Source organism: Vulpes lagopus, chromosome 11 (genome assembly GCF_018345385.1).
Source record: "Vulpes lagopus strain Blue_001 chromosome 11, ASM1834538v1, whole genome shotgun sequence".
In the NCBI taxonomy this organism is placed as follows: Eukaryota; Metazoa; Chordata; class Mammalia; order Carnivora; family Canidae; genus Vulpes; species Vulpes lagopus.
In genome coordinates, this window is record NC_054834.1 from 47570030 (window position 1) to 47639904 (window position 69875).

General features: G+C 52.3%; 2 protein-coding genes across 2 annotated transcripts; both read left to right on the forward strand.

Moving 5' to 3' along the window:
- The first annotated feature begins 10385 nt into the window (after positions 1-10385).
- On the forward strand, positions 10386-17010 carry KLHDC8A (kelch domain containing 8A). The gene is made up of 5 exons (XM_041773529.1): positions 10386-10977; positions 13733-13897; positions 14110-14325; positions 14927-15028; positions 15942-17010. The coding sequence occupies exons 1-5, from the start codon at positions 10602-10604 to the stop codon at positions 16133-16135; spliced, it is 1053 nt and encodes a 350-aa protein (XP_041629463.1). The 5' UTR covers positions 10386-10601; the 3' UTR covers positions 16136-17010.
- A 16612-nt stretch (positions 17011-33622) lies between these two features.
- NUAK2 (NUAK family kinase 2) lies at positions 33623-52110 on the forward strand. The gene is made up of 7 exons (XM_041723205.1): positions 33623-33910; positions 43199-43319; positions 46111-46262; positions 46619-46684; positions 48582-48701; positions 49150-49282; positions 49951-52110. The coding sequence occupies exons 1-7, from the start codon at positions 33665-33667 to the stop codon at positions 51006-51008; spliced, it is 1896 nt and encodes a 631-aa protein (XP_041579139.1). The 5' UTR covers positions 33623-33664; the 3' UTR covers positions 51009-52110.
- Positions 52111-69875: the final 17765 nt, after the last annotated feature.

A 69875-nucleotide genomic window follows, 5' to 3' on the forward strand; every position in this document is an offset into this window, starting at 1 on the left:
CATTCATTCATTCCATGTTTTCGGAGGCTTGGTGATGGGAAAGAAGGGTAAATCGGACAGGCATAGGTCATGCCCTGAAATGCTTACAAGCAACCCATTGAACCAGCACTGAGAGGTTGTCCCTGTGCCCCACTAGCAGCCTCCATCCCGCTGGCACTCTCCTGCTTCTTATTGCTGTTAGACATTTATTTTTAGTGGATTTTAGTTTCCCACCCCCATGGGTCTTCAGAACACCTCCTCTCTGCCCTCTGCTGGCGGGGAGTTGTAAGGGCTTTGCAGTAAACAGCTCAATATTCATTACTCCTAAATACGGAGCATTCCCTCTGCCTTCCATCACCCCTGAGATGAACTGAAGGGCCTTAATATTTAAAAAGGAATGAATTTGTAATTAGCACCTTAACGTTATATCAGAGGTTTTCTATTTAAACGCAAATTGAACCTTCCCAAAGGAAAGCTAATAAGTGATGAAATAGCAAGAGAAGGGGAAGCAGGCAGGAGGAGGGAGGTGTAGCAGATGTGGAGTTGTCACTGTTGTCATGTTGTTGCTGCCTGTGGTCCACACTCCCCTCACCCGAAGACCAGGCTCCAAGAGCCTGAACAGGGGCCTAGGTACCTAAAACCTGAGTCTCAATTTCCCTTATCTGTTCGAGGTGTGTTGTGGGGGAGTAGGGAGTGCGATCTCCAAACCAGCGGCCATTTAAGTGGGCCCTGGAGAGGATAGTGGCTTGGGCGTCAGCCAGACCAAGGGTTTGAATCCAGGATCCTCTTCTGAGCAGCTATAAGAGCTTGGGTGATTTCCTAATCCCTTGGAGCCTCGGTGCCTCCATAATGTAATCAACTATTAGTGCCTGTGCTTCTCACAATTGCTGTAAAGATTATGGGATAAACAAGGAAAAAAAAAATACCTGGTATATAGTAGGTGCCTAACTAATATTAGTTTCCTTCCATTGTCTCAAGATATTGCTGTACTAATTTAACCTGTCAAGGTAAGTAAGAAGCAGGTGGGAAAGAAAAAGGTGGTATCCCTCTCTTTCCCCTAAAATAACCTAGGTGAGGGGTGGAGGAACACAAACATTTTCTGTAAAGGGCCAGATAGTAAATATTTTACACTTTGCAGGCCATATGCTTTCTGTTGCAGTGACTCCACTCCTCTGTTGTAGCGGGAAAGCAGCCACAGGCAACACGTAAGTGAAGGAGCGTGGCTGGGTTCCAATATAACTTTATTTAAAGACACTGAAATGTGAATTTCATACAATTTTCACCCATCGCAAAATATTTTTCTTTGGATTTTTTCCCCAAACATTTAAAAATGTAGAAACCATTCTTAGATCACTAGCTGTACAAAAACAGGCAGTGGGCTGGGTTTGGCCTGCAGGAAATCGCTTGCCAATGCTTCCCCAAAGATATGACAAAAGACCTTCACCTGTGATTTGAGTGGAGTCTGTACCAAGGAACCTCTCAGAACATAACTCCTGCGGCTAGGACCACAGGGGAGGGATGTCATCCAGGAAAGCAAATAGCCCTTTCTGGGTGGGGACCACAAAGGACCAAAGGACATGCAGGATCCCTGGTGGTGGTCTCTGCTAGGGAGCCAGTCGTTAGGGCAGGGCAGGACTACGGGTGTCATTGTACTTCCTAGTGAGGTCCAGGGAAGGACTAATGGCCCTTGGGTGCTATGCAGGCAGACACATTGTCCTGGTGACAAGCCCTAGCCCAGCACTGAGAGGAGGTAGACTGTGACACCTGGAAGAGACCCAGGCTATAGGCCTGAGACCAGGGTTCTAGCAGGATGCTCAAGGGCTCAGACCCTGCTGCGCGTTCCTCAATCAGGAGCACAGTGCTCGTTCCCTGGGCTCCTCAGCCCCCCTGGGGGTGCCTGCTGATGAGGACGGGCAGGCCCCCTGATTCAGCCAAGGCTTGGCCTGCTTCTTCCCTCTCCTGTACTTTCTGACATCTGTTCTTAAACAGGCGCACAGAGCGCACGTGCAGCCAGTCCATCAGGCCTCCCCAGCCCGTCTCTGTCTCTAGCACAGAGAGAGAACAGGTCACCAAACCAGATGGCAACCTCACTGCGGTGGCAGATTGCCAGTCTCCCAGGGGAGGAGGGGTTAAAGTTGGGAACTGGATAATGTCCCCACCCCTCCTCTCTAACAGGCCTCTGCAGGGTCCCTTCCTCAGCACCTCTGGGGAGGAGGGCTTGTGTGTGTGCACGTGCGTGTACGTGTCTGTGCATGTGCATGTGTGTGATGGGAAGCACAGAGCAGAAGGGGAAGGGGTGAAAAGAGATGGTGCCAGGGAGAAAGCTACTCTGGTACCTCTGTAGGCCCCTCTTTCCAGCCGGAGGCCGAGCTGGGCCTGCCTCTCTGGCACTGGGCAGGGTGGGCTCTTGGAGGTAAGGCTGTGTGGAAAAGGAGGCTGCTCTGTTTTAGAAGCTGCCCCAGGGCCTGGCTAGAAGGGAGAGGCTGAAGTGGGGCCAGGACCTCTGAGGGTGACTGTGCTCGCGTCCTGGCTCTCTCACAACAGTGCACCCGTGGGCCCCCACCAACCTCTTCCTAGCCCCATGAATTGCTCAGAGCCTTGAGCCTTGAGCTTTGAGTCCCATGGGACATCAGGCTCAGATGAAATGTGGTACACGCTAGCAGGAAGGCCAGGAAGGAGAGAGGGACCACGAGAAAGCCTCCTCCCAATTTATGTGGCAATGACCAAATAGGGGCCCAAGAATATTACTGATCAGGTGAGCAGTATCCAGCTAGAAATAAGGGGAGCCTCTAAGGAATGACCCCTTTCTCTCCTGGGGGGTGGGACAACAGCCTCACAGCCTTGAGCGTTTGTCCTCCAGGTAAGGAGCCCCAGCAGGAGGTAAGCAGGAGAGCCTTTTGTTTAGCCTTCTGTTGGTAGAAGCCTTTACCTCTGGGGCTGCAGAGATCTATGGGACTGCGTGAGTCCCAGCCTGCTCACTCAGAGCCTGTCAGCAGGAAAGCTAGCTCCCCCCACCACACCCCCACCCCCCAGCATGGGCACACATGCTCCATCCATGACAGGCAGGCTGGCCCATCTGCCAATCAATTTTCCTTGCCGATTTCCTAGCTGGAGCAGCGGGGCTGGTGTGTAAATCATTCAGAGCCCTCTCTCAGCTCTGCCAGGACATGGAACTCTTTTTAATTAAGAAGAATGGAGGACACTGCTGGCTCTGGAAATGGCGATATTAGCTTACTAATGGGCATTTAAAGAGCTGCGTTCGAGGGGGTAGTCTGGTGCTGCCTTCCCCAGCCTGCAGCCTCTGCTCCTCTGCAGAGCTGCCCAGGCCCCCACGAAGCCTCTGCTATCCTCTACATGAGAAGAGTTGGAGTATAAGCCCTCCTCACCACCCCCACCTCTACCCCCCACCCCCCCCACCCCCCCACCCACCCCCACCCCCGCAACTGGCCTGAGCACCCAGCAGGGCCAGTGACCTAGGACAAACAGGCAGTTTTGCATTTGGAAAAAGGGCCAGAATCAGGACTACTTGAGCCCTTGAGTCCTCTGCCTCCTGCCCTGGCAACCTGTAGGAGGGCAACAGGCCCCCAGCAATGTCAGGACCCAACAGAAAGCATGGTTAGGCTTCCAGGTGGGTGTCCAAGGCCCACAGGGAGCCAGCCATCAGGACTAGCTGTTAGAAATGAGGGTGGTGGCAGCTGCAGGGCCAGGCAAGGGCCCTCAATGCATCCCTTCCGATGACTGGGCCTTGGGCAGCTGGTGATGCTTTTGAGAGCCAATGGAGCCAGACCCCTGCATTCGTGCCACCTGGGTGAATGTGAGGATGTCCATTCTGGAACCCGCCACTTTGTCACATTGGTTGAATGACTCTTTCTCTAGGGCTTCCCACCCCGTAGACTTCTAGGAGTAAAAAACACTCCAGCTGGGAGAGACCTCAAGCCGCTGTGTTATTCCTCTTTCTCCCTTCTAATTTTAGAGACACCAGAATGGACACAACTGGTCCAGGGGTGCACAGCCCAGTTATGACAAAACATGGCTGGAACAGATGGAGCAGAGGTCTCCTGACTTGCAGGTCCCTGTCTTTCCTATTTCCAGTATCTCCTGGGGCAGGTGACACCATGGCCTCTCTGCTCACCTCAGGCTGGTGTTTTCATTTTCTGATGCTCTTGGCCAGGAAGTTCTTCCTTATTTATAACCTAGATCCTTAGGCAATTTTATTCTAAGTCCCAATTTCCTTTTACAACCTCCTCAGTAAGCACAGGGAAGAGGCCAAGGTCTCTCAGAGAAGGTCACTCTCATCTCTATGCACTAAATAATGCACTAAATGGTACAGCTCCTGAGTCTGAAAACCAAAATGTCCCCCAGCCTGCACTCCACCATCCCATACCCGAGACTCACTTTCCAACAGGTGTACCCCTTAACTGATACCCGCTAAGTCTCTCTAAGCCTCAGGCCAGTGCTCTGCTGTGGAAGAGAGGCAGGGCAGGTGGCTGAAGGCATGTGACTAAGTCAACTGTCTAGTCAGGACTGTGGGGCCCCGGGGGCAGGAGGCCATTCCACAGGTCCCCGGATTGCCAAGCCAAGGGTGGCAGGGCCAGGGGAACAGATACCATTACATTTCAGACTGCTGGCACCTGTGTCACACCATCTCCCATCAAGTCCTCTGGAGCCCTAAATCCTTCTTCTGGGCCGATGTTGGGGACTGAGTGGGAAGAGGTCCCAGGGAGGCTTTTCCATGTGGGGGAGGAATCTACCCCTCCCTCAGTCTGCTGGAAGCTTCAGTCCTGATGGGGTGAGCCATCCTCACTTCCACCCCCTGAATGTAGCCACACTTCTGCTGAGAAAGGAGAGGGTGATTCTCTGCAGGAAGGGCACCAGCTGTTCGTTCTCCAGATCAGAATGCCATTTAGGCAGTGGAGGAGATTTCAGCATGCAAGGAGGGAAGAAATCCTGTCCGTGACACAGGCCCAGACATGGCTGGGCACAGTGGGCTATGAGCCCTGGTGACATGCCTACTTTGTGAGCCAGGCACCTGCTGTTTGGGCTCGCTGGCCTGGATGCCCAGAAGGTCAGGGTGCGGGAACTTGCCGTCACACAGGGAGGGAGAAACTACCTCCTGCATGCCCAGGATCTATGCCTGGCATCTCGTTTCTCCCATAACTCTACAAAGTAGATTTCCATATTCCTCATTTTCCAGGTAAGGAACCAAGACTCAGGGACAGAAGTGACCTGTTTGTGGTCACACAGCTAGGGGTGGCCAAGCCAGGATTCAGGCCCAGTCCGTCTGATTCCAGAGTCCAGCCACCTTCCCCCTATGCCACGCTCTGTGGGGCACTACAGAAAAAGAACCATGGAGAGAAGGTGATCCCAGCCTTGGGGAGCTCCAGGTGCGTCCCACTAGCCCACGTGGCACCCCGAAGAAGGCATCCGGGTGGTGCCCACTGACAGGAAGGTCAACTCCATTTCCAAGGAGGGAGAAGCAGCTGCTCCAGCTTCTACTAACTAAAAAACTCTTGCCCACTGCTCCCAACACGCCCTGCACCTGCAGCTCTGTCAGTCCCTTGCGGCCCTGCACAGCTCCTCCATCCGCAGCCTACCACGCTGGGACCCTGCTAGCTACTAGCTATGGGAAAGCAGCTAGTCTCCCACCCTGCCCCTCCTTTGCCCATGACCTACCCCAAGGTAGTGGCTAGGCAGGCCCCTGCTGTACCTAATGAACTCAAATGCTACAATGCATTTTATTATATTTAAAATAGACCTTAAGGGGCACCTGGGTGGCTTAGTCAGTTAAGAGATCTGCTCAGGTCATGCTCTCAGGGTCCTGGGATCAAGCCCCGCATGGGCTCTGCACTCAGGGGGGAGCCTGTTTCTCCCTCTCCCTCTGCCGCTCCCCCTGCTTGTGAGCTCTCTCTCACTCTCTCCATCAAATAAATAAAATCTTTTTGAAAAGTAAAAATCAAATAGACCTTAAGAAACCCAAGGTGTGACTTCAGACAAAAAAATACTGAGTGGCTTTCTCTGGAGCTGAGCACCCCTTCAAGTCTGATGCAGCAATGTCACAGTAAGAAAGACTCCAGGGTACCAGAGGCTTTATTGTTAGGGGCGTCCATCCCCACCCTCCCCATGCCATGTTGTAACCAAGGCAGAAGGTCAAACACTTTTTAAGAGACAAGAGCAACCAGGGCTGATGCAATGCAAGGTCTCAGAGTAAAAAGGGTTTAGGTTTAACATGAGGAAGAAGGTACCGCCGACAGGGAAAGTGGCCACCATTCTAGAGCACGGTGGTGAGGCAGCAAAGGGGTCACTGGACTCCCTGCCTCTGCTCGGCATTCCTTAAGGCCCCAGCTTGGTGCACTCTGCCCAGGCCTGGAAACCGCCTGTGACTCAGGGAATCTTAAGTGGCGGTTGCTAGGTTACAAGTTTCCTCAATGTGCACTCAATGTAAGGATGAAAGGATGTCACCTGGCTGAGAGGAAGAGCCATGGGGGAAGGAGTGGGGGAGATGGAGAAAAGCCAGTACTTCTAGAACAAGCAATTAGGCCATGGTCTGAAAGGCATCCTGTTCCTAGTACTTTTCCAAGGGTCTGAGTCTCTAGATCCCATGGTCCTCACAAGAGGGTGGTGCCTCCAAAACATGAGCCTTAGGCTAGAGTGAGGCCCATGTGGGGGCCGCGTTCCAGACCTTTCCCAGCAATGCTGCCCAGCACACAGTCTGGCAATGGGCGAGAGCTGGAACCCTTTGGGGGGTTTGGGCTCTTTCCTTCACTGTAATTGGACAAAAGGCTGGAAGCCACGTGTGAATGGAAAAGTTTGGTGTCCTTAATGATACACAATTCTTTCATTTGTGATTTAACTGTTAAAGTGGAAGAGTGTTGGATTTGGAATTCCTAAACCAGAGCCTCCCTGGTCCAGAGCCTCAGGTGGCCATAAGTCCATTACTTTATCTCACTAAGTCTCAGATTCCCCATCTGTAATAGTGAGGTACCTTTCCTGGGCCACCTTTCCCAGGATTGTTTTAAAGATTATGAGAAAATGGGGATCCCTGGATGGCTCAGAAGTTTAGTGCCTGCCTTCGGCCCAGGGCATGGTCCTGGAGTCCCGGGATCAAGTCCCACATCGGGCTCCTGCATGGCGCCTGCTTCTCTCTCTGCCTCTCTCTCTCTCTCTCTCTCTCTCTCTCTCTGTGTGTGTGTGTGTGTGTGTGTGTGTCTCAGGAATAAATAAATAAATAAAATATTTTTAAAAATAAAATAAAATAAATAAAAAAGCCACCTTAAAAAAAAAAAAGGTTATGAGAAAATGGATGTGTGAGGGCTTAGGTTAGCTCAACCAGTTTTGCAAATACAAGGTAGTATGGGACACTGCATAAAGGCTTAGTAAAGCTGCCCCAACCAGGGCGGGTGGGGCACAGGGAGCCCTGCCTCAACACTTTGGTAAAAGGCTCGGTAGGCAAGGGGTGCCTGGGTGGTACAGGTGGTTAAGCATCAGACTCTTGAGTTCATTTCAGATCGTGATCTCAGGGCTGTGAGATCAAGCCCCCGGTTGGGCTCTACGCTCAGTTTGGAGACTGCTGGAGATTCTCTTTCCCTCTTTGTGCAGGCTCTCTGTCTCTAAAATAAATAAATAAATAAATAAATAACTTTTTAAAAAGGGCTCAGTGGGCAAGAGAGGCTGAAGACCCACCCAACAAGCCCCTCTGAGGAAGGCCTCTGTTTCTCAGTCTTCTTCATCACCCTGTGCTGCTTTTGTGAAGACAGTTCAGGTTTGGAGTTGAAGGTCTGTTCCCGAGTCCCCAGGGGAGATTGTGATTCCCCGGACAGAAGAGAAATGTTTGGTGTTTCCGGTAAAACTTCATTAATTCAGACCACATTCTTTTGAAATTTATGAGTTCTTACTGAATAGAGAAAACGGAACACAACCTTCCTCTGAAGGTTCTAGAGGTGCTTACTTTGTAAGTACAGAGAATTCAAACTAAAAAGAAACAGTGGCATTTCTAAGCCAAAAACCCAAGATATTAAGGTGGGCCTATTGTGAGTCCTGTTTCTCACAGGAAGTCATTTCTCAGCAAGGATCAAAATGTTTGCGCTTACTTTCAATTTCTCTTTTTCTGCATTTTATTGACAATAGTTGGTCATAAAGGTATTCATGGCAATTTACCAGGTCCTCACTATGTGTCAGAAACTGAAGTGAGGATTTTACAAACAGTATCTCACTTAATCTTCACAAAAATTTATAAGGATCCACCCACAGAATGGAATATGATTGAGACATAAAAAGGAGTGAACTCTTGGCACGCATACAACAACCTGGATGAATCTCCAATGAATTATGCCAGGACGGGTATGGGTAGTCCATCCCCAAAGGTTACATAGTGTACCATTCTATTTATATAACATTCTTGAAATGACTAAATTATAGAAATGGAGAACAGATTAGTAGCTGCCGGGGGTTGGAGAGAAAGGGGTGGGGGGGAAGTAGGTGTGGGTCTAAAAACTCAACATGAAGAATCCTTGCATGGAAACGTTCTGTACCTTCCCTGATCAATTTCCATAGCCTGGTTGTGATACTACTGTACTATAAATTTCGCAAGATGTTACCATCTAGGGAAACTGGATAAAGGGCATTATTTCCTACTATTGCATGTAAATCTACAGTTTATCTCCAAGTAAAAGATAAAATAATATGAGGGGCACCTGGATGGCTCAGCCGACTGAGCATCTGCCTTCTGCTTGGGTCACAATCTCCAGGTCCTGGAGTTGAGCCCCAAATCGGGCTCCCTCTGCCTCTCCCCCTACTCATGCTTGCTGTCTCTCAAATAAATAAATAAATAAATAAATAAATAAATAAATAATATTTCTTAAAATAATAATATAAGGAAATATAAGGAAATTGCGTCTCAGTGTAGTTAAATAAGTTCAGAGCCTGAATTCAAGCCCAGGTCTGTCAGACTCCCAAGCCTGAGTGTTTCAAGACCTGACTATATTGAAGGGAGCTGAGGAGAAGGGGGACCCCGCAGGTTTTGCAGTCCATCAGGTCAGGTGGCCCACTGGTGTCACAGGCAACTTTGTTACAGGGGCCTACGGATGTGAAAAGGCTATGAGAAAACTATAAGGCAAGCCCCGTGGGCTGCTGCCGAGTGCCAACATGGACTATCCCGTTTCCCCTTCTCAAGGTGTGTGAAGAAGGGATGGAATTGGGCGGGGGGGGGGGGGGGGGGGGGGCTTATGGCTTATGTGTTGGTCTAACTCTGTTGGTGTCTCTGGTTACACATCCACATATCTATGCATTTGTCAGCTACCCCGTCTGCTTCCAGGTGGGAGAGGGTCGGGTGATGCGTTAAGTCAGGCAGAGGCGTGCAGGACAGTGTACACCTTATGTCTGGTGCACCTGTGTCAGGTCTGCGCGTGTCACACCCACGGAACTTGTTTCTATTCGGTGAAACCATTCGATCATACCTCCCCCTCCCCACCCCCAGCGAAGCTGTTGAGCCAGCCTGTCACGAACCGGGTCTGTGTACTGTAGATAAACCGGGTAATGGGACTCTCCGCCTCCTCATCCCAAACAAACACTCACAAACCGCCCACCCCCACGCCGGGGGAGTCTAGCCCCGGCCGCTGGGATCCTGGCTCCGGTGCCCCGCCTCCCTGACCCCGCAGACCAGGTGAGCGGCTCCCGCGGGCCCGCGCCTCCCCCGCGGGCGGCCGCTGCCAGCGCTTCTGCAAACGGGTCACGGCCCGACCCCGCTCCGCGCCGGGGCGCACGCGGCCTCCCGCACAGGTGTGGCGACTGCGGGCCTCCCGCACAGGTGTGGCGGCTGCGGGCGGGGCGGGCGGGGCGGGCCTCCCCCCGCCGGCGGCTCCGCTTCTCCTTCGCGTCGCTCGTCCCTTCTCCGCTTCTCCTCGCCTGCATGTGTGACGGCGGCGAGCGGGCTGGGGAAGGACAGCGCGCCCTGTCCCCCGCGCCCCGCGCCCCGCGCCCCGCCGCCCCGGGGGCCCCGCTCCCGGCAGATGCGCTGTGAGCGCCTCGCCGCCGCGCTCCTCGGGCCTGGCTGTGTAAGGGGCGCGGGCGCGGGGGCCGCGCGGGGGCGGGGGCGGGGGCGGGGGCCGGGGCCGCGCGGGGGCGGGGGCGGGGGCGGGGAGGCAGTGGCGCGCCGCGAGCCCCGGAAAGCCCCCGCCCCGCGCGCGCCCCGCGGGCCTCCGAGGCGCCCGCCCGGAGGGGCTGGGGGGCGGGGCGGGGCGGGGGGACACGGCGCTGCGGGGCGCGACGCCGCCGCGGGGGGGCGCCCTCGGCCGCCGCGTCCTCGCCTTAAAGTTGGCAGGGACCTGGGAGCCGGAGCCGGAGCCGGCGGGCGGCGGGCGGCGGGCCCCGACCCCCCTTGACGCGCCCCATCCCTCCCGCAGGGCCGGGCGCGGACGCCGCCGGACCGCGCAGTCTGCAGGGCCTGGCGAGCGCTGCCCGGCGTCGGGGCCCTGGCCCGGGGTCGGGCGGGAGCCGGCGGACGGGAGCCAGATGGAGGCGGCGCCGGGGCGCGCGGAGTAGCGGGCGGCCCCCGGGCTCGCACCTCCCGCGGCGCCCTGGCGCTCGGCCGGCACCGGGGCGCGGCGGGCGGGGCCCCCGGGGCCGCCATGGAGGTGCCGAGCGCCAAGGACTTCCAGTGGAAGCGCCTGGCGCCGCTGCCCAGCCGCCGGGTCTACTGCTCCCTGCTGGAGAGCGGGGGGCAGGTCTATGCCATCGGGGGATGTGACGACGACGGCGTCCCCGTGGACTGCTTTGAGGTCTACTCCCCCGAGGCCGACCGGTGGACCGCCCTGCCCCGCCTGCCCACAGCCCGGGCCGGGGTGGCCGCCGCCGCCCTGGGGAAGCGGATCATGGTGATCGGGGGTGTGGGCACCAACCAGCTGCCCCTGAAGGCCGTGGAGATGTACAACATCGACGAGGGCAAGTGGAAGAGGAGGAGCGGGCTGCGCGAGGCCGCCATGGGCATTTCGGTCACCGCCAAAGGCGAGTGGGGCCAGGGCCGAGGGAGGGCGAGGAGAGGGGGGCGGGGGTCCCGGGCGGGGGGATGGAAACCAACACTGAGCTGGGAGCCACTGTCGCAATCCGGATCCCATTTGATCCCTACAATAGATACTGAAACTGAAGATCTACCGGCCTTGTTTTACAGATGGGAAAACAGACTCAGCAGGGGAAGTGTCTGGTAATCCCATACGATGCCAGAACTCCGCTCCGCCAGGCTCCTCCCAACAGGCTGGGTGGGCCTGGCCAAAGAGGAGACATTAGTGCAATGTCTCTGCAGACCCCTCCTTTCAGCGGAGTGACAGCCTCCCACTCACAACAGCTCATCCCCTGAAATTTTCCTTTGAGGTGCCATCACCTCCAGACGCGTGTTTGGGGTCCTGGGGATGTTCGCTGCCTCCTTGTACCATCCTCAGGCCCCACTAGTGGGGCCATGAGGCCTGACTCCAGGGCCTTTCCCACTATGCTCAACCTCTCCCTCTGCCTCCTAATGTCAAAGATACTAAGAAATGGAGACTGGAATGTTCCAGAGAGTCCTACTCCTGCAGCATCTTTTCCAGATTCACAGATCTTGGGCTGTGCGTGTGCTAACCACAAGGTTATCTGGCCTTCTTTCTCAAAGTGCCCCATTTTTTTCTCATTGGGCCTGGTACAGCCCAGAGCATGGAGGGGGCTCCAAAGCTCTTTTGCTGAAACACAAAGGATTTTATGGGAAATGGTCCAACAGGACTTAGAAGACCCCCAAATGCAACTCGGACAGCTTTGGTGGGATGGAACCCTCACTCCCTCTTGCAAAACCATCCCATTTGCCTGTTGAGTCTACTGTAGATCAGGAACCAGTCTTTCTTGAGCACTTGCTCTGTCCCTGGCACAGTTCTAGGTCCCAGGGAAGAAGGAAAGAGGCAGATAGACCTGGCCCCTGCTCTCAGAATGGTCAGTCTGGGTCTGACCAGTGAAGGTGACCAGTGAGAAACTCTAACCCAGAATCCCTCAGGGCAGTGGCCAGTGGGGCCTCCGTGAACTCTCGGTGAGAAGGATGGGAACCCTGGAAGCCTGTGGGGAAAAAGAGAGGGAAAGGGTATTCCTTTGTCCTCAGGCCTTGATAAATGCTGCTGAAAGATTAAGAACAAAGATTTATTGAGTCCTTACCATAGGTGCTTTATATATTTTAGCTCCTCTGATCTCACAACCTGTGTGATGAGGTAAGTGCTATGATTATCCTCATTTAGAAGCAGTGTGGGTCCCAAGGAGTTCGAGTACCTTGCCCAAGGTCACACTGCTAGTGAGTAATGATGGAGCCCGTGCTCTTCACCGTGGCCCTGAATGGGTTTAGCAGTTAGTCTGATAAGCTTTCATATGCCTGTGTGTCGGGCATGGAAACAGATGCTGGTGCCTCAGATTAACAAATTCTCTAACAATCTATTGGAAGAAGCAGACAAGGATTATTTCGGTAATGTTTGGCAAATAGGGTGAAGCCAGTGCCGTGGGAGGCACTGACCCAGTGCTGTCGGCCCAGCTTTGCAGTTGGGGGACACCCAGGTGAATGTGAAGGGATGAGTAGGAGCCAGCATAGGAGCAGTGGTGTGTGGCGTGGACCAAGGGTTCTCAGCTGGAGGTGTGTTTTGGGTGACAAACAGATAGGAGAGGCAGAGCTTGTGTAAGGGAAATCCTTCTAATACTAGCAGGCCCAGTCTCCTGACCTCAGGCTACTGCTGGGATTTTTTTTTCCTTTTTCAGTAAGATTAGAAGTAGTACTGAATAGAAAGAAGTAGTACTCATCCCTGTAATTCTCTTGAAGAATAAAAGCCTCTTAGAGCCAGAAGCGGTGAGGAATGGCTACTGGAAGACAGATTCCCAGGCAGGGGTGGGTCCCCGGGAAGAAGTGTGGCCTCTGGGGTGGGGGAGCAGGGGCAGCCATGTCTCTGGTAGGCCATAGGAGGCACTGGGGTGAGGCCCAGGGAAACACGGATGCCTTGCTCATCCTGTCTGATGCAGTGAGCCAGGAGTGTACCTTGAAAGGTTCTCAGCACCCCAAGAGCAACAGAAAATGGAAGAGAACTCACCTCTCAGGGTGCCCAGCTTCCTGCCCTGGCAGGGCTCCTTAAAGGGGCTAGCTTTGTGTCCTCAAGGCCTCACCCACATTCACCCCTAACCCTATCCCATCTAAGCACACGATGCCTTCTAGAGCCCACAAGCCTCCCAGTGTGTGAAGGAGGATGGCAATCCCCCATTCTGGGGTTGAGGACAGAGAGAACCAGCAGCAGTCCAGCATCCCACAAGGCCAACGACAGCAGGGATGACCTCATTTCCCAAGGCTCCAGGTGGTCTAGAGAGTTCTGACCTGGGAATGCCTAAGGATCAGGCCACTGCTGAAGGGCATTGGAGGAATACCCCCTCCTCTTTGGCATCCCTTCTGGCTGCCATGGAGGGGACAAGGGTGGTCCAGGCCTCAACCCCATCACGGTCCACTCTGTGGGCGGCTCAGCCCAGGGCTGGACACCGAGGGAGATGAAGGCATGCAGGCCTGACATGGCTTCAGGAAGACCTGGCTCAACCTGCCAGAGACTTTCCGTGGTTCCATCAACCTCACTCTGGCACAACAGTGGTTGAGAACCTGGCCTGGCCTTGGTGCTGGTGTTCAGGGGGTTAATGGATCCTGGCCCAGCAGGTGGTTACCGATGGGCCTGTCTCAGAGTGGCCATGAGCTGAGCCAGGGGTTGTGTGTGGCCTTTCTCCTTAGACTACCGAGTGTATGCGGCAGGCGGGATGGGCCTGGACCTCCGTCCACACAACCATCTCCAACACTATGACATGCTCAAGGACATGTGGGTGTCACTAGCACCCATGCCCACACCAAGATACGCTGCAACATCCTTCCTCCGAGGTTCCAAGATCTATGTGCTAGGTGAGGATGAGTTATCTGTCTCTCCTTCCCTCCCTCCCTATCTGTCTCTCTCTTCCCCTGGGAAGCAGTGCCTGTGTGCTGAGCGTCTCCTGGGCACTGGGGGGTAATCATGATGCCCCAGCCCTCAGGGAGCTCTCTGTCCCATTGGGGGGAATGGGCACAGGGGGAAACCCAGCCTCTTCCACCACTCCAATCCCAGTTCTGGCCTCCAGGGGGACGACAGTCCAAGTACGCAGTGAACGCCTTTGAGGTCTTTGATATCGAGACTCGCTCCTGGACCAAGTTCCCCAACATCCCCTGCAAGCGGGCCTTCTCCAGCTTTGTGACCCTAGATGACCGGCTGTACAGCCTGGGAGGCCTGAGGCAGGCTCGGCTCTACCGGCAGCCCAAGTTCCTCCGGACGATGGACGTGTTCGACATGGAGCAGGGTGAGCAGGGCACTGGCCTCTGGCTGCCCACCACCCCTCTGGCCGACTCCCCACACACACCTCACCCCCATGCCATCCTCCTGCCCAGGGCCGCTGACCCAGCGGGATGAGTCTTTCAGAGGTCTGGACGGCCCGCACCATTCAGGGCCATTCTTGGGATCTCTTGCTTTCATCTGGACAGGGCTTCTCTTGGCTGCCTGGTTATTTTTCTCCAAGCCTTTCCCATCTCTTCATACAACATCCTGGCAAGGCCAGGTGAGGGAGGGCTTTTCCTGCTTTTTACTGATGCAGACAAGGATCCCGACAGCCACGCTCGCTGCCTCTAGTTAGCCTCCTCTCCAGCTCAGAGCCCATGAGAACAGAGGTAGAACAAGGTGATTCACTGCAGGGGATTATGGACTGTAGCAAGCAGAGGAGAGGGGAGAGGCCCCGGAGCACATCATTTCGAACAGCAGGAGGCGTAGTTTATGCCCAGAGCACTAAGGGTAGATGGAATAGATGTCTGCCTCTGGTGTGAGCTCGGGGGACTCCGTGTGTATTTGGTGGTGGACGCCAGCATCTAATTCTCTCTGAATTTACCCTGCATGATCCGTGGCCTCAGGGGGATGGCTGAAGATGGAACGCTCGTTTTTCCTCAAGAAGCGGCGGGCAGACTTTGTGGCCGGCTGTCTGAGTGGACGGGTCATAGTGGCCGGAGGGCTTGGTAAGGATGGGGCTTCCGGGCTGTTACTGTGGCTCTGGAGCCTGGCGCACGCTTGGCACTCTGCATGAGCAGGAGAAGGTACTGGCTGCTTGCACACAGCCTGCCTACCACTTTGTCCCAAATAATTCAACACTCTCTCTTACATGTCCACACACGGGCCCCGATGTGGTCTTTCCATCCTCTTACACTGGGGAACCGGAGGCCAAGAAAGCATGAGGGACGTGATGCTAACCATGTAATGCAGGCTTGCAGAACACCGGTCCCTGGGGCCCGATCCAGGAATGCCTGGACAAAAGCATGGCAGGGCTTAGCTTGGTCTTCTTTCTCTGGCCAGCGCTACGCCCTGGATACCCAGCTCCATCATGGAATAGGAAAGCAATCTGATTAGATAGACTTGTGAAAATGCATTAGGGACTTGCTGTGTTACTCCTCCCAGAGAGCAGTAGTATCCTGAGGCCAGGACCCCAACTTCAACAGGGGAGAGATCCACGCACAGTTGGGCTTCCAGGCACCCAGAGTTCACTCGGTGTGGACAGAATCCCACATTGCCCAAGTATGAAAAGAGCTTGATGTGAACCAGACTCTTTTTAGCAAAAGCCAAAAGAGAGGCAGCAGCAGTGTCTAGAAACTTCTGGCAGAAGCAGAGGGTGGAGAAAAGAAAGCCTTACTCCTGAGGAGATGAGAAGATGGAGAGAAAGCAAGAGGAGTGAAGGAACTTTGGGACAAGAGCTACAGCCCAGGGGAGGGAGGGAGGGAGCAGCTCTGCGGCCCAGGAACAGCTCTGTGCCCCAGGAACTCAGGTCCCTTGGCTTCTGCTTGTGGGTTCCAAAGAGAGCAAGGGAGGTGGGGGCACTGTGGCTCATGGATTGGTGGCTGGACTCCTTTGTAAGGATGGTTCCCTTGGCACTTTCAGGGAACCAACCCACTGTCCTGGAGACTGCAGAGGCGTTCCACCCAGGGAAGAACAAATGGGAGGTCCTACCCCCAATGCCCACGCCCCGCTGTGCCTGCTCCAGCATTGTCATCAAGAACTGCCTCCTGGCTGTGGGGGGTGTGAACCAGGGTCTGAGCGACACAGTGGAAGCCCTGTGTGTCTCTGACTCCTAGCTGTCCCTGGGCCCAGCACCTTTGCCCTGAACCAGATCACCCCACTCTCGACAAGAGGAATGGTCGACTCCCAGGATGCCAGCTCCTGCCAGCAGTTCACGGGGTCAGGCCCTGGGGCTCTGAGTGACCTCCCTCCACCTCCAAACTGTACCAATCCCAGGAAACCATAAGAAGTCCAGAATGAGTTCACCAGCCTCCAGCTGGAACCCAGCTGAGCTTTGAGGAGAATCCCCTGTGACTGCTCGGGCAGAGAAAGGCACAGAAGTACCTGCTGTCTCCCTTCAGTGTGAGTCCCACCTCCTCCAGTGTCCAGGCTAGGTGGTGCCTAAGGCAGAAGACAGCTGCTATCACTGTCTTTTTCCTGGCTCTGAACTAGTTTGACGGTCTCTTGGGATGGAAGATGGAGAAGCATTGCATCGAGTCCCAAACTCCTCTTCTCCCCCGTGGTCTTCATCCCTCCCCCACTTGGCGGTCAACGATGGGCCTGCCCTCGCCCTTATCTGCTCACCAAGAGTTGGCCTTGGAGCAGGGCCTGCTGAATTGGAAGGGCAGCCAGGTTCAAATAGACTGGTCCAGGTCGGCAGCCTTGGCCAGGAAGAACCCATGCCCCTCGGGTGCCTGATGGCAATGTGGTGATGGGGAAGGAGCAGACACCCAGCCAGCCCAGGCTCTGCTTCACGCTCCCCTCCTCACTCACGTTCTCCTTCTGCCATCTCCTTCTGCCACCCATCCCTGGCCCTTTCCTCCCTTACAGCCCGAGAGTGTTTTCTGTGCTAAACCTTCTTATTTACACTGTGGCATCAAAATCCACGAAGGCTGGATTAACTGCATTCCAGTTAACAGCAGCAGCACAATGATTAAAATCTATATTCCTATCCTCTCGGGCACCCAGTGCAGGGCTGGGGTGGATGGGTGTCTTGACAGGTAGAGGGACCCCAGAAAATAGTCCTGACAGTCTCAGACTAAAGAAGACCCCAGGTGACCACCGTTCTTGGCTGTTCCCTCTGGGAAGCCTCCACCTGCAAACTACCAATGGCCTGTCACCTTGCTCCCATGCAGCTGCGGCTCTTCCTTCTCTTCAGCCTTGAAACTCCACTTACCCTTCTCTTCAGCGTTGAGATTCCACTTACCCGTTCCTTCAGAAAGGCTATGCTCATTAGCTGACGTCTTCACGTCTGGCCTCAGTTCATTCAGCTGAACTTCACTCCTATCTTAACCCAAGCTGCAAGGGGATTACTCATGGACTTAAAGACTTGACTCTTGTAGAGCACCTCTTTCTGATTCCCAGTTATTTTTATTTAAAAAAAAATTTTTTTTTTATTTATTTGACAGCAAGAGAGAAAGCACAGCAAGGGGAGTGGCAGGCAGAAGGAGAGGGAGAAGCAGACTCCCTGCTGAGCAGGGAATCCAATGTGGGGCTCAATCCCAGGACCCCAAGATCGTGACCTGAGCCGAAGGCAGACACTTAACCAACTGAGCCACCCAGGTGCCCCACCACCACCACCCTAGTTGTTGTTGTTGTTGTTTTTAAGATTTTATTTATTTACTCATGAGAGACACAGAGACAGAAAGAGAGACAGAGACACAGGCAGAGGGAGAAGCAGGCTCCGTGCAGGGAGCCCGACATGGGACTGGATCCCGAGTCTCCGGGACCACACCCTGGGCTGAAGGCGGCGCTAAACTGCTGCGCCACCCAGGTGCCCCCACCACCCCCACCACCACCTCCCTAGTTATTTTTAAAAGTTGTACCAGCACCAGGGATACAAAGAAAACCTGCCCTGGGAAGGGCTGCAGGGGGTCAGACAGCACTTACTATGCGATGGTGTAACTCGGGAACAGAGGCGGACGCCTGGCCTGCCAGGACTCAGAGCTCAGGGGGAGCCTCCGGGAAGATCCCTTGTGCCTTCCCAGACCAGTGGAACCTGGGTCTTTAAGGAGCCAGGGCCTTGCTTCCTCCAGCCCAAGAAGGTGCTGCCCCCTGCTGGCCCAGTCTGGCCTTCTCACACAAGCTGGAGGCGTCCGGTGACCTCCCGGGCCCTGGTGAGCCGCCTGCAGGGGGGGGGGGGGGGGGGGGGGGGGGCTTCCCTACTGCTTCTGGACAGCCCAATTTTAGTTCTGTTAGTTGTTGAAGTAACCGTTAGAGGAAGGTGCTGGAAGAGCTACAGATCCTGTGAGGATGAAGCAGCCTGTTAGGGAAGCCACTCCCAAGTCCAGCCCTGATTTGGCCTCCTCTCCCTTCCCCCTTTCACCCTCCCTGAGAAAGGAGTTTACAAAGAGAAGCTTTCCAAGACAAGCCAAAGCCGAGAGTGTGTGTGTGTGTGTGTTGGAGGAAGGGGCTTTCCAAGCACACAAAATGGTACCAGATCCATGGATGGGATTGAGACAGTTTAATCAGCATTAAAGGAGCAGTCAACCTGAAAAAGGTTCTTCCCATTATGAGAATGGGGGACTAGTCACCAGAACCTACAAGGGAGGGATCCCTGGGTGGCTCAGAGGTTTGGCGCCTGCCTTTGGCCCAGGACGTGATCCTGGAGACCCGGGATCGAGTCCCACATCTGGCTCCCTGCATGGAGCCTGCTTCTCCCTCTGCCTGTGTCTCTGCCTCTCTCTCTGTCTCTCATGAATAAACAAATAAAATATTAAAAAAAAAAAAAGAACCTACAAGGGAAACTAAGAGCTGCTTAGGGCTCACCTCTGGGAGGTCCATTCTGGGAAGACTTTGGGGTTGCCTCACTGAGCTAGGGAAATAGGGCATGTCAGTGGTAAACCACGGGGTCTGCACCTCAAGGTGCCATGGAGGCAGCTCAGGGTCTGGGGTGAGATGGCCTGGCTCTAGGCCTCACTCCTTCCCTCACCCTTGCCCCAACAGACTTTCCTGTCGCCATCCCTTTCTGGAAAGGTCCCTTTCTCATCATCCTCTCTCAATCTATAGAGCAAGAGCAAGAGTCGTACCATCTGAAAAGGTGGTAAAGCCCTCACTTGGATCCTTAGATCAGCTCCATGAGGTAAGGAGTTCCCCATTTTGCAGATGAGAAAGCTGAGGCTGGAAGAGATTACATAACTTGTCAAAGGTCCTGAGCTAGTAAGTGACTGAGCCATTGTCTGATTTCAAATGTTCGGACCACCGCACAGCTGTGCCTCTGCCACACAGAGGAGGCAAGGAAATCGACTCTGCTCTACTCTGTAAGGGGTTCAAAATGTCAAACTTGGAAAGATGGAGGTTGTTTTCCCAACGAATGAGTTGGAGGATTAGCAGAGATTCAAAAGAGCTCCTTAATGAGAAATGCACATAGAATATTCCTACATTTATGTCCCAGAAAAGCTCCTTTCTAGCCTTTTCATTCCACGGGCTGCTCCAAAGCATTGTTTGACATTGGACACATATTATGTGCCTGGCATTAGACGCGACATTCCTGCCCTTGGGGCAGTTGCAATCTTGGGAGAGACCAGGGACTATATCTGCATTTCCATTTGATGAGATAAGTGTGAGGCCTTTGCTAGTGCCATCCAGAGGCCCTCCACCCATGGTGTGTACAGAGAGCCGAGAAGAACTGGGGGTGTCAGGGTAGGTTTGCAGAAAACATCAGACTGCACTTTGGAAAAAGAGGTAGACCAGCCAGGCAGAGGAGGATGATCCCAGGCTTTGAAGCAAGGAGAGAGAGAGAGAGAGAGAGAGAGAGAGAGAGAGATGGGTGCAAATGATTGCCGCGTGCTATTGACCGTGGGTACATTGGGGACTGAGACCTAAGTCTCAGTCTCTTTATTCATGAAATGGGCAAAATAAGTCCTCACTAAGAGGTAGAAGGATACCCACGATAAGCAAAACGATTCCTGTAAATTAGGTGAGGAGCTGAATTCTAATTTTTCTTGTTGAAGGAGATGTAGGTATTTGCAAGCCACTTGGGGGCAAAGGGTTTGGCTGATTTGGGGTACAGCATGCACATTGCGAAATTCTAGGGGCTGGAAATGCAGGCTGGGCAGATCAAGAAAGGCCTCCCATGCCTTGCTATGGACTTTATCCAGATGGAAGATCGGTGCTTAAGGATCTTAAATGGGCAGGCATCACGAGCAGATTTGTACCAGTGGAACACAGAATAGCCCGAGTTCGTCTTCTGAGGAAAATGAGGTGAAATCAACAAGGCACCATCTAAAATGAGAACCCCAACTGGGGTTGGAGTCCTTGGAAAAAACCCCCGGGGCCACACTTTCCAGACCTCCTCTGGTCTGAAGGAAGGTCCCTTTGCTGGGCCACCAAGCGCCAGGAGGGTTTGGGACCACAGACAGTAACCAAGTCCCTCCCCTCCATTGTTTCACATCCTCCAGACTATTTCCCTAGTAATCTCTTGCATTTGCATTGAGCCTTCTGGTTGGCCGAGACCTTGCACGGGAGGTGGGTTAGGGTTTGCCATTTCCAACCCTGGTCTTACAGAAGAGACTGAGACTCAGAGACCCCATGGCTGACCCAGGGGTCTCAGCTCGTAAGTGGTGGGAATTCTAACCCAGCTGGGAAGAGCACAAGACGCCTCTGGGCTCTACAGTAAGAGGCGTGGCCCCAAAGGTCAGTCATCTATCCATGCCACCAGGGGGCTAACAGAACAGACCAAAACCTTGAGCTGAAAGGCCTCCAGCTCTAGAGAACAGGACGCATCCCCTGGATGGGATCATTTGCTTGCGTAGGCAGGAGTTTCCTGTGGGAGTTAAGGAGCTGCAGAATGGCTGGCTTGAGGCAGTACCGGTCGGGGAGAGCCAGAGGTGGGCACATCAAGGACCCAGGCAGATCGGGCAAGATAAAAGTTGCCATTTGCATTCCCTTGCTAAGGCTGCTGAGACCAGATACCATAAACTGGTGGCTTAAAGCAACAGAAATGGACTCTCTCACAATTCTCCTTACCTTTTAGCTCCTACTGGCTCCCAGCAATTCTTGCTGTTCCTGGGCTTGTGGTCACATAACTCCAACCTCCACCTCTGTACCCATTTGGCCTCTCCTGTGCATCTGTGTCCAAATTTCTCTGATTTTCTAAGGACATCAGTCACTGGATCACGGCCGTCCTAACCCCAGCTGACTTGTCTTAACTTGATGACATCTGCAAAGGCCCTAAAAAAGTCACATTTGCCGATACAAGAGGTTACGACACCAACATATCTTTGGGGGGGGCGGGGGGACACAACTCAACTCATAACACCATGCAATGGATGGATGAGTGAGGCAAGAAGGGTAAGAGTCCCCGGAGGACTGAGCTAATCTGGGGAGACTTCCTGGAGGAGACTGCTATTATAATTGGGCCTCCAAGGGAGGGAGATGTGGGGTGCCAAGTGCACCCAGGAGTGGGGAGTAGTGTGAAAAGAGGTCAGGAGGCAAGTTGGAGTCTGTATAGACCTCGAATAGCAGATTGGTGCCCGGGAAGAAGGGTTTGAGGAAGGTTAAACCAAGTGCTATGCCTCAACCATCCCCACCCACAGTGAAGGAGTGATGGCGGGAGAGGTGATCTCTGGAGAAAGGGTGACAGGCCAGCTGGCTGCAAGGGCAAAATGCCTCCAGTGTCCTGTGTTAATTCATGCAGAGTTTGCCTTCTCCATCATGATATGACCCTTTGTTTTAATGGCTTAAACTCTCGGCTGTTTTTCTAAATCTTCCAGTTCAGCTGAGCTCCCCAGGCAGCTGCGCGGGCCTGGCTCAGAGTCCCCCCAGGGCCCGTGTTCCTGATGGCGCAGAGCAGAGCACGAAGAAGCCATTGTCCACAACCCGGAGGCCAAAGTGTGCCTCTTCCCAAGAGTGAGCGAGCTCTTTGTGGATCACATGCAGTTTGCATTTCATACCAGATGAGCTGCTTGCTACCGCACCCAGCATGCTCTGGGCCAGCCAGCCCTCACAAGCATGAGCGCATGCTCACATGCACACACCTTATGCTTACATTTTCTCTGACCACTCACAGCCACACATATTTATCTCACACACCCACATACCCCCCACTCTTGCGCACACTTTGCATGCACGGTTTCATATTCACACTCACATAATCATCCATGCTCACACAACTCACACACCTCAGCTTTATGCCTCACTCTTGCCTTGTCCCTTGCAACATACCTTCCCTGGGCCCTAAGCTCTTCCATTCACTCACACACTTCAAACACGCATACCTCACACGTTCACCCAGTCATGTTTCACACCTATATGCACACCTGTTCACATACCTGTTGGTGCTCTTACACACTCACGCTGTCACACACACACACACACACACACACACACACACACACACACACACGGTGCAGGTGCCCAGGCTCAGGATCCCTCTAAAATGAAAGGTGGGTTACTGCAAGTAAGGTAGTCTTCTCCAGGGCAGGGTCCCCTGTGGCCTGTTCACCTTGTCCCTCCTCCTCAGCCTGCACAGGTGTGCCACAATGGCTGGTGTGCCATGATGGCTGGAGGGCCTCCTGCATCCTTGTATCCCCATGGGTGGGCTTGGGCAAGACTGGGATCGATCTGTCTCACAGATGGGGAAAGAGTGACTTCCACAAGTTATCATGAGCTCTAGGAGTGGGGGAGCCCACTCTCTTTTGCCCTCATGTACTTAGCACCTGGTTCATGCCTGGCATGGAGCTAGCACTTGATAAATGTGTGTTGAGTGAGTTTCAAGGATAGTCCCTTTAGGGTTAGGGGAAGAACTGGGAAAAATTCCTAGAGCCCAGTCCCAGTTCCTCATTTAGCCAGATTGGACTCTCCTGGCTCCTGAGACAATTTCTTTCCTTAATGCAAAATTCCCTCCAAAGAGGAAATATTTGGCAGATGACTCAAAGGGTCAGTGGGGTGAAGGGCCAGGAGGCCAGGAAGTATCTGAAGACTTGACATCTGAGGTGACACCTGGAGTTGGTACATTTTCTAGGTGATTCAGAGAGAAATCTGTCTCCTCCCAGCCTCCATCCACCCTTCCCGTTGCTGGAGTGCAGACCTCCAGCCTTGCAACTGCTGGCCTGGCCTACTCAGGCTCTGGCTGGGCCTTCCAGGCTCCTCCTGTGGTCAGCCTTGAAAGGGAGGGTGGGGCTGTGCCCTCAAGGCTTTGGACTCCTGAGGCCTCCCTCACTGTCTCCAGAAGGCGACCCACCTGTCCTCCTTATCTGGAGGATGAGAAGGAGGACTTTGGGGCACTCTTCCTCCCATTCAACGGAAAGGGAGGCCTGGTCCTAACCTCAGTTTAGCAACTCACATTCTTAAAAACAAACATTTGTAAGGGAATAGTAATTTACAGACCCCTTTCCCAGATGCCCCTATCCAGATGCAGCATCACCAGCTATGGGAGAAGGGGACTGGAATGGAGCTACCCTTCCAAATGGGTCTCTGTTAACCTCGGACCTCTGCACCTAACACCTGTGGGAAGCAGGCTCAGCCCTGATGACAAACAACCACCCCACCTTCGTTCTTCTCATCCACGCTGCCCTCCAGCTGGCCCTCCCCCATTCCCAAGCCTACCACCTGGGTTCACTTGCTCATCTTCCTGCACAAGGACCATGTCACAGCCTCCTCACTGTGGCTGCGCTGCCAATGCTCTCCTCCAGCCCACCCTTCACATTGCAATTACAGCCTCCAAGCTTCAGAAATCATCATCTCAAAATCCAACTGTCCTTGCAGAGCTTAGCATCCCCAGCAGCTCCCCTGACCCTTCAGGTGATTCCCAGCCTCAGTCTGGGCCTCTGAGGCCCTTGGCACAGATCCCACCTTCCCGCCTGTCCCCCTTGCCTCTGCCCAGGGTTCCTGCCCCTTGTGTACCTGGTAAATGCAGCCACCATCTACACACATCATCCCCACCCTATAAAACTTTCAATCTCTTCAGGACCATGACAATGCCATTCACCCTTGGAACCTCAGGGCATCCCAGAGCCCTGGGCATGCAGTGTCTAAATGTGTAACAAATAGCTTGATGGAAAAACATGTAGCGAAAAACAGAATTGAATGAAGCCAGAAATCAAAGAGCTGAGACACAGCGCCAATACTGAGAGTAACTTTTGCGATGCCACCTTTTCCTCTGAGCCATCTATAGCCTGTGGCTGGCACAAAGAATCAGATTCAGGAAATAAGCAGTATTTCAAATCCCCTTGCTTAGGGATTGAGTCCCCTCTCCCTTTGCAGCAGGCTCTGACAGGAGGAATAGGTCAGGACTGGGCTTTTCATAAGCTGTGGGTGACAGCCAGCCTATTAATCCAGGCTTGTGATAACAGCCCCCAGCACCAGATTGTGCTAGTGTCATTCAGGGCCACGAGAAATGCTGGCTCCTGCCTTCCTTTACCGAGGGTCAGGAGCTGGTGACCAGCTTAAGAATGTGCTTTGTTTGGGGTTTACATTCCAGGAGCAGCTTGGGAGGCCAAGGGCTCAGGTTGCCAGTGGGAGCCAGACACGGGGCAGGGAGGTGGCACGGGCAGGCCTTCCCCCCTCCTCCCTCCTGGGCACACCTCCTAGGCCCTGCCCTGCCTGGTCCTCTCCAGACCACCCTTGCAAGTGCAGGGTGGCATCTGTGGAGGAGGGGCCAGGAGGAAGAACACACTCAGTGCCTTCCAGGGAGCAGCATTTAAGTGGAGTATGGAGTACTGAGCTCTGAGCCACCACCATAAATGCCCAGCTGCTGGGAGCCTTTAACAGTTTACAGAGAGCTTCCATGTCCCAGGTCTCATTTTTTTTCTTTTTTTCTTTTTTCTTTTTAAGATTTTATTTATTTATTCATGAGAGACACAGAGAGAGAGAGGCAGAGACACAGGCAGAGGGAGAAGCAGGCTCCTCACAGGGAGCCCGATGCAGAACTCGATCCCAGGACCCTGGGATCATGCCCTGAGCCAAAGGCAGACGCTCAACTGCTGAGCCACCCAGGTGTCCCTCATCTTTTTTCCTTTTTAAAGGCTTTATTTATATATTTGAGAGAGAGAGAGAGAGAACAAGCTGGGGGAGGGGCAGAGGGAGAAGAAGAAGTAGACCCCTGCGGATCAGGGAGCCTGATGCAGGGCTCCATCCTAGGACTCTGAGATCATGACCTGAACCAAGGCAGTCGGTTAACTGACTGAACCACCCAGGCGCCCCATCAGGGTCTCTTTTGACTAATTGAGACGTAGGAAAATGGAGTCACCTGCCCCAGGTCATAAGGCCAGCCAGGGGTAGAGCTAGATGTAGAACTCCAACCTCTGACTGCCTTTCTGGGGCTCACGTACTATCTACAGCCTCTGTATTCCAGGATCCAACCTAAGACCCTGACGTCACAGGGTCAGTGAAGGCTCAATAAAATAGAGGATGTGAAAGTGTTGACTCTGTAAAGATGAGGCTTATTTTTATTTTTTATGTCCCATCTCAGTCCATCACACTCTCAGATGACTAAGGCAACAGCACAGCAGAATTAGTCAGTGGAAAGTACCTGGCGACTCTCGGTGCCCAGTGGATGAATCCTGTAAAGACTTTTACCCCAATCATAAGCATAGGTGCCCCCCACCCCTGCCTGCATGCTATGGTAGTTACACAGGCTCAGGGACTGAGAAAAAGACATAGGAATGAGGGGCAGCAAAAGAGAAAGATCTTTTTGTAAGATCCTAACAATAAGATAAGAAGACTCTTTCCAAAACACTGCCTAGAAGCCCTGGATCAAATCTACACAAACAGCTACCCACTCCACCTCCCAACTCTCGGAATACCCTTGTTCTGGCTAGAAAACCAGCACTGAGAGTAGTTCACAGGCCCTCCTTCGTCTCCCCCAAGTCAGGCTCCTATCTCCCTTCCCCAGCACAGAGCTCTAGCCTTGGGCAGTTTCACTGACCACTTCCTAGCTCCAGCTTATCTTAACAGTTCTGTGTCCCAGATCAGATCAGCTATAGCTCAAGGAGTCTGATAAGCCCCTTGCTGTCACAACACACACACACACACACACACACACACACACACACACACGGATCTCTGCCAGAATTGGGGGGAGGGGACACTTGAGAGGATCAGAGTTCAGCAAAATCCCAAGCAGACATAGGAAATCATCAATCTGACCCCTTCACATCTTGTTTCATCTCACAGAAAGCCCACAAGGCAGTCATGAGGCACATTTCAGGTAAAGTAAACTATGACATAGAGAAGCATAGTTTATTTGAGACTCTGAGCAAATCAAGTATCCTCTCTACGCTGAAGTATGATGGCTAAAAATGCTGTTTCTTCTTCTTTTTTTTTTTTTAAGATTCTATTCATTCATTTGAGAGAGAGAGAGCAAGTACAGAGGGAGAGGGAGAAGCAGACCCCCCGCTGAGCAGAAACACCTACTCAGGGTTCTATCCCAGGACTCTGAGATCATGACCTGAGCTGAAGGCAGATGCTCAACCAACCACCCTGGCACCCTAAAAGTGCTATTTCTGAAGCTAGATGGCCTGGGCTCTGGTCTTGCTCCACTACTTGCCAGCTTTCTGACACTACATTCTTGAATTTTTCTGTCTCAGTTTCCTCATCTGTGCAATGGGGATAATCATATGCCAGCACCTGCTTCATAGAGTTGTGATGAGGATGGAATTCATTTATACAGTGGCTAGCACACGGTGTGTTAGCTGTATAAAAGACAACAGCCATTCTTGCCCGCAGAGTTGCCAAGGGATGAGAGGGAGTTGTAGTCAGTGGCAGAACAGAGCAGAACCTGGAGCCTGCGTTGCCAGATGCCTGAACCAAAAACTTCATTCTAGTCTGGGGGTGGGAAAGGGAATGGAGCCCCTGAATATCTTGTAGTGATGGAATTGCTTATCAGGTGGGCAAAGGAAGAAGAATGACTGAGATTTCCTTCTTTCTTTCTTTCTTCTTTCTTTCTTTCTTTCTTTCTTTCTTTCTTTCTTTCTTTCTTTCTTTCTTTTTTTCTTTCTTTCTTTCTTAGATTTCTAATTTGTCCTTTCTTAGATATAGCAGAGGAGACCCAGCAGGGTTGAAATGAAACTCAGAGTTGGTTTATACAAATCTCTTTATATCTTTTATTTATTTATTTTTAAATACTTTATTTGAAAGAGAGAGAGAACACAAGCAGAGGGAGCAGCAGAGGGAGATGGAGACACAGGCTTTTCATTGAGCAGGGAGCCCTGAATCAAAGGCAGACACTTAACCAACTAAGCCACCCAGCCATCCCTCCAAATCTCTTTTTAGAGACGAGGAAACTTTCCCAAGACAGAAAGTCCTTGGCCATGACCAAAGTGGGTGAGCTGATGGTTAAAGGAGCTGCTGGAACCCAGGACCCCTGACTCTTCATCTGCACAAGCTCTATCTGCCACTCCAGGCTGGAGACAGGCAAGCTTCTCCCAAAATACAAGCTTTGGGGAAAAGAGCTGGTGTCATATCCTTCCCAGGACTAATCTGTGAATAACATTCAATTTCTCATTGTAATCAAGAGCCTGGGGATGACTTTCAGTGTTTGCTACACACAATTCCCCCCAAATTCCTGGTAAGGCTTACAGAATTTAAACTGTAAGCAGCTCATTAGTTCTAGCTTGTATTTCGAGAGCCCGTCTGGGCACCACAAAGCAATACCATCCTTAAGAGCTGGAGCTGTGATGTTGGACCCACAGGGTCAGCCTCTCAGCTGTGTTACTCCTAGGCAGAGCTGCATGGCCTTAGACATGACACTGTATCTAAGACAGAACCGGGGCTGGCTCAATAAATGTTAGATATTATCCTACCTATCCTTGTCATTGCTCAGTACATATTTGTTGAATGAATGAATGAACAAATGAATGAGTGATTGGCTCATTGAAGGAATAATTATCCAGGTGGACCAAAGCTTGAGGTCACAGCTTGGGGCAGCCCGTATAACGTGCTAGGCTTAGGTTGGTCAGCAGAGAGCAGCATTGAGTCAGGTATCCCAACTTGCCAGCCACTTCCAGAATTTACTGCCCTCTCTTTGGACTTCCACCTCCTAATCTGGGAGGGCCACTTCTAACTCATAGGTCCCTTTCCAGACAGTTCCACAAGCCCCTGAGAGGGGAAGGGCAGCACCTTCAAGGCCATATTGTCCACTGCCTGGGGGTGACTGAGGGCTATAACCCGTCCCCTGAGCTCCAGGGAATGGGAATAGAGTGGTTGGGATCCTAGGCCAGAAGGGCATGATGACCTGGGACCTCCAGCCCACAGAACCTTCCCACAAAGGTTCACTCATACGTGAAATATAAGAAATAGTGAAAGGGATTATAAGGAAAAGGAGGGGAAGTGAGTGGGAAAAATTAGAGAGGGAGACAAACCATGAAAGACTCTTAACTCTAGGAAACAAAGGGTTTCGGAATGGGAGGTGGGCCAGGGGATGGGGTGACTGGGTGACAGGCAATGAGGAAGGCATTCGATGGGATGAGCCCTGGGTGTTATGCTATATGCTGGCAAATTGTTTCTTGTTTTTATGATTTTTGTTTTGTTTTGTTTTGTTTTTGTTTTTATTATTTTTTAAAGATTTTACTTATTTATTCATGAGAGACACAGAGAAAGAGAGAGGCAGAGACACAGGCAGAGGGAGAAGCAGGCTCCATGCAGGGAGCCCCATGTGTGATTCAATCCTGGGACTCCAGGATCATGCCCTGAGCTGAAGGTAGACGCTCAACCACTGAGCCACCCAGACATCCCACGTTGGCAAATTGAATTTAAATTTTAAAAATGTAAAAATAAATAAATAAGTAAAATAAAGAAAAAGAAAGAAGAAAGAAAGAGAGAGAGAGAGAAAGAAGAAAGAAAGAAAGAAAGAAAGAAAGAAAGAAAGAAAGAAAGAAAGAAAGAAAGAAAGAAAAAATGGGCTTATGCATCAATACTAAGGTCTCTAGGGCCCAGCAGCCTTCCTAAACCTTATCAGATCCAGGGCAGCTTCAGTGGCTCAGGGTTCTAGCGCTGCCTTCAGCCCTGGGTGTGATCCTGGAGACCTGGGATCCAGTCAGGCTGCCTGCATGGGGCCTTCTTTTCCCTCTACCTGTGTCTCTACCTTTCTCTCTCTGTGTGTGTCTCTAATAAATAAATGAACTCTTTTAAACAAATAAATAAACCTTATAGATCCAGAGAGTGCTTGGCTGGCCCTTCTATACCCTCCTGCCTGCCTCCTCCCCCTGCCCCCCACACACTCAGTATCTCCTCCCCTCACCCACCTCCACCCCATCCCTGAAGGCCTTTCCTCACACTTCTCCCTATAACAACCCTCCCTCAAGGCCCTGAGCCAGAGTAAGACCTGTCCTTTCAGCCTCACAGGGCACATTGTACTTCTCTTGAGGGCTTCCTACTTCTGCCTAGGGTTATATGATACATTGTGCATTTATCTCATTTTCCTTACTAAACTGTGTACTTCATGAGAGCAGAGAGCTAATTCTTGGTCACCCTTCAAGGCTCATCTTAGATTTTTTTTTTCCAGAAGAAATGCTTTAATTACCCCACACCCCCAAAACATGGCTTTGGTGTCCCTCATCTGCCCTCCTACCAGCACCCTTCTCTCCACACCTGACATCATCCTTACTCTGACCACATTAACATCAGATTTTACTAGCACAGAGCCACACAGGTACACATGCCCACAGGTTGTGAACTGTGTAGGAAAAGGGACAGATGCTTGTTTCCAATTGCTTGCCTGATGTGGCCCAAAGAATAGTTATCCCCAGAGCCCTTCAGACAGCAATCAGTGATGGACGAAGGGGTGTGGTGACAGGCTTCCCCTGCCCCAGAGGGAATGGTGGGGCAGGCAGGATTGATGTGGCCCAGCTCGGCCCAGCTCTCCAGCCACATCCAGGCACGTGACCCAAAAATGCTTTAAAATCTGCAGCAGCCAAGGCCCCCAACATAATCAGATTCCCTGTCAGGAATTCTCACTCTGCTGTGACAGACCAAGTCGCCCTTTAAAGAATCTGAGAGTTGAGTTTCGGCAATGAGGCTCATTTCCGAGTCACAAGGTGTTCTGGCTCTGTCTGACTCTATGTCTGCTTCCTTTGCCCATCTCTGTGGACAGACAGCAGCCAGGTCCACTCACCACTACTGTCTCATGGTCCCTCAGGGGCCACCAGGCTGCACCTGGCTGGAACAGGGCAGATTTCTTTTCTCTGGGCTCTTTGATCATGCATGGCTGGCCCTCTATGTAGGGATTCACATTCTGATCAAAGGAAGCTAAAGTGAGGTGGGGAAGGCCCAGGAGACACAAGAGATCGACCCCCCATGGCCAGGGCCAGTTCAGGTGGTGATGGAGGGAAATCAATTCACTTTAGTCCTTTTTTTTTTTTAATTAAGATTTTATTTCTTTATTCATGAGAGAGAGAGAGAGAGAGAGAGAGAGAGGCAGAGACACAAGCAGAGGGAGAAGCAGGCTCCATGCAGGGAGCCCGATGCGGGACTCTATCCAGGGTCTCCAGGATCAGGCCCTGGGCTGAAGGCGGCGCTAAACCGCTGAGCCACCTGGGCTGCCCTCACTTTAGTCTTTGAATTCCATTGCACAAACATTCCTTTGGCTCACAAGCATCTACTTTTTTTAAGATTTTATTTATTTATTTAAGAGAGAGGGAGAAAGCAGGAATGGGAGGAGGGGGAGAGGAAGAAGCAGGTTCCTTGCTGAGCAGGGAGCCCAATGTGGGGCTCAATTCCAGGACTCTGGGATCATGACCTGAGCCAAAGGCAGATGCTTCACCGACTGAGCCACCCAGGTGGCCCTCACAAGCATCTACTGAGCACCTTTTCTGTGCCTAACAATGCACTAGCAGTATAGGGGGTATCTGGAAGAATTTATAGGAGTCTAGATTGAGCCCGAAAGGGAATCTTATGCTCATCTGTATAATTCTTTCATCTTATTTATGAGGAGATGTTGATTCATCTGGCTGTCTCCTATCCTTCAGGTCCCAGGCTAAAAGGCTCTGTCTGCTGGAAGCTGCCCCTGACTGACCTCCTCCTACTGGGCCTAGGGGCTCCCTCCTGTTATATAGCCGGAGGGCATTCCATTCCCCCATCTTAAAGAGGTCTTCCTTTGTCTAGGATTTGCTAATTTTTTTCTCACTACACTGAGAATTCTCTGAGGGCAGAGACCATGTCCATCTCATCACCATCATGTATATCCATAGGCCTAGCACCTAGAGGGCACCAGTATTTCCAGAGTGAGTAAGTGATGGGTAAAAGGCCACAGAACTGGTTGGTGTCAGCAGAACTAGAAATCAGGGCCCTGTGCTTGCTCTAATACTACCCATGCTTCATCTTAAAAACCCTATTCCATCTGGATGGCCTCAGCTAGCTGAGCCCCAGGACAGATGCAGATCTCAGGGGAGAAAGGAAATAGCTGGTCAAGGGAACCTGGGCCTCATTCTATTTTGGCAGATGACTCAGAGCAAGGAGGGAGGCTGGTAGAGAGAAGAGCACCAAATTGGCTACCTCCTGTGGCCCTCCAGATCTGGGAAAGGGAGGTTGGTTTCCTGCCTAAGTAGATCCTCTCCAGCTACAAAAGAAGCATTCTCCATCCCTAACTCACATTAGACAGGATCAAAGCATCAGTGGAAGTAGGAAAGTGGGCAGACACTAAACACAAAATCCAGTCACTGGGGATGGAGTCCTTCTTGATCTTCAGCATGCTCTGAATATACACCAGGAGACCCAATCCTTCAGGGGTGGGGTGGGGGCCTGAATCCCAGATCTGTCAGTTTCTCACCAGTTGTACGGCCTTTGACAAAATAAGACCCACTTCAAAAAATTGGATTAGCATGAAGATTCAAGGAGAAATGTGGGCAGCCCAGGTGGCTCAGGGGTTTAGCGCCGCCTTCAGCCCAGGGCGTGATCCTAGAGACCCAGGATTGAGTCCCACGTCAGGCTCCCTGCATGGAGCCTGCTTTTCTCTCTGCCTGTGTCTCTGCCACCCCCCTCTGTGTATCTCTCATGAATAAATAAATAAAATTTTTTTTAAAAAAAGGAGAAATGTGGGATCCCTGGGTGGCGCAGCGGTTTGGCGCCTGCCTTTGGCCCAGGGCGCGATCCTGGAGACCCGGGATCGAATCCCACATCAGGCTCCCGGTGCATGGAGCCTGCTTCTCCCTCTGCCTGTGTCTCTGCCTCTCTCTCTTTCTCTCTGTATGACTATCATAAATAAATAAAATAAAAATTAAAAAAAATAAAAAAATAAAAAAGGAGAAATGTCTCTTTCTCCCTAGTATACTTCACATTTAGAGGAAGGAGGAGAGCCTACGGATATTCTCATTTCATTCTCAATGACACTCAGAATGGGGCGGATTTTAGACCTAGTGCTCCAGGCCTTACATACCAAGCCAAACCTCATGACTTACCACCAGCCCTCCTGGTTCTGAAATCACTTACCACCAGCCCTCCTGGTTCTGAAATCACAGAGAGAAAAGCTTTGAATGGACAGCTATATACAGATTTAGGGAACACAAGTGAAATAATAGGAGAGTGTAATGTGTTTTTTTTTTTTTCTTAATTTTATTTACTTATTCATGAGAGACACAGAGAGCGAGAGAGAGAGAGAGACAGACACAGGCAGGGGGAGAAACAGGCTCCTCCATGCAGGGAGCCTGACGTGGGACTCGATCCTGGGTCTTCAAGATCACACCCCAGGCTGAAGGCAGTGCTAAACCACTGAGCCACCCGGGCTGCCCTGCCATGAGTTTTCTAATGAATGAATATTTTCCTTTGTCTTGCTCCACCTCCTTCCAATACTTCACAAATTCCACTACATCCTGAGGGGCCACTCAATCCTAGAAGCCTTCTTTGATGAAGAGGTAAGACTTGGGCAGCCCAAGTGGCTCAGCAGTTTAGTGCCGCCTGCAGCCCAGGGTGTGATCCTGGAGACCAGGGATTGAGTCCCACCCACCTGGGGCTCCTTGCATGGAGCCTGCTCCTCCCTCTGCCTCTGTCTGTTTCTCTCTCTCTCTGTCTCTCATGAATAAATGAATAAATAAATAAAATCTTTTTTTTTTTTAAGAAGAACTTTCCAGGACCACGTTTCTGGGATCCAGTTAAGATAGTTCTAACTGAAAACAGGTGCACTCAGAATCCTAGGACAGCTCTCCGCTAGCCCTCCCACCTGGCTGGCATCTGCCTCCTCCATCCCACTCCATTCCCCCTCGCCCCCCTTGTGGTCTGAAAGAAGCGCTCAAGTGACTTCATAGATTTTGGCTGCAGAGATGCAAATCAGTCCGGATGCAGAAATACTTTGGTGACCTCTAGTTCTGTCAGATTGCCCCTGGATAACAGGGAACACAGTACACTGGAAGGACAACAGGTGGCTCTCACCAGGACAGATGCACTCGGAGGCAGGGCCCCTCAAAGGTTCCGGACCTCAGCAGTAGCCAAGCAGCCAAGCAGCCTCCACTGGTGTCTCCTACGCGGGAGTCTTGTTCCCCTGGGGCCCGGGGTCGCGGCCCGCGACAGCTTCTCGGGGCGGGCGAGGGGAGGAGTCGGGGCTCGGCGGCGAGCCGGCCAATGGGCGCGCGGGGGCGTGGCCAGCCCGGCTCGGGGCGTTCATAACTCCCGGGCGGCGGCTCTGCCCCGTGCCCGAGCGCCAGCTCTCCCGCGCGGCCGCTCCCCCTCCGCGCGCCATGGAGCCGCTGGCCTGCCCCCGGCGCCCCGGCCCCGCTCCCTCGGCCGCCTCCGCGCTGGCCGCCGGGCTTGCCCGGCCCCTGGTCGACGGGCTCATCAAGTCGCCCAAGCCCCAGATGAAGAAGCAGGCGGTCAAGCGGCACCACCACAAGCACAACCTGCGCCACCGCTACGAGTTCCTCGAGACCCTGGGCAAGGGCACCTACGGGAAGGTGAAGAAGGCGCGGGAGAGCTCGGGGCGCTTGGTAAGCGCGGCTCGGGCCGTGGGGGATGCAGCTGGGCCGGGGCCAGGGCCCCCCGGGGGGCTGGTGCCAGCAGTCAGCCGCGGCCCACCCCGGGTGATGGGGCCGGCGGCGGGACCTGCAGCGCCCCGAGCCCCAGCACTAGCCGGCACGCGATGACTGCCCGGCTCGGGGGGCGGGAGGCGCACGCTTGGGGCCGGGGGCCGAGAGGACGCGTAGTGGCCTGTCTGGAGATGACAGGACTCCCCACAGAAGAGGAGACTCGAGTTGAATTTTGCTCGGAGCCTGCCGTCCCAAAGAGTGGAACGGGAAGAGAAAGTAGAAGGTGCCTGATCTTAGGATGCGTTTAGTAAATGGGTGTGTGCTTGGATGGACGTGCGAGGTCCAGTTCCTCAATTCCGGTCTCATAACCTGGCAGTCCAGCCTGCTCTGAGTATCTGCACGGCCGCGGGGGATGGAGATGGGCTTGACACTTAGGTCCTTTCCAGCTCTAAAATTGGCTCCAAGTTTCATTAGGATGCGGTTTTTATTCTAGGAAACGTGAAACCAGGATCTAGTGCAAAGTCTACCGTGTCCCAAGATACCTTTGGGTTTGGGACCTTTTCAGAAACATGTCTAGTTAATGTGGGGGGGGGGGGCGGGAGATGGTAGTAATGATAGTGGTAGTGGTAGGAATCTGTGAGACCTTGAGCAATTTATTTTATCTCTATACTCAGTTTCCCTTTCTGCAGAACTGAAAAAAAAAAAAAAAAAAAAAAAAACAACCTACAGCCCCCCTCCCAAGCTGCTATGAGGATTGAATAAGATATAAATGTGAATTTTTTTAAAACATTTTTTTTATTTATTCATGAGAGACACAAGCAGAGGGTGAAGCAGGCTCCACGCAGGGAGCCCGATGTGAGACTCGATCCCGGGTCTCCAGGATCACGCCCTGAGCCAAAGGCAGGCGCTAAACCACTGAGCCGACTGGGCTGCCCTATAAGTGTGAATTTAAATTGATCCTGATACGTAGAAGCTGCAGTGAGAACCCCTATTTATATCTGGAAAGGCAAACCCTGAAAAGGTAGCAAGTCTGCCAAAAGTTAGTTAACAGATTTGCAGTTCATGTCCATAGGAATCACCTAGGGAGCTTCTTTTGAAATACATGTTCTCCGGCTCCACATCCAGAGGATTTTATTCTACAGGTCTAGGATGGCGCCAGATAACCTGCATTTTAATAAGCTTTTTAGGGCAGATGCTCTAGGGACTGTTTTGCCAAATTCAGTCAAGTGCTGTTTAGGAGACGTGCTTGTGTATATTTGTGTGTGTGTCCATGGTTTACCGCTGTGGGAGCGGTCGCCTCCCCTGATTGTTCACTTTTGCAGTCAGTAACTGGTTTGAAATTCAAGAGATCATTTCATTGGTGAAGGAGTGTGGATGCTGGAGAAAGGGACTGGATTATGGCTCATCAACAGGGCCGAGTATGTTTTTCCTGCTAAGGCCTGGCACTGTCCCCAGCTGTCTGCTGCCAGGTTACGGCCATGGGGCAATCATGTACTTCCTGGCTTTCCTTTCTTTCTCTTTCTATAAAGTGTGAGGGCCCAGTGAGCCTCCAGGCTTGAGACCACTGGGCTCTGGCTTTGTTAGGGCTTAGCTGCAAAATAGCATGTGTCTCTTGGAGGACATACTGGGTTGCGGGGCTGGGGTGGTCCAGAAACTGGGAAACTGAGATTGAAGCTGAGATCCCATCAGACTCTTGACCTGGGTCACTGTGTGTTTGTGTGTGTGTGTGTGTGTGTGTGTGTAAGAGAGAGAAAGATCTCATTGATTCTGGAGTGAGATAAAGTAGCTTTCAGTTTTCAAACCTCAGTGGCTGTAGGCAGGGATTCCAGCTCTTATTACATCAGAACAGAGAGAATTCAGAAGGTACTCCCTGGCCTCCTGCCTCTCGCTGTGTGCAGGGAGCCAAGGTCAGTAGGCATGGGGCTTGCCCCAAACCACCCTGATCCACAGACTACCCTGTACCTCTGCTGAGAACTTTCTCAGTGTCTTTTTCCTCCTTGGAGAGTAGCTGCCTGCTGGGCTCATGGTTTCTCGGTTCTGGAGAGGACTCCTCTTCCTTACCCCACCCCCACTCCTGCCTCTTCACTGTCCTCCCTTAAGAGAGGCTGACCGGGTACCCCAGGATCCTCTGTAAGGGAGAGGGGTGTGAGGATGGCCCATGACATCCCTCCAAAGGAACTGAGGTTGTTGGTAGGGGCTAGATGCAGATGAAAGCCCCCTTTGGGGGACTCCCATCCCAATATCCTCTCTACCTCTCTAGTACATTTCTGCTTCCCAACCTGCCTACATGAGATTAGCAGGAGCCAGATGGGACTGTCCGAAGGGAGGGGCACGTGGGCAGACTAATGGCTACTCCAGGAGGGCATCAAAGGAAAAACAAATATTTGCTCTGGATCTTCTGGTCTCTCCGAGTACATTCCTGGGATCCAAATGACACTTCCTCTTGTGACTTTCCCAGCTCCCCAGACAACCTCTCCTCTCAAAAGAAAAACACCTGCTGGGGTCCCTGGGATGGTAGAGTCCACCAAAGCCTTTGGGACAATCTGTATGGCTATCTTCTCTCCAAGTGGTGCCGTGAGCAGCATTAGGGGAGTCCAAGTGGATAGTGATCTGCTTCTGTGTCTTCTATATGTCGGACTGCTGCATGGGATGTGGAAACATTTGAACATGACCAAGATGGTCTGATCCCTTCACTGACAGATGGGAAAACTGAGGCTCAGAGAGAGGATAGGACTTGTCCTGTGGCTGGTTAGTGGCATGCCTGCCATGTAGGCTCCTGACTTGACCACCCCAGGCTGTGGATGACCAATACTGAGTCTTGGACTGGGAGTTGGCCATGAGCTGAGCCCAGGCTTGCCTCTGTGTGCTTTGTCATTCCAACAACTAGCACAGGCTGCCTTTCCCAAAGCTCCAGGCAGTGCTGAGGGTGGGAAGAGTCACTGGGAACCAACTCCCACCCCCACACATGCTGACTATGTTGAGGGATCCTGGTTGGGTGAACTACACTACCTACATTCCTGGTTTTTACCTCGTCAGGAAGGCCGTGTAGCCCAGAGTCAGACAGTCAGGGTTCCAGTTCAGACTATTGCTTACCAGTTTTGTGACCTCTGTGTATCTCTGTTTCCTCCTATTTTGGTGAAGGAATTGGACCCGAGAGTGGGCATTATAATAATTCTTACCTTGTAGGGTTCTCGGAGGATCACATAAGATCGTATAGGTAAAGTACTCAGTACAGGAGTTATTGTGGTGTTATTACCCCAGCAAGGCTGGTTTTGGCTCTAGGCCCTACCCTCTCCTGGGGTACCCCATTCTGGGTCTGTGCTGCCCTGAGGAAGAGAATGGGTTGTGCTGAGCTTCCCTAAACCAAACCATTTTGGTCTTTGCTTTTTTCAAAGTCCTAGTCTCTACTCTGGCTCCTGCTCCAGAGAAGGACTCCACCTGGCCAGCCACCAAAGGCCTCTTCTGCTTACGCTGCCCTCTCAGCCCCGACTACACCTGCCTGCTCAGCAGCAGGGAGGGAGTCTCCGGCTGCAGGCGACTCTTGTCCTTGGGCTGCTGCCAAACCACACAAGAGGGCTGGGCCAGGAAACTCTTTGCCCGGCAACCTGGCGAGTGGGCAGGAGCAGGGCTAGGAGGGGGCGGGCACAGCATGAGGTTTAAGGGAAGCAGCTCAGGCTTCCCCTCCTTCCCAGCGCCCATTCCTGCTCCCTGCCTGGGTCTCTGGTGGGCCTGGTGGGATGGTGCACCGCCCACAGACCCATCCCCCATCCCCACTTGGCCCAGGATAGCCTAGGCCAGCCGAATCTCTCCATTATCTAAATGGGTCATCCTCCGGCTCCTTGCCCCGCCTCCCAGATGGCAGCTGCTCCGTGAAAGGCCAGAGAGGAGTCAAGGATCTTGGCTCCAACTCCTGGTGATAGCTATGACCAGAGATGCCCAGCTGGCACCCTGTCTCCTGGGACCTGAAACCAGTACCTCTAGATCTTCTTTTTTTTAAGACCCTCTGCTGTCCTCTCCTGAGTCGGGATTATTCCTGATCTGAGTTCCTGCAGGGAGGCAGCGTTTAGGCAATTGAGCCCCAACACTCATCTCCCCGATGCATTTGTGTATCGCTAAGTGGGACAGGGTGGCTGGTGGTACTGCACAGCCTGGCCCAAAGCAGAGGGTGAGGCATTCCCCTGGGCAGAGGTGGGAGGCAGGGAGTTGGAGGCAGGGCAAGGCATCTGCAAGAACTTTTGTCTTCTGAGATGGCAGCTTCTGCAGGCAACACCCTTCCATCTTGGTTCTGCCTTGGTGTGTCAGGGAGCCTTAGAGGTCGGTGTACCTTTCTGGAGTTCTTCAGTATTTTCCATTTGCAAAATGGGATGGGGAATTAGTCCTGCTGTCTTTGCAAAATGAGCCAGCATCTATAGGACTTTTACCCAAGCAGGTTAACATAGACGTAGCACAGCACCTCCAAACAAGCCCACTACAACGATCTTTGGCCAGCACATTCCTGGCATAGTAGCCAGTGACCCACTTCTGAAGAAGCTCAGTAGAAAATGCTAGAGTTTGGAAGGGAGCTTAGGGACCTGGTGTATAAATTCGTGAATGGTTCCTTTCTTTCTGACCTTTGCACAAACCTTTCTCTCTGCTTATAATGCCCTTTGTGCTCCTCCCAGCTTACCCCCTTTGGCTTGGCAAGCCCTACTCATCCTTCAAGATCTAAACTGAAGTTTTCTCCCAGAGATGGTTTTCCCTGCTCCCACAGGCAAAGAGCGCTCTCATCAGCACTCCTGGAGTGCCTGGGCAGGCAGGCACCTCCGCTGTCCTGTTCATCGCACTAGACTATGGCAGATTTAATTGCCAGTCTTCTTAGCCAACAGAGGACCTTGGTGCCGGACTATCCATTCTTTGTCTAAATCTCCAACACCAGGCACATAGTAGGTGTTCAGCAGATATTTGAAGAATTAATGCCCTTTTACTTTTCAGATGAGGGCATTAAAACTAGCCACAGCAGTTATCCAGATCATTTAAGTGGCTGGTCATGAGTTGCATGGTTCCATAGGGACAAATAAGAAGCAAATACCTGGCTCTTGACACCCATGCCACTGATCCAGCATTCACATTTACATTCTCACAAAATTGTTGCGCCTGTGTGTCCTGTTCCCACCGAGAAGTAGTAATATAACATATTACTTAAACCTGGTTACTTTGGAAATATAAAAGGGGCTCTATTTTTTTAATTGGGATGAGCTTTATTTTTTTTTTTTTTTTAAGATTTTATTTTTTTGGCGCCTGGGTGGCTCAATGTTTGAGCATCTGCCTTTGGCTCAGGTCATGGTCCTGGGGTCCTGGGATCAAGTTCTGCATCAGGCTCCCTGCAGGGAGCCTGCTTCTCCCTCTGCTTATGTCTCTGCCTCTCTTGGTATGCAGTGTCTCATGAATAAATGGATAAAATCTTTTTTAAAAATATTTTATTTATTTTAGAGATAGCACAAGTAGGGGGAGGGGCAGAGGGAGAGAGAATCTCAAGCAGACTCTCTGTTGAGCAGGAAGCCTATCAAGGGGCTTGATCTCATGACCCCTGAGATCATGATCTGAGCCAAAATCTAGAGTCAGATGCTTAACTGACTGAGCCACCCAGGCGCCCCTAAAGGGGGCTCTATTAATAATTATACCAAGATTGTTTCTAGACATGTGGCCTTCCTACCTCTGGTGATCCATTCGATAATTGTTACCCTTCACCTTGGCTCTAGTTAACATAGTTTAATTCTAGAGAATGGTTGCCCAACTAACTTGCAGATGAGAACAAAGTTTCCCTCAAATTAGTCCTTGTAACTGAGGTTGGCTCTCCACCCATACCTGAGAAGAAGGGCAGAAAATCTTATCTGGGCACTCATCCCATCAGTCAGGGGATCAGCCCGATGACTTAGCCAATTACTTTTTCGTGATTGTGTTCACCAGTAAGCAGTTCTTGAATGCTTTCTGTATGCTGAGCTGCTTCTAGGCCTGAGCTCTTTCTGCATTTTCTTTACTTTGACACACTGGCCAGTAGATGGCTAAGGGCAGGAATAGGCTGGGGTACAGTGGCCCAGCCCCACCAGGGCAGTGACACATAGTTCTTCTTGTAGGTCACCTGCTTAGAGACTAGTGGAGGCCTAATGACATAACTTGTTTCCTTCATAGGAAGTGCCAGCCAACTGTTATTTCCTAGGACCTAATGTGGATAACTTGAGGTAGGGAGGATGTTGGGTTTGGGGAGGGTCCTTGACCTAGCCCCCTGAGGCCAGAATGTGAGCTTTCAGGAAGAGGGAATCGTTCACTGAGGATTAACAATCCTGACATGGAATCCTAGGCTTCTAGAGTTGAAAGAAATGAATCTCGGGGTTCAACTTAATGTACTCTCTACCCACCTAGGGACTCCTAGCATTGCTCAGAGCTCCTTTTTCGGAACCTTATTTCTTTTGGACTTTGTTAGACTCTCCCCTAAGCCTGTGATGCTTCATCTCCTCGTTGTATAGGTTTGTGTGTACGCAGTGGTAATATGCCTAGTTTTTGCATATATGTGCATCTTAAGCTCTCACTATTTCTGTTCCATCATCTTCTGGGTCTATGATTTATATATGATCTTTTTTATTTATTTATTTTTTTTACTATTAACACAATGCTTGTGGCCTTTTATCTGAAGAGCTCATAGGACTTTATCTATTGTCTGATTTTTAAAACAAAGGATTTTAGAAAAGTACGACTCCATAAAATCTCCCCTTCGAGGAGAGAAAGGGGTGTGGAGACAGGAGTACGCAAGATTGCAAGATTGATGCTGCAAGTAGAATCCTTGTAGCTGGAGAAGGATTCAAGCCCTTTCCTCCCCATCCCCCTCCACTCCCCCAGCCCCAGACTGCCCCCCACCCCCAACGCCCCCCCTGGTCCTCAGATTCTAAGCCAGGGATTTTTCTGTTTAGCTCATCAGGGTGGTTTGGAGCAGAAGGGCAGGCGGGTCATGAAGAAATCCCCTGAGGTGCAGGCCTCTCCCCATCCTGTCCCCTGCAGCTGCAGTGTGGGCCTCTCCAGCATCTTGGGGAGGAGGCTCCATGGTGACAGGTCCCTCCTGCTGCCTTTGTCCCCCCTGCCCTGCTCCAGGAGGGCACAGGAGCCGGGCCTCCCCTCTTTCAAGGATGCAGCTCCAGGGGCGGAGCGGGGCGGAGGGCACGCCATCACCGCCCGTTGCCGGGGTGACCGGGCCCAGCCATTGTGAGCAGCTCCCCTTATGGGATTAAGGCTGTTCCGCATTCTTGTCCGGTGGGGAGCGCAGGCCTGCGTGGCGCGGTCCCTGTGAGCCGGAAGCCATTGTCTGCCTCCAGAGCCCTGTGAAAGGGTGGATTAGAGGCCCCTCCCCTGGAGCTGTGGTCCCCCCTCTTTGAACCTTGAGGAGAGGCAAACCCTCCTGGGAAACTGTGTGAAGAGTTGATCTCAGTCTGGGCCTTCAGATTCTTTTACCATGTATCCACCTCCCCTGAAGAGGAAATCTTGAATCTACCATTCGTGTCCTTGGACAGGACTGGTCAGGGACTGGCTGGCCCTGCAGCACCCTGCCCACCCCGCCCACTCCTCAGAGCCCCCCATCCCCTCACTTGTATGGCTCATCCAGGGCATCGGAGCAGGAAAGTACCTCACATCTCTTCCTTAAGCCTGTTTTTGCACAGAAAAGACAATCGAGGCTCCAGGAGGGGGTGGGACTTGCTCCTGGGGACAGTGACAGAGTCCAGAGGAGGAGGACCCAGGTCCCCCAACTCCCCCAGGCTGTGTATTCTGCACATGCCCGAAAGGCCCATGTCCCTCTCTAATTTCTCCTGAGTGGGATGGGGCCGAGAAAGCACTGGGGCTCCTGGGGTCTGAGAGTTCTGTTTACTGGTGGTGACATCTTGACAAGTTTTTCATTTCCTGTTGCCTCACCCCACCCTTCCTGAACCCACTGCACTTCCCCCCGCCCCCCCTGCCCCCCCCACCTACCTTCCCCTCCCCCTAGGCTAGATTCTTATATCGTGTTTTCACCTTTGCAGCCAACCAGGCTTTGAAGGCTTTGAAAGCCCCAAGGACTCTGTCTGGTTGTTTGTTTGTTGCTAGGAGAGGGACATTCCTTACCTAGACTGAAAGACTGGTGTTGGTTTTTGTTTCATAATTTTGTTGTATGGTAAAAATATATACAATATATAATTCATCACTTTAACTATTTTATTTTATTTTTAAAGATTTTATTTATTCATTCATGAGAGACACACAGAGAGAGGCAGAGACATAGGCAGAGGGAGAAGCAGGATCCCTGCGGGGACTCAATCCCAGAACCCCAGGACCACACCCTGAGCCTAAGGCAGATGCTCTACCACTGAGCTACTCAGGCATCCCTAACCATTTTAAACATACAGTTCAGTGACGAACAGTGACGTATTAGGTACATTCACAATGTGGTGATTTCCAAAATCTTTTCATCAGCCTGCACAGAAGCTCAGCACACCTAGACAATGGCTCCGTACCCTGCCACCCCCATGTCCACCACCCTCCACCCTGGGAGTCGCTGTTCTACTTTCTGTCCTGTGCCTATCTGGGGTACCTCCTATAAGGAGAACCACACATCCATACTTGTGTGTCTGGCTTATTTCCCTCAGCGTGATGCTTGCAAAGTTCATTCACGTTAGTGCTGGTTGGACCATGACAACTTTGAGCAGGTCATCAAACCTCAGAGGGTACTGGTTTTCTCACTTCTCAGTGAGGATGGGGAAACTTTCTGGGCCTACCTGTCAGGGTGGTTGGGAGGCCGATGTGTTTACTGTTGCAGCAGTGCTTATTCGGTGCCCACTGCGTGCCAGGCACTATGGGTGGCATCAGGGATCCCATGCTGAGCAAACCAGGCCGACCCTTGTCCTCTTGCTGTAGAATGGCAAGTTTGCTTTGTAAGTCATAAAGCATTGGCCTCACAAATGCAGGTTGTACCTTCCTGGTTCATCTGTGTACTCTGAGTAAGGTCAGTGGCCCATAGTCCTTCCTGCTGTGTGGACTGTGCCTGACCTGAGTGAGCATCTTCTCTAGAGATGGTGCTCTCCATCCTCTTGGTCACCTACCCTGGGGAGGGACAGACTGGTTTCTCTGGGTGCACACTGTGGACTTTGTAGCAGCCGCAGGTGGCTGGGCTCCAAACTCCCAGAGTATCCTTAAGGATGCCTTCACCTGCTAGACCTTTCTCTCCTCATCTCCTGCATTCTCTGTTCCCAGGTGGCCATAAAGTCAATCCGGAAAGACAAAATCAAAGATGAGCAAGACCTGATGCACATCCGGCGAGAGATAGAGATCATGTCGTCACTCAACCATCCCCACATCATTGCCATCCATGAAGGTATAGAGGCAGGGCATTCGAAGCAGAGAAAGAGAGAGAGAGAGAGAGAGTGTAGGAGCAGTCAGAATACAAGTGAAAAGGATACAGGCTTTAGAGTTAGACAAAAGGATTTGAAACTTAGCTATAAGACTTTGGGCAACTAATTTAACTAGGCTCCGGGTAGGCCTCAGTTCCTCATTTGCAAAATGGCACAATCTCACCTCCGTCATAGGGCAGTTGCAAAGATCAAATTAAATGTCATGGAGTATCCAGCTCATGGGAGAAACCGAACGGACGGTAGGCTTTCTTGTTGTCATTGTTAGGTTTTCTATAATTGAACACTACCCTCCCCACCGCAGTGAGATCCTCAGCATTCTGGGGGAGGTTGGCACATAGAGACCTGCACCTGTCTCAGGTGCATGGATGATCTTCATAGGTCCCAAGAGCCAGGCCTCCTACAGTCTGATCTGTACACTGAATCATTCCTGCCATGGGGCTGGCTCCTACCTTTCCTTACCTTTCTTAGGCTCTTGTTGCTCTGACATCGGTGCTGGCTTCCCACCCCCATCTGCCCTGTTCCCTGTGACCCAGACAACAAAGTGAGCAAGAGAGGGTGACAAGGGGAAGTGGGGGAGCACTCTCCCACACACATCTGTCTGCTCTCAGCCTTTACATAATACCAGTTAGATGGGAAACAGGGGTAGCAGTAGCAGCAAGAGGGAGGGAAGGAGGCCTGTGGCTCTGCCCTCTGTCTGAATATTCCTGGTGGGAAGGAAAAGAGAAGTCTTTCTTGGGTTCTGTCCACAGGAAGACTAAGGGCAGAGCCAGTGATGTGGCCCCGTGGCCTGAGCCTATCCCGTAAGAAGCCCAGGCAGGTGGCTGAGAAGGCTAATTGTATCTCTGGGTTTCCCCCAGGGAAGAGTGGGTGATGACAGAGGATTGGCTAAGCCAGGTTGAGCTTGGTGATTGGGCAGATAGAGAGACTGTGTGAATTCTCCCCCACACCCATACCTCCAGCTACGTCTGGGAACTGAGTCTTGAAGCTTAGGCTGTGGATTCTCCTGCACCTCAGATTCCACAGTTGTAGGGGTGTCACAGTTCCTATGTGACCGGCAGCACCACCTCCCCATCCATCCCTAGCCTGCCAGTCATCAGGAGATACGGATTGGGGGGCCGGGGGTGGGGGGGGGACTCCAGTTTTAGGAACACAACAGCTCTCCAGAGTGTACTCTGGCCAGCTGACCTCCAGTGTCATGGCACAAAGGTGACATGTGCCCTACAGACATCTGGAGGGCCACAGGTATAGGATCTCACCTGGGGGGAATCCCTGGGTGGTGCAGCGGTTTGGCGCCTGCCTTTGGCTCAGGGCGCGATCCTGGAGACCCGGGATCGAATCCCACATCGGGCTCCCGGTGCATGGAGCCTGCTTCTCCCTCTGCCTGTGTTTCTGTCTCTCTCTCTCTCTCTCTCTCTCTCTCTGTGACTATCATAAATAAATAAAAATTTAAAAAAAAATAAAAATAAAAATAAAGGATCTCACCTGGGTACCCCCCAAGGAGACTGGGCCACCATGTGTCAAGGCACTGCTTGTGTGGGAGAGAAAAGAGCACTGTCCTCCTGGCCATGTATCCAATAGCCTGGCACCTGGGATTCCTCCGGGGAGAAGCCTCCTCTCTCAGCTCCTTCTCCCAGGCTAGATAGCAATAGCTCTGGGGCTGGCTGAGCAAGCCCAACTCCTAGGACTCCTTTGACACAAAGATGCAATGTCATGGATGTACGTGTCCTGACACACACACAAAGCCAGAGGGCCAGTTTGATGAACTAGTCCTTCCCTAGCTTTCCAGGCGGCTAGAGCCAGGACAAAGCCTGAATGGCACATGAGCTGGGATGGGCTCATTGCCAGGAAGCCAAAGATGCTGAGGGTAGTAGATCTCTATCTCAGCTTTCCATGGTACTGTATAGTTTACAAACCACATTCATCTACCTTTATCCCTCTACTGATCCTTCAGGCAAACATTATTATGGACACTATTTCCAAATCTGTACACCGAGGATGCTGATCATAAATATACCAGTGGGCTCCACTTATGAGAACTTGCTGGTGTGTCAGCCTCTATACCAGCTTGCTTAGCCAGCCCCAGAGCTATCACTGACTTTTATCTATTTCTTACCCAGCCCTGCTGGGTCAGTGCCCATTATATTCCACTCTGATGTATCCGGAAGAGATTTGCCCACAGTCACAAGGCATAAAAGTACCAGATTCCGAACCAGAGAACCTGAATTGTCATTTTTGCCCATCCACTGATGTCCCTGTCTTCCTGGGAATTTGCAGGCTGGTTTTAAGAATTCTCAAAAGGCTGTGGCACCTGGTGGCTCACCAGTTAAGCATCTGATTCTTGATTTCGGCTCAGGTCATGATCTCAGGGTCACAAGATCGAGTCCCGTGTCAGGCTCTTCACTCAGCATGGAGTCTGCTTGTTCCTCCTCCTTCGCTCCTCTCCCTGTTCCTGTGTACATGTGCTCACTCACTCTCTCTCTGAAATAGATAGAGAGATAGAATCCTCAAAAGCCTGAACTTTTCAAAGAGAGGGAGGATAAGCCAGTTCCCTTGGCCTTACCTCATGGCTTCTGGAAGATGATGGGAGCCTCACAAGCCCTTTCCCTGACATTACTTGCCAACTGACCCATCCCATTAGCAGATGTCCCTGCAGCAAGGTCCTGTCTGATTTGGGGCCAAGGAGGAGTGTGTGACCCCCGGAGGGGAGCAGTGTACTCTGGAAGGGCCTGACATTCCCACCTGGTTCTGCCCCAGTGTTTGAGAATAGCAGCAAGATTGTGATCGTCATGGAGTACGCCAGCCGGGGTGACCTGTATGACTACATCAGCGAGCGGCAGCGGCTCAGTGAGCAGGACGCCCGCCATTTCTTCCGACAGATCGTCTCTGCTGTGCGCTACTGCCACCAGGTGAGTGCCCTCCTGCCCAGCCCTGTTCTGAGGGGTGGTCCCACGGGCTCTGGGACTCCTAGCACCAGAGAGATTCCGTGACCTGTCCAGGATCCCCTAGGGAGACCAAGCAGAGGCAAAACTCAATCTGGACTCTGGGCCTTGTGGGTGTTGGTGTCTCTGGCTGTGGCTCCTAGGGGTGGAAGGCCCCATGATCTGTCGCACTCTGTTCTGATGAAATGGGTATTCCCAGCGTTCCCATGTTCCCCCAACTTGGCCCCTTTTGTGTTCATCTCACTTTCCAGACTAGGCCTTCATGTCCTCCTGTCCCTCTTGGTGACCTCCCCCTGATGCCCTTTCCTTGTTCCCTCTTTCAGAATGGGATTGTCCACCGAGATCTCAAGCTAGAGAACATCCTCTTAGATGCCAATGGAAATATTAAGGTGAGCCTCGCTTCTTATTTCCCACAACCCCCTACCCCACCACAGCCTTTCTGCCCTGTTTCCTAGCCAAGTGCTTATCTTTAAGTGCTTAGGAGATTCCAAAAGGGTTGAGCAAAGGCTCAGACTTAAATGTTGGTACCAATAGGGAACTGAGCCATCATCCTTTCCAGACCTTGTTTTTATGGATGAAAAACTGCGACCTCAAGATAAGAAGTGGCTTACCCAAGGTCCAATGGCAAGGGAGTGGTTGAGTCTAGGCTATAACCAAGGTGTGCTGATTCCCCAGCCATTGCTCTTGACATCACAGGTTGACAGGAATCCAGATCTAGGGTCAGCTCCTGCACACAACCTTGGGACTGGCAGGGAGAGAGGGCCATGGCCTGAGTTCTCCCCACCTGCCCACATGCACATAGGTGCACATTAATCTGCCACCATTTGGTAGTTCCTTGGCACTTTTCCCCATAGACCAAGCACCCCAGCACCAGCTTTCTGCCTCCCACAGCAGAATTCCCATGCCTAAGCAGTGAAGCTTAGGTCTACGAGATGTATGCTGTTGGGATAAACTCAGATCTCAGGGCTGGAAGCAGGAGAAACGACCAGGGCTGGCCCCTGCAGGTGCCGGGAAGGCTCTGACCCTATACTCGGACACTCCTCAGAATCTTCCTGAACCCAGCACACAGTCCCTTCCCTTGAGTGGCCCTTGAACTCATGCTCTGAAGCACGCCAGCACTGAGTTAATTCCCTTTACCTGGCCAATTCCCAGAGCAGGTGGGGCTTTCTTTGATGCTAAGCAGGGGGAGGGTAGGGGAGCCAGAGCCAGGAAACTCACATAACCAGACAGGCACGAACTTTCCCATCTGAAACAATAATCTGTCTCTTTATGAGCTTCAAATGGTAACTGCTTGATAAGAGGCCATAAAACCATAAACGAAGGAGCCCAGGGTTTCATAAACATCCCTTCTCCACCCTGGACACACATGACCCTCTGCTGGGGGTGAAGAGGCAGGGAGCAGTAGGGCATTGGCCTTTGCTTCCATCTGAGGATAATTAGGGGAAAGGGTCTCTCTGGGGAGTGAGAAGATAGGCTTAGGGCCTCTCAAGCCCTTAGTATCAGATGGGTCAGGGGGTCCTGAAAGAAGTTTCCTTCTTCTGGGCTCTAACCACAGCCCTGATCTTTGTTCTGACTTCACTATTGCTTCTTAGCTATACTGGGGTGACCCCAGATTTCTGCCCAGCTATGGGCAGAGATGAGCCCTTTGCTAGGAAAGGCAGGCCAAACCTTGCACAATCATCAGTAATGGGACTGGCTTGTTTCTGAGGGCCATAGTGTTGGCATGAGAGATCAATTCTCTCCTTATGTCTGCTAGACCCTTCCTTCAGTCACTAAGTGTCTACTGAGTCCAATCCCTGGGTCACACCTGTGCTAAGAGCTGCAGCAGGGGTGGGAGCAGAAGGAGGTGAGCACGAGGACTTACTGATATGGTAATATGAGGAGGGAGAACTGATGAGCAGAGCCTATAGCCGGCCTTTGGAAACTGGAGGACTTTGTGGGAAAAGGAGGTCTCATGGGATGTGGGCTTGCCGGGTCAGGAGGATGCTTATAGGCAGGAGAATGCATCCCTGGAGAGGGGCCCAGCATGAGCAGAGGGGCCTGGGGAACAATGAGGACCCTGGAGCCTGCACACACCTGGGCAGTCCTCACTGACCCAACCTCTGAAAGGCTCACTCTTGCAGGGCCTGAGCTGTGTTGTCAGTGCCACGGGGGGTGGGGGTCATGACACTCTTTCCTCCTGTGAGGGCCTGGGTTCCCCTTGGATCTGGAGGGGGGTTTGCTGAGAGCTGCAGAACAATCCAGGCCTCGGCATAACCCCTGCCTGTGTTTGACCCAATTCTACAGATCGCAGACTTCGGCCTCTCCAACCTCTACCACCAGGGCAAGTTCCTGCAGACGTTCTGCGGGAGCCCCCTGTACGCCTCGCCGGAGATTGTCAATGGGAAGCCCTACACAGGCCCAGAGGTGCGTGTCTGCTCTCCACCCACAGTCTGCCTCCACCACCGGCTATGGTTCTAGATTTTCTCAGAGAGGTGGGCTAGTTTTCCAGTTATTGCCTTTTCCAGAGCACAAAACTCAGCTACCACCCTTCACACAAAAGTAGTGACTTGCCAGGTCCTAGCAAGTTAAGTCATCCTAAGGAAGGGATGCCCTAAGGAAGGGATGACCTCAGAGCTGCTCTGTTTGTGGCTGCCCCTCCTCCAGGGCAATGAACAACACCTCTCCTCATGGACTTCAGTCTCTTTTATAGTTCGGCCTCTTTGCTCCTGGGTCCTAGAGGGAGGTGGTCCTCAGATGGCTCCTGAGTTCACCAGCGTATACCTCTTTCTTCTCTGGTGTTGTTGGAAGCCCCTCCAGCCTGTGGCATTCAGGAATCCGTGCTGACCATCCTTCTCTCTCCCTCCCTTGCTAGGTGGACAGCTGGTCCTTGGGGGTCCTTCTGTACATCCTGGTGCATGGCACCATGCCCTTTGACGGGCAGGACCATAAGACACTCGTGAGACAGATCAGCAATGGGTCCTACCGGGAGCCACCTAAACCCTCTGGTGAGTGAGCAGTGTGGGTGCTTTGTCCTCCCCACTCTCTCCCCCCCGTGTGTCCTTCCCTCATTCCTGAGATGGGAACCAACCAGGGGCAGGGATGGGAAGAGCGCTACCCCCTCCTGCTATGCCCCCTGTCTCCAGGATCCGTGACCTCCGAGAGGGGAAGTGGGATCCCTTCCCTCCGGTTTGGGTATGGGCATGCTGCTTCATACTTGGGAAGTGTTTCTGATGGTTTACCTTGGATCTTTGCTGCAGTAACCTCATTCCCTAGTGCTTTAGGGCTCATCCTTGGAAGTCTCTTCCTCCTTTCAGATTGGGTGGAGAAGGCAGGAAGAAGGGTGTGAGAACCTTGGCTACTCTAGAGCACAGTGCCTGCCCTCAGGGTTACATTTCAGTAAAGAGAAGAATACACTAACTTGCAGCAAGACTAAGGAAGGGGCCCTGTCCCAAGGGGCTGAGGGATGGAGAAGAAACAGGCAGTCAATCCCAGAAAGCTGGAGGCCGTGGGGAGCCAGCCTGGCTGTGGCCCGTGCAGAACCCAGAAGGGACTGGACGTGTCTGACACAGGAGTGTACAGCCCTAGCCCAGCTCAGGGTGAACTGGTGAGAGGGCCTGCAGGGTGCCTGTTCTCCAGGCTACCAATCTGAAGCACCCCCGTCTTTCTCTTCCAGATGCCTGTGGCCTGATTCGGTGGCTATTAATGGTGAACCCCACCCGCCGGGCCACCCTGGAGGATGTGGCCAGCCACTGGTGGGTAAACTGGGGCTATGCCACCCGTGTGGGGGAGCACGAGGCTCCGCTCGAAGGAGGGCCCCCTGGCAGCGACTCCGGCCGGGCCTCCGTGGCCGACTGGCTCCGGCGGTCCTCCCGGCCTCTCCTGGAGAACGGGGCCAAGGTCTGCAGCTTCTTTAAGCAGCACACGCCCGGAGCGAGCACCACCCCCGGCCTGGAGCGCCAGCATTCACTGAAGAAGTCCCGCAAAGAGAATGACATGGCCCAGTCTCTCCAGGGGGACCCAGCTGACGACCCCTCCATTCGCCCTGGCAGGGGCAACCTCAAGCTGCCAAAGAGCATCCTCAAGAAGAAGGCACCAACTGTGGAAGGGGCAAGGGGAGACCCTGAGCCTGGCCCAGGCCCCATGGACCCAGGACAGGCTGCCCCCCTGCTCCCCAAGAAGGGCATCCTCAAGAAGCCTCGGCAGCGGGAATCTGGCTACTACTCCTCTCCTGAACCCAGTGAGTCTGGGGAGCTCCTAGACGCAGGAGATGTGTTCATGAGTGCGGACTCCGAGGAGCAGAAGCCCCCCCAAGTCTCGGGGCTGCCCCTCCATCGCAAAGGCATCCTCAAACACAATGGCAAGTTCTCCTGCACAGCCCTGGAGCTCCCGACCCCCTCCACCTTCGGCTCCCTGGATGAACTCGCCTCCCCTCACCCGCTGGCCCGGGCCAGCCACCCCTCAGGAGCTATGAGTGAGGACAGCATCCTGTCTTCTGAGTCCTTCGACCAGCTGGACTTGCCCCAACGGCTCCCTGAGCCTGTGCTGCGGGGCTGTGTGTCCGTGGACAACCTTATGGGGCTTGAGGAGCCCCCGGCAGAGGGCCCTGGAAGCAGGGGCCTGAGGCGCTGGTGGAGGGAGTCCCTGGGGGATAGCTGCTTTTCCCTGACAGACTGCCAGGAGGTGACGGAGGCCTACCGCCAAGCCCTGGGGGTCAGCTCAAAGCTCAGCTGAGGGGGGAGGGGGCACTGCCCCACCCCAGGCAGGTTCTAAAATGCAGCTGGCTGCACCCTGAGGGGAAACTGCCACCAGCCCCACCTCCCAGTGGGAGACCAGCCTTCTGGCCAAGAAGACTGAGGTGGTTTGCAGTTGAACCCTAGAGAGGGCTGGATGGGCAGTGGACAAATAAAGCACATGGAAGGTTCCAGGTCTTCTACCCTGTGAAACAGAGAAGATAGTAAAGGGGAAGCTAACAGAGAGAGAGTGGAGGGGAAGGCCTGGGGCCTGTTCAGATTACCCCCTTCCTTGTTCACACAAGGGCCACAGAGGTCAGGAAAGAGCGTCCTCTCTGTGCCAGTCTCCTTTCTTGCAGTAAGTTTTGTGCATGGTGACTTCCTGCCAAGGCGAGGATGGAAGATCTTCATGTACAGGTCCCATCCCCACCTACCATTAGAACTGGAATGCAGCACCCCCAGTGTGCCTGGGGTGTCCTGGGAGTGGTTTCCTCCCGGATACCCTTCCTTCTTTATCTCAAAGGTTGTGTTCTCTTACTGTTGTCTCCTCAAAGGTTCTCTCCCCTTTCCCATCCTTCAAACCTGGCCCAAGCCTCCTGGACTCGCTGCTAGGAATCTAAAAGACTTGAAAAGGCTCAGGCTGCTGCTAATGAACTTCATCTCACCTGGCCCAGATTCCCCTGGAGCTCACCTTGGACCTCGAAGATGCTAAACTTCTCTGGCCTCCAAGCTGCTCCTGCTACTGAGAATGGGTAGTTCTACTGCCCGGGCTTTTAGGACCCTGGAATGCCGTTATTTATTTTTTATGTGTTCAGCTCTCTGTCTTTAAAAAAGTGAATCTAGCTGTTTTCAATAATGTGAATACTATGTTCTGGAATATCCACTGTGACGTCTACATTTTGTGAACAAGGAGATCTTTTGCAATGATTCCCTACCGATCAGGGAAAGGGGGAGTGGGTATCAATCCACATGTCCCACTGCAGTCAAGAGGGCGTGTCTCTGGCTCCCTGGCTCGGTGCCCTGACTCTGTCTATCTGATGGTCCCTTGTCCTTTGCGGTTCCAAAAAGAACCGCTCCATTAAAACCAGAACTGTGACTGGAAATTGGCCTCTGTTCTGCTCGGGCAGGTGGGGTCAGGGTTTTGAGCCTTCTCTTAACCCACACTCCCCCTGAGCTGTCACAAGTGGGACTTGGAGCACCTGCTCCTTAAAAACAAAACACAACTACAACAATAAACCCAGCTCTTGGCTCCCAAAGGCTCCCGTGCTAGAGCCAGGGGCAGTTCTGGCCCGTTAAGCACACAGGTGGGAGAGCCCCATGGAGTTTCCCAGTTTGCTCTTCAGCCTTTAGCACAAAAGCAGAGCTGGGTTTAGTGTATTATACGGCCCAGCCCCTGCCCTCCCTCATCTCCCACCCCTCCCCCCAGCCATCTCTGTCCCCTGCAGCTTGAAGACAGCCCCCCTGCCTTTCTTCTCTCCCGCCAAAGAAATCCCCTTTCTCCCATTGCTGGGCAGCTGCTACCCCTTTGGGCCCTCACCACCCGCCTCCTCCAGGAAGTAAAAAATGTTTGGAATGCCTCCCCCCCACCCTCCCGCCCCATAAACCAGCCGTCTCAGCCCCCTGCGGAGCATTCCCCAAACGCCAGCTTCATTGAGAAACTCCCAGGCTCCGAAGGCCAGGATGAAAGGGAGGATGAGGACAAAGTGCAGGCCGGCAGCCGGCTGGCTCCGGCTCAGAGCTGGCTCCCTCCCCCACGCCCTCCCCGCAGCTGGCACCAGTGCACCGCCCTCCCGCAGCTCAGCCCTAGTCCCGGCCAGCTCCTCGGCACACCTGCCCTCCTGCCGGCGGTCCATGCCTGCCGGGGTAGAGCATCTGGTCCTTCGCTCCTCCCTGCATCTAGGCGTCAGGTGCAGTCTCAGACTATGCGAAAGAAGTGAGAGCAAACAAGAAGTTGCATAGGCTGCAACTGGGGTATTTCAGAGGTCCAGAAAAATAGGGAGGGTCTTTATCCTTAAAAAGCATAGAATTCCACCAGAGAGCTGGCTGTGCGCACTTAGCCATTCAACTCTAGAGTCAAGCCCTATTGTGTGCTAAGCTCTGTGGAAGACTAAGCGAGTTGCTCTGTTCCCAGGCCACACTTAAGATCTGAGCCTCAAGGGGTGCCTGGGTGGCTCAGTTGGTTGAGCGTTAGACTCTTGATCTTGGCTCAGGTCTTGATCTCACCGTCATGAGTTCGACCGGGGCCTTGGGTTCTGTGCTGGGCATGGAGCCTACTTAAAAAAAAAAAAAAAAGATCTTAGCCTCAAGGAGGTTTCAGACTGGCTGGTAAGCTGGCATGCATAAAAATACATAAAATTAAAAAGAGAAATTGTTGTCAGTTCAGGTAATGTTGAAAGGGAGTTTGGATAACAGAAGAGCATTGCATTGTAAGATAATAGCGGGGTTTATTAAGTACTTCTGCATCAAGCACTTTATATGTGTTGCTTAACGCTCATGAGAGTGTCATTAATTTGGTACCATTTTATCATTCTCCTGTTACAGAAGAGATGGAGACTCAAAAACATAGCCAAGCAACTTGCCTGGCTAGCAAGTGGAAAAACCAGAACCCAAAGCCAGTCTTTGAAAGGCCAAATCTTAGCAGGGGTGGGGGCCCTCATTGAAACTCAACGGAGTTCGGAGAAAGAATATCTGTGACTGGAACTGCGAATACTTACTGAGCATCTATTGTGCACCAGGCTTTTTCCCAGGTGCAAGGAATCTAGCAATTCCCTGGGCCTGAAATGCCTTCCCCTGGTCTCCACAAGCCCCAAAAGGAACCAGAAAAAGAATGGGTGGGAGTGGGGAGAAGCTGAAGTTGGGGGGGACAGGATGGAGGAGAGAGGGGGAGGCCACAGTGGAGGGAAACTGGCAATGTACGGGCGGGAGAGGCCACAGCCCCCGCAGCCCCTGCAGCCTTGTCCTATCAGCAGATCTGGGAAGGGGGCGGGGTGCTTGGAATTTCTGGGAAGGAGAGGGAACAGAGGTGTCTGGTCCTGAGGTCTTTGTTCTTCGTGGGGCCTGTTCACTTAGCATCTTCTAAGCCTGGGGAGGGAGCAGTAGGCAGGAGTAGGGGTGGGGTATGGGGGAAGCTTGCGGGGGAAGAACTAGGTGGGAAGAGAATGTCTGTTAGCCCAGCTCCAAAGAGACCCAGACTCGGGACTGCAGATTCCATGCAGCAGGGCCCTACTCCTCACCTGCCAGGGAGCTTCATACCAGAAACATTCCAGAAAGCAGGCTCAGAGAGATGATGCTGGGCCCCCGGGGCAGAAGGCTGGAACCCTAGGAATATTTAGTGCCACATCAGCGCTTCCGGAATGTGAATAACCCGGACGACAGACTGGAGGGGAGGGGGGCAGGGGGAGGGACGGAGCCTGGGGGGGAGGGGGGACCTTGGGTGGGGACAGGAAGGGCCTTCTGAAACCAAGACAGGAACCATCTCCGTCAGAATCCCATTCCATTCTTCGCCCTTTCCTGGGGCAAGTCCATCCAGGCTGTCCTGTCCGGGAGTAGAAATCCCCTTGCTGGGGAGTACTGGGAATTCTCTGTGTGGAGGGAGGGGAACCTCCTTGGCACAGTGGCCTGTCCCCAGCATCAGGACAACCCCTTGGCTTCTCCTTCGGCCCATCCATCCAGCGGGACTGGCTTGAACCCTCCTGGGGGCTCACATGTAGGGGAAATGGCAACCAGGGTGGACCCAGGACAAAAGATTAGCTGAGAAACCTGGACATTTTTAGGCAAAAGAGGGCATTTCTAGGCATTATGGGAAACCACATAATAGACGACAGTGGTGGTCCTCTGGAAATGTGAATTCACTTGTAGGCGTAGCTCAGAAAGCAGGACCAAGACCAATGCGCAGGGCCTACTGAGGCACAGGATTCAGTTAGATCAGGCAATCACCTGCAGAATACGTTCATTCATTCCTTCAAGAAGTATCTGCTTACAGAGTGCCTGTAGCGTGCACAGTTTCAGACTCTGGGAGATATGTCTGGAACAAAAGTGACAAAAATCTCTACTCTTGGGGGTGCCTGGGTGACTCAGTTGGTTAAGCATCTGCCCTTGGCTCAGGTCGTGATCCCAGTGTCCTGGAATGGAGCCCCCACACTGGGCCTCCTGCTCAGCAGGGTGTCGGCTTCCCCCCTCCCTCTGCCTCTGCCCCCTGCTCCTACTTGCTCTCTCGCGCTCTCTCTCTCTCTCTCTCTAATGCTCTCTCACTCTTTCTCGCAAATAAACAAATAAAATCTTTAAAAAAAAAATCTCTACTCTTAAGGGACTTCCATTCTAGTGGAGAAAGACAAGGCAATAGGTATGATAAGTCAATCATACAATATGTTCACAAGTTCTATGTATTAGGAGAATAGACACGGAGTACAGGGATGGAGGGAACAGGAAATCAAATTTTAAATGATCAGAGAAAGCTTCACTGACAAGGTAGTCGTCGTTCAAAGACCTGAGAATGGGAAGGAGCTAACCATATGGGTATCTGGGGGGACAGTGTTCCAGTTGTAGGGAACAGCCAGTACAAACACCTTCAAGTGAGAACAGATCAGGTAAATTCTAGAACTGCCAGTGAAACTGGAGCACAGTGGGCAAAGGAGAGAGTGGCAGAGGGCAGCCCTGGTGGCGCAGCGGTTTGGTGCCGCCTGCAGCCTGGGGTGTGATCCTGGAGATCCGGGATCAAGTCCCACATTGGGCTCCCTGCATGGAGCCTGCTTCCCCCTCTCCCTGTGTCTCTGCCTCTCATTCTCTCTGAATAAATAAATAAGATCTTAAAAAAAAAAAAGGAGAGAGTGGCAGAGACAGGTAAGGAGGAGTGAGGGCATAGATCACAGAGGGCCTTGTGAGCCATGAGTCCAACTATGGCTTTTATCCTCAGTGAGATGGTAGGTTCTGAGCAAAGGAAGTGGCATGATCTGACATTTATTTTTATTTTATTATTTTATTTTTTTAAAGATTTTATTTATTTATTCATAGACACACACAGAGAGAGCTGAGCAGGGAACCCTGTGTGGGGCTCTGTGCAGGGCTCCATCCCAGAACCCCATGAACATGACCCGAGGCAAAGGCAGATGCTTAACCAACGAGCCATCCGGGTGGCCCTCTGACATTTTTTTTTTAAAGTTCCTCTAGCTCCCTGTTGAGAATAGCTGGGGATGGGGTCAGGTTCAACATATTGATTTTTGGCCTAAAGGACTGAAAGGATGACATATCCATTAGCTGAGACAGAGAACGGTTACAAGTGGAGAGCTGTGGGGGAAGCCAGGGAGCACTTGGGCCTCAATGCAGATAAGAGATATAAGGAGTCTGGAATTTGGGGAAGAGTTGTGAGTCAGGTGAGAGAGATTTAGGAGTTGGGTCAGTCCGGGTGGGTTGGTGGTTTAGCACCACCTTCCTCTCAGGGCCTGATCCTGGAGACCTGGGTTCGAGTCCCACATCAGGCTCCCTGCATGAAGCCTGCTTCTCCCTCTGCCTGTGTCTCTGCCTCTCTCTCTGTGTCTCTCATGAATAAATAAATAAAATCTTTAAAGAAAAGAGAGTGAGAAATTTAGGAGTTGTTCCTAGAAGAAATTTCAGCTTTGGGTGCAAATGAGACAATTTGTGGAGTCCCTGTGTTGTAAAGATGCTAGGATTTTATTGAATCGGAAGACGGGTGTTTCCATAGCTGACAAGCTTGAAAGTGGGGGAAGTGGATGGTGCTGAGCTGGGGGGTTAAAGTCTGGTTGGGATCGGCTTTCTTCTCCCAAAGAGGACCAAGGGCTTTCTCTCAGGGATGGGGGTGAAGGTTGGAGGGAAATGGTCCTTCATATAATAGAACCTTCTTGAGACTCGGTTTCCCCACCTGCACAATGAGAGGGCTGCACCTAAGACTTCTCAAGACCCTCCAGCTCTGATACCTTGGGACTGTACAGCTTTCATGAGTTTTATGAGAACGTTGGAAATGTTGCTCTTGGGCTCTGCCTCTGACATTGGGAAAGGGGATGGAAGTCACCTTGTGCCATCAAGGCCAGGAGAAAGAATCTGCTCCCCAACTGCCAGCCCTCTTCCTGTGTTTTGGAATTTCCTGCTTCAGATCACGAGGTGGGGGGATGGGGGAGCTTGAGCACTACCCCCTGAGGGCCAGAGAATCCATTTTAACAAGCCTGACACATGCCTCCAATCACACCAAAGGTTGAGAACTTACTCCAGGTGAGGACCTTTAAGCTATGACTTATTGGTGTGATTGGAGCCTGGGACTCGATCCCAGGACCTTGGATCACAACCTGAGCCAAAGGCAGATGCTCAACCACTGAGGCACGCAGGTACCCCTTTAGAAGGATTTCACAACGCTGGGCATGCAGCTTCTTTATGGAATACAAACCTTTCTGTGTCATTCTGCCTCCTTCTGGCTGTAAAATTCTCCCCTCCCTGGAAACCCCCATCCTTTTCAGTTATCTCTTCCCAGGTCTCTCCAGCCTCCAGTCCTCTCCCTGAGCTAATCCACCTTGCATTGTCACTGCTTCCCCCTGTTGGGGGCATTTAGGTCAAGCTGGGGGAAATGAGTCATCCAAGGGCGGGGGAGGGGGCTTCAAGTCCATAAAAGGGCAAAAGCTCTGATTTCAGCTTTCAGCCTCCAGGAAAGGGCCGGTCTCTCCCCTCTGTCCTCCTCCCTCCAGAAGAATTCCCCAAAGAAAAGGAAGGCGTGGGGTTGGGAGGCCGGCTTTGACCAGTGGAATTCAAGAAAGAGGGGAGCCTTTTAAGAGATAGGTTCCAGTCTGACTCAGCGACCCTGATAAACAGACACTGCCGGCCAGGATTTTCCCAGCCCTGGAGGCCAAAGCCCCATTTCCGGATGGAAGTGGTCAGCCCTGCCTTTTTGGGTTGAGGCACCCACCCCCTCCCTGACACATCACTGCTGTCTCCTCTTGACCAGAGCGATTTCCTGGCTGCACCAGTGGGGGCTCTCACTGTGAGGCCTCTGGACTCAGTTTCTGCAGCAGGACTGGCCACATTCCTCACCTGGAAGCTTGCGGGAGAGGGTGCAGTGACCTCTCACAGCTCCCCAGCCAGACTCTGAATCACCCTCCTAGCTTGGCCAGCAGTGTCTCTCAGGCTTCCCCATCCCCAGCTGTGATTACTGCTGTGTCCACCGAGCAGGTGGGTGGATGGTTGGTAGCAGCTTCATTTTGGAAGCAGGCCAGCCACTGGCATGGATCTTCCCTCTGGTAAGGGACACTGCTCGCTCTGCCTCCCAGCCCAGAGCCCAGTTCCCTGTGAATGGAAAAGCCATGAGAGGGGCCAGGTGGTGCCTCAGGGGAGCTGGCTGGCCCACCCACCGCCCAGGTGCTGGTCGAGTTTCTTTTGAGACCTTTTCAACCATTCAGGGTCCGGGTCACCTTTGCGGTGGAAATCTTGCTTTCAACAGGCTGCGGGGGCTCAGGGGAAGCCTCACAAAGCCCCAGGAGGTGAACACACAGAACAAGAATGCCAGTTCATTGACTTATAATGAAAAAGGTAGGGATCCCTGGGTGGCGCAGCGGTTTGGCGCCTGCCTTTGGCCCAGGGCGCGATCCTGGAGACCCGGGATCGAATCCCACATCAGGCTCCCGGTGCATGGAGCCTGCTTCTCCCTCTACCTGTGTCTCTGCCTCTCTCTCTCTCTCTCTCTGTGACTATCATAAATAAATAAGAATTAAAAAAAAAAATTAAAAAAAAATTTGAAAAAGGTAACTGCCGTTAAACCAACCAGATGCTTGCTGTTTGCTGATGAGCACGTTCACCTGTTGGCCTTTTCACATCAGGGGAGGCCAAAGCTCAGGAAGGTAACTCAGAGACCACGGGAGGTGGGCCGGGAATGCTGACCGAATGGCCTTCAGGGACTGCCTGACAGTCCTGTGCAGGACGCCCTTCCCAGCGTAACTCTGGAGAGAACCCCGCACCCGTCTTTGGTGCCACAGAGACAATCTTGCCACTTAGCGCATCCTTCCTTGAGACAGAGCACACTGAAACTCTGCGGACAGTCACTTTGCTAGTTAGTTCCCCACAGTCATGTTGCTGCAGAGGCTGAATGAAACAGCTCATCCGTCCGCCCTGTAGCCCTATAAGCGACACCTCATCAAACAAAACCGAAGGAGTGAGAGGAGGTGCTCAATAAATGTTTAATAAAAAAGGGTCTCCACCTGCTTTGCTGGCCCCAGCCCCTTATAAAGGGGAATTGGGTAGTTAAATCAGTGAAAACCCATCCCCTCATAAACCCATCAACACAGATTGAGAACTTACTATTGTTCTAGGTGTCATGGAAAATACAGAAGCAATAAAGGAATGGTCCCCTCCCTCAAGGAATTCCTGTATAACAAAGTTGAAGCTATAAACTAACACCCACGGGTGACCATGAACAGCACAAAGTGGGGATGCTAGGATGTGTGTCTGGTTACAGAAAATTTGTAAGATGCTCAAGTCCCACTGGACTTGGTGGTGATGGCACCGCTACTGTGGACAAGGGATAGGTCACTGGCTGTTTGGGATCCTCACTCTTTGGTCACCAGATTCATCAGTAGAGGGGATAAGCCCTGCTGAGCCGGGGCTCCAGGCACCCAGGTCCTGAGGCAGGCTCTCACTTGAAGTCACCCAGCCTCAATGTGAGAAAGCTGCGGCCACTGTTAGACTCACTCCCACCCCAACTAGCTGTCACGGGAAAGAACAGGGCGGGTCAGAAGGTGCAGACACACAGCAGGTAGAGACAGGGGATAAAGTTGGTCACCTCCCTCCCTGGTTGGGGGGTAGGGTGGGGCAGCAAGCAGCAGACTCATCAACCCCGTTCCCAAGGAGCCATAGCTACCATCAGGCTCATCCATTCTTTTCTCCCTGCCTGGAGGGGTTTATCTTCTTTATTATTTATTTACTTATTTATTTAAAAGCCCTATTTGTTTTATTTATTTATTTTTAAAGATTTTACTTATTTATTCATGAGAGACAGAGAGAGGCAGAGACACAGGCAGAGGGAAAAGCAGGCTCCAGGCAGGGAGCCCGATGTGGGACTCCATCCTGGATCCCAGATCACCCCCTGAGCCAAAGGCAGACGCTCAACTGTTAAGCCTTCTAGGCTTCCCTATTTATTTATTTTAGAGAGAGTGTGAGCAGGGAGGAGGGGCAGAGGGAGTGGAAGCGAGAGATTCTCCAGCAGATTCCCTACTATGTGCAGACCCGACATAGGGCTCAATTCCACAACCTTGACATCACAGCCTGAGCCAAAATCAAGAGTCAGATAACCAACCCACTGAGCCACCCAGGTGCTCCCAGTTTACTTTCTAGATGCCTCTCAGAACCTCAAGATGAGGCAGTTACATCTCACTCTCTCTCTCTCACTAGAGTCAGCTTGGTCCACTTGTGCCCTGTGCCCAAGCCCCTTGGGTCAGCATCTCATTAGACCTACTTTCCTTCCATTCCTACTGGGGTAGATCTAGCCTCAGCTTTCTCCCACCCCCACTACTTAGCTCAGAAAGCAGATCAAAAAAAAAAAAAAAAAAAAAAGAAAGAAAGCAGATCCAGCTTGGAATCACATTAAATGATGTATACGGTGTCACCCCATTCCCACCCCAAATTAATTTCAGAGGCCAGAGAGGTGGTACTCTGGTACCTGGTACTCAGTACGCTGGTACTCAGTGATCATCACTAAAGTCTCTGGTGTTGTTCTAGAACCCTAGTTCCCAAAGTGTGGTCCAAGGAACCCCTAGGAGTATTCCCCAAATCCTTCCAGAGGATATGAGGATAGGTAAGGTCAAAACTGTTTTGCTAATAATATGACAATATCATTGACCTCTTCACTCTCATTCGCTAATAAGTGTACAGTGGAGTTTTCCAGAGACTTCATGATGTGTGGTGTTACAACAGACTGAATGCTGAAAGTGATGCAAAAATCCAATTCTGCACGACAATGTGAATGCTCTTAACACTGTGTACAGTGTGTGAACTGTACACTTAAAAATTATTAAGATGCAATTTAAAAAAAAAAGATTTTATTTGGGGATGCCTGGGTGGCTCAGTGGTTGTCTGCCTTCAGCTCAGGGTGTGATCCGGGGTCCTGAGATGGAGTCCTGCATCAGGCTCCCTGCCTGGAGCCTATGTCTCTGCCTCTCTCTCTGTGTGTCTCTCATGAATAAAAAAAAATAAAATATTTAAAAAGAGAGAGACATCTACTGTCTTAAAAAAAAATAAAATAAAAAGGGCAGCCCCGGTGGCTCAGCGGTTTAGCGTCGCCTTCGGCCCAGGACGTGATCCTGGAGACCCCGCATCGAGTCCCACGTCAGGCTCCCTGCATGGAGCCTGCTTCTCCCTCTGCCTGTGTCTCTGCCTCTCTCTCTCTCTCTCTCTTTCTGTCTCTCTGAATAAATAAATAGAATCTTTAAAAAAAAAAAAAAAGATTTTATTTGAAAGATTTGAAAGAATACAAGTGGGGGGGTAGGGGTAGAAGGAGAGAGAAACAGACTCCCTGCTGAGCAGACGGGGACTCTGGGCTCCATCCCAGGACCCTGAGATCATGACCTGTGCCCAAGGCAGTCGCTTAACCAACTGAGCCACCCAGGTACCCCTAAGATGGTAAATTTTTTGTTATGTGTTTTTTACCACAATTTAATTTTTTTTAATTTTCAAGAAAATAATCTAGCTTTCTTTCATTAAGCCAGATATTAAAAACATTTGCAAAAATATACAATGCCTCTCTTCTTCTCACTATTTTTGCTGTTTTGGAAGAGTTTATTTTAGTAGAAATGTTTTGTTTATATGACATGTAATGAGTTATTACTATTTTTAACTCATTTGAAAATAAATTAACAAATATTATTAAAATTTGTTTTGATTTCTAATCTGGCAAACATCAATTCACCCACATAAAGGCTCTTTGAGTGTCCTCAATAATTTTGAAAAGCATAAAGTGATTCTGAGTCCAAAACCTCTGAAAACCACTGCTCTAGTGAGAAGGAATTCAGCCCACAGTGTTGCCCTAAGAACTACAGGATGCCCAGGTGAATTTAAATTTCAGATAAACAAGTAATTTGTTAGTATAATATTGCCTGGAATGTGCTGAACTAAAACTTGTTGTTTTCCTGAAATTCAATTTATTTATTTATTTATTTATTTATTTATTTATTTATTTATTTAATGCAGGCTCCAGAGGCAGCGAGGAGACCAATGCGGGGCTTGAACTCACAACCCTGAGATCAAGACCTGAGCTGAGATCAAGAGTCAGAAGCTCAACGAACAACCCCTCCAGGCATCCCTGAAATTCAATTTTTTTTTTGAAATTCAAATTTAAATGGGCGCTCTGTATTTTTATTTGCGAAATCTGGCAACCCTTGTGGCAGAAAAGGTTTAGGTTAGATTGAGAAGAATTTAAATCAGACATTGCAATGTTGACCCAGGAAGCAGTGGAGATTTGCCTGCTCTGGGCTGCTTTATGAAAAAGTGAATGTGCCACTGGCTTCTAGGTGCGTGGGACTAAGGGTCACAGTCTGGGGGAACAAAGGACCTTCCAAGAGCTGGGCCCCAAGACTCCCTCACCCACCCTCCTAGAAACCTAGGAGGCAGGGGAGCCAAAGCTATAGAAAGTGAAACACCTCTGGTTGCTGTTATTTAAAGAGGGAAGTGACAGTGGGGGGTGGGAGTGACAAGTGGGTGGGGACTGGAGAGGATGTCAAAAACAGGAGGCGACGAGGTCATTCACCTCTCTTCTCCTGGAGAGCTCTGCTAAAAATAGCTGTGGTTGAGGTCGAGTCAAGGGCGGTCAGGAGGCTGGGGGGCGGGGGTGACTGGGTGGGGCTGCGCAGAGGTACAGCTGGGTGGCTGGGCCCGGGCCAGGCGGCAGGAAAGCCTGAGAAGCATGTTTGGGTCTAAAAACAGAGACAAACAACTGGCCTCAGGAGCAGCCCAGAGAAAGGCCCTTCCCTCCCGCTGAGAGAATGGAGGGAGGATGGGCCAGTGACCTTCCCTCTTCCCATCAGCCTGGGGGAGCTCTCCGAAGCCCTTTCATTTAAGAGAGGCAGGTGCAAAAAAAAATTAAAAAATTAAAAAAAAATAAGAGAGGCAGGTGCGCCTCAGAAAGAAGACTGGCAGGGAGGTGACGGTACTTTTATTTATTTTTTTAAATGATCCTGAGGTCCTGGAATCAAGTCCCGCATCAGGCTCCCTGTGAAGAGCCTGCTTCTCCCTCTGCCTGTGTCTCTACCTTTCTCTCCGTGGGTCTCTCATGAATAAATAAATAAATAAATATAATCTTTTAAAAAAAGAACTACTGACTGAGCCTTGGGTTCCCTCCATAGGGCTCATCTGCCAAGACAGTCCCTCACAACCAGGCAGACAGAGAGGCCTGCAAGCCCCCGGGGACAGTGGTCATGCTGGCCGGTGTGACCGGTGCATGACCAGTGACCCATCCAACATCAACATGGCCACACAGCCACATGGTTCCAAAAAACGCCAAGGAGGACTCTCAGGTTCAGAGCCAGCCAGCCAGACAGCAGAGCTCGTGAGAGTTTCCTGGTGCATCTGGAAGATGATGTTTAGTACTGCTCTGTGCTGCCCTGGCTTCGGCTGCAGCGCCAGGCCCCTTTCTAGACACCATGTTCCAAGAAGAACTCAGATAAATGAAATGTTTCCAGAGGACACGGGCCTGTCAAAAGGTTTTAAAACCAACCTGAGGAGGAATAACCGAGAAGTGAGAGTATTTGGCTCAGAGCGAAGAATTGGAGAATAGATGGGGATTGGGAGTGGACATTACATTCTTGAAGTGCTGCCTAGTGGATTCCACAGAAAGGCAGATAGTAATTCAGCAAAAGAAAATACTTTCTAATAGTGAGCTCTGCCTCGCATGAAGCAGATGGACTGGGACTCCTCACCACCCCACCTCTTTGGTCTGCTGGAAGAGAATAGATTGTAGGTAGGGTCTAAGCTCTCTCCCAGAAGAAGATGGAGAAATAACAATGGCCATGCAGGGACTCAGGGACAGTGGGTTATGCCCTGGGAAGAGGCAGGGCAGCAGAGGAGATGAGAACAGGCCCCTGTGACCTCTGCTGGCTCTCACAAATGTGTCTGCTCTAACTGCCTGGCGCTGCTGCGGTCAAAGCACCCTCTCCATGGCCCCTGATGCGGGACATCAGGCAGGGCGGGCAGCAGGCTGAGTAAGGAGAGAGGAAGGCTGGTCTCCAGCCCCCTGAGGACAACTTGGGCTGTCATAGGCTGGGCCAAGGGGGTGGGGATGGAAAGATGGCTCATTGGTGAGTCACCCATGGCCATTGTCTGCTCCTGCTCCCTCTGGGGGAGAGGGCTGGGGAGACCAAGCCTTTGGCCGGCTGGGCCTGTGAGGACAGGTTCCCTGGTCCTGTCCTCACAGCTCTGGGGGCCATTGGAGCTTGGCCCCCTGGTCCTCCTTGCCCACCACCCAGGAAGGCAGGGCTGGTGAGCTGCCGTTGGATGCATATTGATGGGGGAGGATGTGCTCAGGGCTTGGGGTGGTCACGCAGGGGAGCCCAGAGGTGCGGCCTGTGGGAGAAGCCGCCCTGCCCTGTCTGGCGCAGCAGAGGAAGCTGGCAGGTGTGCCCCTGTCTAGGGATCACACCTGAGCCTGAGAGGCACACCCTCCCTGCCACACCTTTCCTAAAATCCTTCCAAACCTGCTCTCACCTAGCAGGCCTGTCGAGCACCCCACCCTACCTCGGGGCCCCTGGGGAGCCTGCGGAGAGTGAACGAGGGTAACTCAGGGTTGGTGCCTGCAGCCAGCACCCCTGCCCCTCTCCGGTGCCTGCTCAGGTCGGAGGTGCAGGGCTGGCCTTCAGCCCCCCATCAAGCCCAAGTCTGGGTGCCTGATGTCTTGTGGGGCTGGAGGTCATGGAAGCGCAAATGACAGGGTTGTTATCTCTATGGGGAAACTGAGGTCTGCAGAGGCAGTGGGAAGGTGGCAGAGGGAGGAGCCTTTGGGGAGGTCTGTTGCCCTCTCAAGCCCTGGTGGGTCTCCAACTTGGGAAAAGTCAGAGGTTCCTGCTGCTGCCTCCCTGGCCTCTCAGCCTGTCTGTGGGCCGAACGAAGGTGCTCTGGGGCTTAGGGACAGGGTCAGACAGGGGCTGCCCTGTGGGGGCAGGAGCAACAGGGTGGGGAGGGAGGCTGTGGAGCCACCAGCCAGGTCTCAGAAGCCAGGTTCCCGCCACCTCCTGCCAACAGGAGCTGGAGAGGTGCCTAGACCTCACGGAGCCTCAGCTGGGAGATGACGATGCCATCCACCAGGCAATGCAGAGTGTTTTACATCTGTCCTCTCACTCAGCTCTCAGAGCAACCCCAGGAAGGTGCTATCACATCTGTCCTGCAGATGAGAAAAATAAGAATGCAGAGGGAGGGAGCTTGCCACCCCTTACCCCCCACCCCCAGGGAAGAGGCCTGGGATCCTGGCAGGCAGAAAGCTGGTAACTGGTCCCAGGGCCATGCCCTTGACCACTCTGCTACACTGCTGTCTCCAAGAATGGCTGGGAGAAATGAAGTAGGGCCGCGAGCTGCAAGGGTAGAGTATCTGGAGCAGGGAGCGGGGCCACATTCATGGGAGGCAGAAGGTGGATGGGGGGCTTCCTGGGCAGAGCGTGCCAAGAGGGTCCAAAGCAAAGGCAACAAAGGGGACAGCTCTGTGGGCAGGGACCCTCCGTGAGGACCTTCAGCTGGGCCTATGGCTTTGGGTTAGTGGAAGGGGAAGGACTGGAAGTCTTGAAGCAGAGGATGGCAGGAGACAGCGAACTGGGGATGGTGTGATTAAGCGGCCCCTTGGTGTCCATAAGGCAGTGGGGCTGAGGAACATATGCCGAGCTGCTGACAGTGCTGGAGTGAGGATTTTGAGGGATATTTCTACTCTCTTCACCCCTATATTATTTGCAGTTTTCCAATGACTGTGCATGATTTGGATTTTCTTTTAAAGGAAGAATAAGACTGGGAGGCCATATGTCAAATGCTAATAGTGGGGAGACCGCTTGTGGTTTGAGTTACCTTGTTAAATTTTTTTTTCAAGATTGTGTTTATTTATATATGAGAGACATAGAGAGAGGCAGAGACACAGGCAGAGGGAGAAGCAGGCTCCTTGCAGGGAGCCCGATGCGGGACTCGATCCCAGGACCCCGGGATCACACCCTAAGCCTAAGGCAGATGCTCAACCACTGAGCCACCGGGGTGCCCCTAAATTTTTTTTAAAGATTTTATTTATTTATTTGAGAGAGGGAGAGAGAGACAGAGAGAGAACCAGGTGGGGGAGATGCAGAGGAAGAGGAAGAAGCCCACTGAGCAGGGATCCCGATGCAGGGCTAAATCCCAGGACCCTGGGGATCATGACCTGAGCCAAAGGCAGATACAACCAACTGAGCCACCCAGGCATCCCAGAAAAATATTTTTGAATGAGATTATATCTGTAACACTGTAACACGTCTGGAGTTGCACTGTCCCAGCTCATACTTCTGCCGCGATGGAAGTGCTCCCCACTGTGCTGTCCAGTATGGCAGGTGCTGGCCACACGTGGCTACTGAGCACTTGAACTGTGGCTGGTGCAGCCGAGGAAATGCATTTCTTTTTTTTTTTTTTTAAGATTTTATTTATGTATTCATGAAAGACACAGAGAGAGTGAGAGAGAGGCAGATACAGAGGCAGAGAGAGAAGCAGGCTCCATGCAGGGAGCCCCCGATGTGGGACTCGATCCCAGGTCCCCAGGATCAGGCCCTGGGCTGAAGGCGGCGCTAAACCGCTGAGCCACCAGGGCTGCCCAGGAAATGCATTTCTAATTTTGTTTAATATTGACTCATTTAAATTTAAACAGCCCTGGCTGGTGAGGGCCCTGTAAAACTGAACAGCAGACGGTGTTGGGTCTTAGGTGTAAGCTTCCTGCCCTGCTACCATCTGACCCCCTGCTAATGGGAGCTTTCTCCCCTCTGCTCCACTCAGGCTTCAGAACTTCCTCTATTTGGGGTGGAGTCAGGGCCCTCCTGCCTCCCCTGCTCCACCTGCCTTTGCATCTTTGACCATGTAGAGAGGACTGGGGTGCCTCCAGACCTACATGTCGTGGTGGGGACAGCTCCTGCAGGTGAGAGCCTCAGCGCAGCACCACCTCACTGTGGTGACCTTGGGCAGTGACCTGCTGTTTCTGGGTCTTGCTTCCCTTGGCTGTATAATGGAAGTGTTGCCAGAGATTCCATCAGGACCCCACAGCCCTTCACCTGGCTGCTGAGGGTGGGATCCCGGGCATGGCCAGCGGTGCTGGCAAGAGGGACCTAAGGAAGGCAATGAAGAGACTTGCCAGCTAGAAGGCTTATGAGGCCCGGGGTTGAGTGAAAGCATGTGACAAAGGATGTGTCATTGAGCCAAGAGAATTTGCCAATCCAGCTCCCCTCTGGCAGTTACCTGCTCTTCCTTAGATCATAATTCCATATTAGCAGTTAACAAGTTGTATTGTCATTTGTCTATTTTTACCTTTATTTTGGGGTAGATTTCAAGATGCTCGAAGAGGAAACGTTTGTGCAGCTCACCTCTGCATCCTCCATCTGTTACACGAAGCAGATATTCATATGGGTTTGATGAACAGGAAACGAATGTCTCCTTTGGACACCCCAGCCTTTCCCCTCTGGGGCTGAGCATGACACTCTGGGCTTGCAGGATGCTGCCTTGGGAAAACACAGAAAGTCAATGGAATTTGTCTGTCTTGTCTTCCATTTTTGGCTCTTTGAAAGTGTTTTGTTTTGGTGTTCTCAACTTCCCCCAACCCCCAATCCTTTTCTTTTTTTTTTTTAAGATTTATTTATTTATTCATTCAGAGAGAGAGAGAGAGAGGCAGAGACACAGGCAGAGGGAGAAGCAGGCTCCTCGCAGGGAGCCCGACGTGGGACTCGATCCTGGGTCTCCAGGATCACACCCTGGGCTGCAGGCAGCGCTAAACTGCTGCGCCACCGGGGCTGCCCCCAACCCCCAATCCTAATCTTATCTTTCCCTGGCAGAGTGGAGGAGGCATTTAATGGGATAAACTAATTCATACTAAGAGGTGACTGGCTCAAGGTTTTACCCCTCCTCAGGTCATGTACCTGGCACATGGAGAAGCAACACACACCCTAACTGCGGGCGTCAGGCTTCAGTTGTGAGCAGCGACGTTGTCAGCATGCCCAGGTCTGTCCCTGGCCTGACATTGATCAGCTGTGCTCACGAGTAAGTTTCCCTCACCTCTCTGAGACTCAGTTGGCTCATCTGTAGGGTTTGTCACACTCCAGGGTTGTGGTGAAGATATAATGAATCTGTGCACACAAAACGCATTTGTTAGGTATAAAGGTCCTCAATACAGAAAAAGGGATTGAAATTGCCCTGACTTTGGGCCAGGCTGGGGCTTTCCCACACCCTCAAATCATACCTGAATAGACCATGACTGTGTGCGGAAGCCACCTTCTTTTTAATCTCACAGCTGCCAAGCAGAGAAGAGAACCCTGGTAACTCTTTCATCTGTAGCCCCAGCCCTGGGGGAGGGAGAGAGGGAGGCCAGGGTGCCCCCATGGAGCCTACCTGGCTCTTCTCACTCCACTGAGATATCTGGGCTCCCCCTCACCCCCCAGCCTGAGCATCCAGCAGTGAGGACCCCTGTGGTGCTTAGAACATGGGCTTCAGGGGCACCTGGCTGGCTGAGTCAGTAGAGCATGCCACTCTTGATCTCATGGTCATGAGTTCAAGCCCCACACTGGGTGTGGAGCCTACTTAAAAAAAGAAGAAGAAGGAGAAGAAGAAGGAGAAGGAGAAGAAAAAAGAAAGAAAAAAAGAACATGGGTCCCAGACTTCTTGTTGCTCCCTCTGACTCCTCTGTCTGTATGTGTTCCTAAGGACAGATCTCGCCCAAGCCCAGCCTCCTCTCCACAATGTAGGGAGCCTGCCCTTGAGTTAGGTTCATGCAGGGACACCTTCTTTGGACTTCTCAGAGGCTCATTAGCCACATCAACCTCTCTATCCTAAGTTCTCCATTTGTGTAGCCTTGGGGACACTGAGGCCCCAGAGAGGGTACATGACCTGCTCAGTATCACATAGCATACCTGAGTGTTAACCCCCAAGGCCCCAAAATTTCCGGGGAGAGGTTGTTTCCTTCCCTCTGAAAGATGTCCTCGTTCCTGCTCCTTCCCTCAGAAAGCCCTTCCCTACTATCCTTCCTGTCCTTCCTCTTCCCCCTCAACTCCTCTTGGAGCTCTCGTCATAGTCGGTGGCCGAGGGTCCAGGCGGGTGGCCTCCAAACCACCCCACCTTAGGTTCAGTTAAATTCAAGAAACACGATTGAGAGCAATAAGTAAAGCAAGACATGGCTCATGCCCTCATGGAGCTTACAGCCTAGTGGGGACACACACAGGGATGCACACATAGGCAGGCGCACACACCAGCATGCACACTCACACACACCCCTCTGAAACACGGCAGGCAGAGATAAATGCTGGAGCTGGGGCTGCGGTGGGAGGCCCCGGTAGAGAGGGCATCAGTCTGATGGAGAGCTTTGGAGGTTTCTCAGAGCATCTCAGGATGGGTAAGAGGCAAGAAGGGTAAGTGTCCTACAACACGTGCTTTGGGTCAGGTCCTGGGTTTGCAGGCCGAATAGAAGGCATCATTCCATGATGTGAAGGGATATGTGGTGCAGGCAGCAGGGCTGCAAACCCAGGACCTGACCCAAAGCACGTGTTGTAGGACACTTACCCTTCTTGCCTCTTACATCCTGAGCATCCTGAGATGCTCTGAGAAACCTCCAAAGCTCTCCGTCAGACTGACGCCCTCTCTACCGGGGCCTCCCACCGCAGCCCCAGCTCCAGCATTTATCTCTGCCTGCCGTGTTTCA

Coding starts and splice junctions, on each gene's coding strand:
- KLHDC8A (XM_041773529.1), top strand. CDS start 10,602: ATGGAGGTGCCGAGCGCCAAGGACTTCCAGTGGAAGCGCCTGGCGCCG. Junction 10,978..13,732: donor CATTTCGGTCACCGCCAAAG/GCGAGTGGGGCC, acceptor CTTTCTCCTTAG/ACTACCGAGTGTATGCGGCA. Junction 14,326..14,926: donor CGTGTTCGACATGGAGCAGG/GTGAGCAGGGCA, acceptor CCGTGGCCTCAG/GGGGATGGCTGAAGATGGAA.
- NUAK2 (XM_041723205.1), top strand. CDS start 33,665: ATGGAGCCGCTGGCCTGCCCCCGGCGCCCCGGCCCCGCTCCCTCGGCC. Junction 33,911..43,198: donor GGGAGAGCTCGGGGCGCTTG/GTAAGCGCGGCT, acceptor CTCTGTTCCCAG/GTGGCCATAAAGTCAATCCG. Junction 49,283..49,950: donor GGAGCCACCTAAACCCTCTG/GTGAGTGAGCAG, acceptor TTTCTCTTCCAG/ATGCCTGTGGCCTGATTCGG.